Source organism: Mustelus asterias, chromosome 3 (genome assembly GCF_964213995.1).
Source record: "Mustelus asterias chromosome 3, sMusAst1.hap1.1, whole genome shotgun sequence".
NCBI classification, from domain to species: Eukaryota; Metazoa; Chordata; class Chondrichthyes; order Carcharhiniformes; family Triakidae; genus Mustelus; species Mustelus asterias.
In genome coordinates, this window is record NC_135803.1 from 137,940,378 (window position 1) to 138,012,466 (window position 72,089).

The following is a 72,089-nucleotide window of genomic DNA, read 5'->3' on the forward strand; positions in this document are numbered from 1 at the left end:
CTCCGAAAGCTTATGGTATTTGCTACCAAATAAACCTGTTGGACTTTAACCTGGTGTTGTGAGACTTCTTACTGTGCCCAACCCAGTCTAACGCCGGCATCTCCACATCATTTTTAAACTAACACAGACATTGGTGCATCATCTTTAAAGAGTGCCCCGAACTGCAAGGTGAATGAATTCCTCCTCCACCACCCCCAATGGCCATGGAGGATCCCCCCAACAAGCTGCGGGGTGATTCCCCCCTCCCCACAGCGGTATCGGGGGCACTCGACCACTCTAACCGTGTGTTTGCCAGTGTGCACTCCTCTCTCCTCCCCCCCTCCCCCCCCACACATAATGTGAAGACCCCTCCTCCAATTGTAATGGGAAGTCCCCCTCCCCCAATGAGGAAGGGCTTGGCCCCTCCCATTACCCCCTGGACCTGGAAAATCACATCCAGCATAGTTTAAAACTGGGATTAGATATAATCAGCCATGCAGATCAGTTGGATGGGAAAGACTGAAAAAGCTGTTTGTTTGAAAAAGGTTCATAGCTCCAGTAACCATTAACGCAGCATGTGATTGGAAAAGAGCTTTAAGGTTTTGAAATTACAAATACAGCGACATCTAAATGATGTGGGGATGCTGGCATTAGAATGGGGCAGGCACAGTAAGATGTCTGACAACACCAGGTTAAAGTCCAACAGGTTTATTTGGTAGCACAAGCTTTTGTGATATCAAATAAACCTGTTCGACTAAAAGAGAAAAAGACACGTTAATTCTTATGTGTGACTCTTCACTAGAACTCAGCTCTCAAGGAATAAAAGCAAAAAATGATCATCTGTATTATCTCCTGCAAGACTAATTCATCTCTGCGTATCTCATCATGGAAGTCAATTCCACTGGACAAGTGAGTAATTCAGCATCAGTTCAGCCTGTAAAGGAGTACACGACTAAACTTTGATTCTGGACTCTGGACAACTGAAACAGTAATTCATTTCTCTGTGATCTTTATCCTATAAATCTTTCTCTATTTCTCTCCTTGAAAATGAGACAGCATTGCTACCCTCCTCCTCCACTTGAGTGTGTGCAAATAAACTAACCCTCTGAGTTTACCCCAATTCAAGTTTCCAATTCCAATTCTCCTCCCAGACCTGGTGGTGCACTGAGGCAGACTTTGTCCATTCCCTAGTAATTCCTAGAACAGGTCACTAGTCTGTCATCAGAGGCTTATAGCTTGAGGAGCAGCGCTCCACATCGGGGGCTGGGGAGAAATAAAGAGTGGGAGAGCAATAGTGATGAGGGATTCTATCATAAGGGGGCACAGTGGTTAGCACTACTGCCTCACAGCGCCAGGGACCCGGGTTCAATTCTGGCCTCGGGTCACTGTCTGTGTGGAGTTTGTCTGTTCTCCCCGTGTCTGCGTGGGTTTCCTCCGGGTGCTCCGGTTTCCTCCCACAGTCCAAAGATGTGTAGGTCAGGTTGATTGGCCACACTAAATTAACCCTAGTGTCAGGGGGATTAGCAGGGTAAACATGAGGGGTTGCGGGAATGGGGCCTGGGTGGGATTGTATGGCCCCATTCAATGGGCTGAATGGCCTCCTTCTGCATTGTAGGAACTCAATGAAAGGTAGCCTGCACCTCATAATGAGGAGTTGCACTGCGGCTAGAGCAGCTATAGGCAATCATGGCAGAGCAGACACAATGGGCCGAATGGCCTAATTCTGCTGCTATATCTTATGGTCCATATCTTCTGCAGCAAGTGAATCTAACTTGGGAAAGAGTGAAGAATGGCACAACAGGAAGTGAACAGGCTCCAAGACTTTCCAGTGCTGCACCTGAAGGCTTTGGTGGAGAAAGTGGAAAGTAGGAGAGTAGAGGAACCAGTAGAGTGAGCTGTGAGGGCGTCATGATGGCGCAGTGGTTGGCACTGCTGCCTCACAGCCTCAGGGACCTGAGTTCAATTCCGGCTTGGGTGTCTGTCTGTGTGGAGTTTGCATGTTCTCCCCATGTCTCCGTGGGTTTCCCCCAGGTGCTCCGGTTTCCTCCCACACTCCAAAGATGTGCAGGTTAGGTTGATTGGCCATGCTAAATTGCCGCTTAGCATCAGGGGGACTAGTAGGGGAAATACGGGAGAGGGGGTTACAGGAATAGGGCTTGGGTGGCATTGTTGTCGGCGCTGGGTCGATGGGCCGAATGGTCTCCTTCTGCACTGAGGTCTGTTTATTTATTAGTGTCACAAGTAGGCTTACATTCACACTGAAATGAAGTTACTGTGAAAATCCCCTGGTCACCACACTCCGGCGACTGTTCGGGTACACTGAGGGAGAATTTAGCATGGCCAATTCACCTAACCCGCATATCTTTGGACAGTGGGAGGAAACCGGTGCACCCGGAGGAAACCCACGTAGACACGGGGAGAATGTGCAAACTCCACACAGACAGTGCGGAATCGAACCTGAGTCCCTGGCGCTGTGAGGCAGCAGTGCTAACCACTGTGCCACCGTGCTGCATTGTAAGGATTCTATGATTCTATAATAGAGACACCAGTGGAGAGAGATCCAAGATCAGAGGGGCTCGTGGGAGAAACTGAGAATGGAGGGGCAGGCAGAGAATGTTTTGAGAGCAGTTTTTAAAATTTATTAGTGTCACAAGCGGCATACATTAACACCGCAATGAAATTACTGTGAAAATCCCATAGTCGCCACACTCCGGCACCTGTTCGGGTACACTGAGGGAGAATATAGCATGGCCAATCCACCTAACCAGCACATCTTTCGGACTGTGGGGGGGAAACCGGGGCACCTGGAGGAAACTCACGCAGACACGGGGAGAACGTGCAAACTCCACACAGACGGATTCTGAGAGCACATGGAAAAAAGTGGTTTAATTAAGGAGAGCCAATATAAATTTCTTAAGGGAAAATTGTGTGCAACTGTGTTGCTGTTGTGGTAACAGAGAAGGCGGATAAGGGCAATGCTGTTGATGTGAGGTACATGGATTTCCAAAAGGCATTCGATACAGTGCCGCATAATAGACTTGTGAGAAATGTTACAGCTCATTGGGTGCAAGGGATACAAAATTGGCTGAGCAATAGGAAGCAGAGAGCAATGGATGTTTCATGGGTGGAGGAAGATTTGTTGTGGAGTTCCCCAGGGGTCGGTATTGGGACATATGCTTTTCCTGATGTACATGAATGATCTAGATCTTGGTGCACAGGAAAAGCTTTCCAAATTTGTGGACGGTACAAAAGTTGAAAGCGCTGTGAGGAGGAGAGTTTAGAACTTGAATAGACAAGCTGGAGGAGTGGGCAGATAGGTGGTAAATAAAGTTCAATGCAGAGAAATGTGAGGTGATACATTTTGGTGGGAAGAGACAGGAAAAAATAGAGCGTGGATACAGGAGCAGAGGGACCTGAGTGAATATGTGTATAAATCATTAAAAGTGGCAGGCCAGGTTGAGGGGGCAGTTAATAAAGTATCCTAGGCTTCATTAATAACAGCATAGATTACAGGAGCAAAGAAGTTATTTTGAACTTGTCTAAGACACGAGCGAGACCTCAGTATTCTGTACAGTTCTGGGCACTGCATTTTAGGAAGGATGTGAAGGCATTGGAAAGAGTGCAGAAGAGTTTATGAGAATGACTCCAGGGGTGAGAAACTTCTGTCCTGAAGTGAAATTAAAGAAGGTGGGACTGTTTTCCTTGGAGAAAAGAAGGCTGACAGGTAATTTGATGATTTGATAATTTGATCAATAATATATAAGATATAATAATATATAATATCAATAATTTGATCATTAAGCCATGAGCAATATGGACAGAATAGATTGGGACAAACTGCTCCTACTGGTGAAAGGATCAAAAACAAGAGGGCAAAGATTTAAAGTAATTGGCAAAAAAAGCAAGAGTGATACAAGATGCAACTTTTTCGCACAGCAAGTAGTCAGGGTCTGAAATGCACTGGCTGAGAGTGTGGTGGAGACAGGTTCAATCAAGTCATTCAGGAGGGAATTAGAAAATTATATGAAAAGAAACAATCCGAAGGGTTACGGGGCAAAGACATGAGATGCAATGGTCATTCGGAATGCTGGTGCACACAATGGGACAAATGGCCACCTTCTGCACTGTAGGGTTTCTATGATTTCTATGATTTCAATGTTGCAAGGAGTTCAAAGGGCTCTCAAGAGTGAACACAGTCAGGATATAGAAACATAGAAACCCTATAGTACAGAAAGAGGCCATTCGGCCCATCGAGTCTGCACTGACCACAAACCCACCCAGGCCCTACCCCCATATCCCTACATATTTACCCACTAATCCCTCTAACCTACGCATCTCAGGACACTAAGGGGCAATTTTTAGCATGGCCAATCAACCTAACCCGCACATCTTTGGACTGTGGGAGGAAACCGGAGCATCCGGAGGAAACCCACGCAGACACGAGGAGAATGTGCAAACTCCACACAGACAGTGACCCAAGCCGGGAATCGAACCCAGGTCCCTGGAGCTGTGAGGCAGCGGTGCTAACCACTGTGCTACCGTCAAATGTTGTATTTCCCCCACTGTACCAATCACTTCCCCATGACTCGCCTGTCAACAATACCCATCAATCATACCTGAAATTAATTTACTTCACCTCATCTTCACACGCTTACCACTGCTGGAGTCGCCACATGTGCCTCTTATCAGCTGGTCAAACGTGACAGCTACAACAACAAAACACAGATTTCAGGACAGTCTCTCTCTTGCAGGTTCATGTGGTCACAAACCGGCAGTAGGAGGCAACCAGCGAGGCACTGGCGTGTCTGCATCTTCCAACCTCCATGGAGGAAATGGTGTTGAACATGATTAGAATGTCCAAACCTTAAACCATGTCCAGCAATACAGCTGAACTCACCATAGGTGATGATATGATTTTTTGGTAGCACAACTAGAAAGGCAGATGATTATTTGAATGGGTGTAACTTGAGAGAGATAGATACTCAGAAAGACTTTGGTGTCATCATGCATCAGTCACTGAAAGCAACCTCGCAGGCACAGCAGGCAGTAAAGAAGGCAACTGATGTGTTGGCCTTCGTCGCGAGAGGATTTGAGTATAGGAACAGGGATGTTTCCCTGCAATTGTACAGGACATTGATGAGGCCACACCCAGAGTATTGTGTGCAGCTTTGGTATCCTTACCAAAGGAAGGATTCTCTTGCTTTAGAGGGAGTGCAGCGAAGGCTTACCAGGATGATTCCTGGGATGGCAGGACCGTTGCATGAGGAGAGACTTAGTTGGTTACAATTGTATTCATTGGAGTTCAGAAGAGTGGGAGGGGATCTCATAGTTACCTATAAAATTCTAACAGGATTGGACGGTAGAATGAGAAAGAACGTTCCCGATGGTGGGAGAGTCCAGAACTAGGAGTCATAGTTTGAGGATAAGGGGTAAACCTTTTGGAACTGAGGGGAGGAGAAATCTGTGGAATTCACTACCACAAAAAGTAGCTGAGGCCAAAACATTGTGTGATTTCAAGAATTAGATATCGTTCTTGGGGCTAAAGGGGTCAAAGGTGTGAGAAATGAAGCTCACTCTTTAATAATTTTACACGAGTCAAATTCTGAAGAAGCGTCTTTTAATCGATCTTGCAAGAAAGGGTGTCGCTGAGCAGGCACACTTTAACATAATTACAGCATGTATTTTACACAGTTTCTCCAAAGCCCCCGGTACCTCCCCCCCCCCTCTGCTCTTGATTATGTTATGTGATTATGTTTCCTTTGTCAACGTTATGTGATTATGTCTCCTATTTCTTACCTATGTGGTAGATTCTTAACTGCTGCTATGTTCAGATAAGCCACTTTCTTTGTTCTTTCTTGTTTCGGTCCCATGTTGTGTATCTTCGGTGGTTTCTGTGTTAAGACTGATGTTTGCACACTATAACCTGCTTTAAAGCCTGCTTATGGTTCTACAATTCAGCTTCATGTAGAAGCAACATTATGCCATATCTCACAATTCCCCCTTTTCTTCTTTTCACCATTGTTGTCTTCTACATTCTACCAGAAGGTTTATTGTGTGTCCTCGAATCCTTTAAGCATTATTTCAGCTTCCTTTTCAACATCCGTCTCTCCATCCATATTATCCATCTCTCCCTCATCTAGTAAATACACATCCTCACTGTTTCCTTTTTTCTTTTCCATTGATATCTGTCTTGTCAAGGCCGTTTCAATTAATCGTTGGGTCAATCCTCTTACACATGGAATGATACAACACCCAATTGCCACCAATATGCCAAACACTGTTATTAGGGAGGTGAAAATTGATATAATCATTCCCTTCCATTTTCCAAACCAGGAGTCCAGCCATCCTGTTAGGGATGTATCTACTTCAGCATTTTCCACCAGTTCTTCCGCTAAGGTCCTTAATCCTTGCAGGGCCCGAGTGATGGACCCGTCAGGTGCCGTATTGTTTGGGATGAAGGTACAACACCTTCCTCCCAACATCACACACACACCTCCTTTTTCTGCCAAAATCATGTCGAGTGCTAGTCTGTTTTCCCAAGACATTCTACTGGTGGCATCCAATTGCTCGGCTATTCCTCTCACTGCATCCCTGGTATAGGTAACAAATCTCTGTTGGTTGTCGTAGATATAATTTATCCAGTCCACATTCTTGTTAATGGTAGCCCACCAAAAGAGGGTCGATTCAAAACCGGCCCCAATCTGATTGTGGGCCTTAAATTCATCTGGCACCCCCCTCGATATTCCTATGGAGTCTAAGTATATACGGTCATCAAAGGAGGTCTCTATGACTGATCGTTTGCTTCTTCCTCTTTTCACCACCCTCTCTTTCTCCAATGCCAGGGTAAATGGGATAGCCAATTGAACAATTGTGCAAGTCCCCTTCCATTTTGGGGGCAGGATCGCCCTTAGGGTTTTCCCTCCACAATACCACCACAAATCCGCTCTGGGAACACTTAGTGAAGAGTAGTTTCCCTCCCCATTCGTCTCGATTACATTCTCAACCTCGGTACATGTTTCCAATTTTCCCAGGCTCTTGGCTAGGCCCTTACCCTGTCGGTGTACACACGAGGTGTGGTTCCCAACAGTGGCGGTGAATGCAGGAGGTATCTTCAAATCCTTTGCCTTGAGGGGAGGGAACACCAGGGACAATGACGTGCAGCTGTCATTGTTCCAAGCCGTCTTATCCTGATATAGGGCAATCATGCACTCCATGTCCCGTCGGTCTCGTTCCCACCCGAGCGGAAAGGGCACCACTTGGGTTATCGGTCTGCCGGAGGCACAAGCATAGCAATTGCTTTTGTTCAAACTTTTTACAGTGTACTTTACCCATTCTACCCAGGCATTTGTATCTCCATATCCTGTTTCTACTTCAAAAGTTTGTCTTAAATCTTCTATTTCTATTACCCTAACCACCTTCGGGTCATTAGGAGGTGTGAATGGTTGTATCTGTGGCGTTTGAGTATTCTGATCTGTCTCCTCTGGTACCCTCTTATTTTGTTCCACTCTAACCTGGAAGCAACAGCCTAAGGGATCCTTGCCATTCACACTTATTCCCATTCCGAAGATCCTACCGTCCATTTTTAATTCATATGTTTTCCCGTTTACTTCCTGCCACCATTTAGTTCGTTTTACTGTTATATATACTGGGTTACAATTTTTATCCTGACAATTTGGTCTGAAGGGGCCTTGAAAAATGGAAATTTGGTCTTTTATACGCTGACGTGTGCTAGCTGTCCATCCCCTTGCTTCAGTGGTCCACAATACATCATTCCAGTAGGGACAGTATATTTATTTAACCCACTATATTGTCGCTGTGTTTCCAGATCCCCACAGTCCACTAAGTTACAAACATCTAACTCAATCACTTGTGGGCGCACACTTTCGAGAATAGTCACTACAAACTTTGTGGGTCCCCCATAGTCGGGTTCCTTTCCTCGCCACACTGGAGTATGCATCCCTAGGGAAAAGGGAATGGAAATGGCCAACAATATTGTGCAAAACATGGGGTGACACACATCAGTTTTTACCCTCCCCCTGTGTGGGTAGGAGACGAATCCTTTCAGTGGTTGCCACTACCCGCGCTCCCGCGCCAGCGTCGCAACTGTACAGTCAAACACTTATAGTTCAGAGTCTTTTTAGTTTCAACTTCAAGGGTTCCTTTGTTGGCTCGGCTGTCCAGGTCCCCCTTCTGGCCGATGTTTCCACAGGTCCCTTGATACTTGTGTAATGAGTCCAGCCCTTTTCCGCCGTTCTTATAGCGGTCTCTGTAGTCAGAAGGGCCTGGTATGGTCCGTCCCAATCCGGCTTTCTTTTTCCCCCTTCCTCCTGTGTCAATACTCCTAGGGCGGTTCCCTTCTTAACTGTGACAAATAAGTGGAATGGTTTGGTCAAGCAGGGTAGTGCCAGTACTGGGGCTCGTATCAGGGTCTCTTTTAGTTTTTCTATTAGATCTTTTTCTTCGTCTGTCCATTGCAAAAGGTTGGGTTCCTCCTCTAATAATTTCAGATATAGTCCCTTTGTGAGGGGGGCATAGTCATCCATCCAGAGTCTACAATACCCAACCAAACCCAAGAACTTCCGAAGCTCTCTCTTGGTCTTGGGTAACCCTAATTCTACTATTCCCTGTATCCGTTCTGGGTTAATACGGCGTTTACCTTGACTTATTAGATGACCCAGATACCTCACTTCCTTCTCAACATATTGCAATTTGCTTTTTGATACTCTGAGTCCCCTTTCGGCTAGGAAGTTCAGGAGATTGTTGGTTTCCTCTTCAACCTCTCTTTTGGTGGGTCCTGAGACCAGCAAGTCATCTACATATTGTATAGTGGTGGTCCCCGGGGAATGGTATAAGTCAGATAATACTTGTTCTAACACTTGTCCAAGTAAATTGGGAGATTCTGTAAAACCCTGGGGAAGTACTGTCCATCTGTACTGTTGTTTTCTTCCGGTAAGGGGGTCCTCCCATTCAAAAGCGAACAAGTCCCTGCTTTCCTTCGCTAGTGGTCATGCCCAAAAGACATCTTTCAAATCTACTACGCTAAACCAAGTATCCTTGGGTGGAATTTTACTCAAGAGGGTGTAGGGATTGGGCACTACGGAGTGTCTCACTTTCACCATTTTGTTCAGAGCTCGTAAATCCTGGACAAGGCGAAAGCTTCCATCGGTCTTTCTAACTGGGAGGATAGGTGTATTAAATTGCGACATGCAGGGTTCGATGAGACCATCGTCCACCAATCCTGTAATCACTTTCCTCAGTCCCTTCCTGCCCTCCAATGATATCGGGTATTGTTTAATTCTCACTGTCTCATCCTTATTTTTCAACTCTATTTTTAGTGGCTGCACTTTTAGCCCCCCTCTATTTCCTTCAGAGACCCACACTCTGGGGTCTATTTGTTGTTCTTGTTCGTCCGTTAATACTGCCATCGATACGGTCAACTGATTCTCTTTTACCTGTATCCTAAGCCCACATTTAATGATTAGATCCCGACCCATCAAATTACTACCTATTTCGGGGATATATAGTAGTTCAGACCGAACTGTGTCGTCATCACACGTTATCTTCATTTCCTCGAAAATGGGGACTTTAAATCCTTCCCCTTTTACTCCTGAAACTATTAATGACTTTTCTTGGAATTTTGTGTTTTTGGGCCTAAAATTCAGAGAGGATCCAGTTGCTCCAGTATCGACCAAAAATACAGCCTCCTCCCCCAGCGGACCCACCTTTAAAGTTATCAAGGGCTCCCGGTGACTCCTAATTTCTTGGAGCCCCTGACCTCCCTATTCGTCATCAAAATTCATCTGTTCAATTCCCCTCCTTTCTCGGCGTAATTCTGGACATTCACGTTTGAAATGGCCAATTCGTCCGCAATGGTAACATCCTGCCTGTGGAGTATTTTCTCGATATGGACCCTGACCTCTTCCTCGTCCTCCCCTGATTCCCCGGAGACTCCCTCTCCCCCTTCCGAAGTATCCCCTTCCTCTGTTTCCTGAACTAGACGGTTGCCAGTCCTCAGTTCTCTTTTTGACTACGGTATCAACGGTCTGAATCATCATTTTGGCCTTTTGGTTTTCTCTAGTATTCTCCCGATTTACGTATACCTTCTGCGCCTCTTTTAGTAATTCATCCAATGGTTTTTCACTCCATCCCTCAATCTTCTGTAATTTCTTTAATATGTCTGGCCATGACTTTGTGACAAAGTGTATCTTTAATAATCCCTGGGCTATTTGTTCGTCTGGATTCAATCCTGAATATTTTCTCATGGCTTCCCTTAATCTCTCGAGAAACGCTGTCGGCGTTTTGTCTTTGTCCTGTCTTATCTCAAATGCTTTATTAAAGTTTTGGGACTTGGGAACACATTCTTTGATTCCTCTAATTATTAAATTCCGCATGTCTTCCATATTGCGTCTATGATTTAAGTCACCATTGTCCCAGTTAGGGTCTTGGAGGGGGTACTTAATGTCCCCCTGTTGACCCGCATGTTCTCTTTCCCACACGGCCATTCCTGCCCTTCTAATCATGCCGCGTTCTTTGTTACTAAATAAAATGTTTAAAATCGACTGTAGTTCCAGCCAGGTATATAAATTGGGACCCAAAAATTGATCGACCTGGTCAGCCAAGCCGTTAGGATCCTCAACAAGAGCTTTCATTTCTTTCTTAAAGGTCCTCACTTCAGTCGATGTAAGGGGAGCCGAGACAAATCCGATCTGACCAACCCCTATTGGGACCTCTCTAAGGGGCAACATTTCCTGTGGGTTCCCGTCTGAGTCAGTTTCAGAATCAGACTTGTTCTTTTGTTGCTGTTGTTTTAATGACTTCTTAAGTGCCAATCTCTGAGAATTTCGAGTTCCCGGGTTGGAGTCTGGTAACCCAGGATAAATAGATGTTCCACCTCCGAGTGCCTGTGTCAGACCGGCCTCAGTTGTGCCAGTCAGAGGGGGTTGTTGGGGTGGTGGAGCTATTGCGAGAGAGGCCTGTGGTCCCCCATAGGGTGGTGGAAGATGTTCTAGAGGGTCCCAGGATTTATCTAGTGTTCCCTTATACGGTGGCGTTGTTGGACTATCATTTAATTTGAGGGGATAAAGTTTACTTTCTCCCTGCCAACACATTGCATAAGTATGTTCTTCTGGATTAAACGGTTTCTTATCGTTCACATAGATATTTAATATTTGGCAGACCCAATCTTCATCCGATCCATCTTTTGGCCAGAAAACGGATGGACTTTTGATTGGTTCTTTCGTCCATGTAAAACAACAATATTTTATCATTTTCTTTTTATCTTTGTCTTTTGTCTTACTTTCAAATTCCCAATTTGCTAACATCCGACCCAAAGGACTTTCTGGAGGGATGTCCCTTGGGACTTTTTGCTTGGGGTTTCCCTTGTTTTTGGAACTTTTACCTCCCATTGTAATTTTTCTCAACTTTCGCTTAATTTTAAGTAAAGTGTCTAGTTCAACATCAATATTCAGTTAAACAATTACAACAAAGTGATTATATCATCAATCCGTCATCTTACAAGGTTTCTAGATATATATCGCACTGGTCATCAAGGTAATACTTAAAAGTCTGTTTTCTTACCTTGATCCGAGCACGGAGTTGCCTGACCGTTCTTTATGCCTACCCCAAGGTCCCGACTAACTCGTTCAGAATGACTCCCCTAGGATTCCTATCAGTCTACCGAAAGAGAGCTCGCCGATGAGAGCATGAGACCGTTTAAATAAACGGGACGTGTCTTCCCGGCTGTCGGCAGCGATCACTCTGTCGGTGATGACACGATCCCGGACGAGCCCCCAATTGTGAGAAACGAAGCTCACTCTTTAATAATTTTACACGAGTCAAATTCTGAAGAAGCGTCTTTTAATCGATCTTGCAAGAAAGGGTGTCGCTGAGCAGGCACACTTTAACATAATTACAGCATGTATTTTATACAGTTTCTCCAAAGCCCCCGGTACCCCCCCCCCCCCCTCTGCTCTTGATTATGTTATGTGATTATGTTTCCTTTGTCAACGTTATGTGATTATGTTTCTTTTGTCAACGTTATGTGATTATGTCTCCTATTTCTTGCCTATGTGGTAGTTTCTTAACTGCTGCTATGTTCAGATAAGCCACTTTCTTTGTTCTTTCTTGTTTCGGTCCCATGTTGTGTATCTTCGGTGGTTTCTGTGTTAAGTCTGATGTTTGCACACTATAACCTGCTTTAAAGCCTGCTTATGGTTCTACAATTCAGCTTCATGTAGAAGCAACATTATGCCATATCTCACAAAGGATATGGGGCAAAGGCGGGATCAAGGTATTGAATTTGAGGATCAGCCATAATCTCAATGAATGGCAGAGTAGGCTCGAAGGCCGAATTGCTGACTCCTGCTTCTATTTTCTCTGTATATTTCTATGCACACCTAATGCTGGAAAATTGGGCGGAGAAATGGCAGATGGAATTTAAGATGTGGAGATGCCGGCGTTGGACTGGGGTAAACACAGTAAGAAGTCTCACAACACCAGGTTAAAGTCCAACAGGTTTATTTGGTAGCACAAGCCACTAGCTTTCGGAGCGCTGCTCCTTCGTCAGGTAAGTGGGAGTTCTGTTCACAAACAGGGCATATAAAGACACAAACTCAATTTACAAAATAATGGTTGGAATGCGAGTCTTTACAGGTAATCAAGTCTTAAAGGTACAGACAATGTGAGTGGAGAGAGGGTTAAACACAGGTTAAAGAGATGTGTATTGTCTCCAGCCAGGACAGTTAGTGAGATTTTGCAAGCCCAGGCAAGTCGTGGGGGTTACAGATAATGTGACATGAACCCAAGATCCCGGTTGAGGCCGTCCTCATGTGTGCGGAACTTGGCTATCAGTCTCTGCTGTGCGTTGTCGTGTGTCGTGAAGGCCGCCTTGGAGAACGCTTACCCGAAGATCAGAGGCCGAATGCCCGTGACCGCTGAAGTGTTCCCCAACAGGAAGAGAACACTCTTGCCTGGTGATTGTTGAGCGATGTTCATTCATCTGTTGTCGTAGCATCTGGATGGTCTCTCCTATGTACCATGCGATGGAATTTAATCCAGACAAATTTGATACAATTTGGTAGATTCAATTCAGGATCTTGGGTTCATGTCACACTATCTCTAACTCCCATGACTTGCTTGGGCTTGCAAAATCTCACTTGAGACAATTCACACCTCTTTAACCTGTGCTTAACCCTCTCTCAACTCGCATTGTCTGTACTTATAAAGACTTGATTACCTGTTAAGACTCGCATTCCAACCATTATCTTGTAATTGAGTTTGTGTCTATATATGTCCTGTTTGTGAACCCAATTATTCACTCACCTGATGAAGTTGCAGCGCTCCGAAAGCTCATGCTAACAAATAAACCTGTTGTACTTTAACCTGATGTTATGAGACTTCTTACTGTACCTAACCCAGTCCAACGCCGGCATCTCCACATCATGGACTGCTGGAACTGGACTGCCCCCCTTTTTTTTCTTAAAAAACACAAAGTCCTTTCTTGTGTTCTTCCACCCATATTATAGTTGCTAGGATGGCTTACCTGCGTGCCCAATCTTGACTTGGTTTTGTCTTGCATTTTGTGCTGACTGCATTCAGGATGACCTGATTAAGTGTTGATTGTCTGGCCCATTGTCCTGATGTTGTGGGTAAGGTATGTAGATGGTTTGATGGAAGTGTCTGTTACTGGGCCTTTGTTGAAATGGAGGTGTTAACGGGGTTTGTGGACAAACCTCGCACCGCACTGGAGTTGGCTCCACTGTGGGGGATTCTGGAAAAACCATGCTTGAACTCAGTCTCAGGCTATTGTTTAAATGTTAATGTCTCTTGGGGTGTGATTCACAGACAGGCTGCTGTTCCATGACCATTTGAAAAAAAAACAGGCTATTTTCCCATTCTGTAGCTGTTTCAAATGCAAACGCATAAACCATAACTCTGGGGGATTTTTGAAGATTCTACAGTCCCCCAGTGTCATAGTAGGAGAGCAAAAATCCTGGTCCCCAAATCTTTTCCCCAAACGTATCTAACTAAAAACCCCCAGGGACACTTCTTCCCCCTTACATGAGAACAGCGTCTGGATGCCAGACATCTGATGAGAAACAGTTGAGTGAAGAGAAAGGTTCCAACACTCCCCTCTATCACTCACACAGAAAAACAACATTTTCAGTTACAATACATGCATGCAAAGTTATTACATGCTACGTGCGGGTTTCTAAACTTTACACATTCTTACTCTAACTTCATACATGGAAAAAGTGACTTGCTCATTCAGTTTGTTCCCAGCGTTTTTTTTTTACAGAAACTGATAAACACTAAACAATCCTTGCCCTCCCCCATTAGTTAGTGCAGAACAGCGGCTATTGATAGGCCCTGGAGTGCCTTCTTTGGCGACTTCTGAATTTAGTCTGCAGCCAGTGTACAAAGGATACGTGACAATCAGTAACTGACAGATTACGAGAGCATGGACCCCAATCCTTATCCATGGGGGTACCTCATCCCTCAGTGCCAAGTCACACCACGGAGTAGTTGTCACTTATGTGATTTCTGTCCCCAACTTTACGTCTTTGTTAGAAATGTTTTTGGGAAAGTTGTGTCGTGTTTAGCAACTCGGTTAGCTGTTCAGGGAGAGGGAGTATTTCATAGCCGCAATGTGCTACATAGTTTTGTAAGAAGGGGCGGCATGGTGGCACAGTGGTGAGCACTGAGGACCAAATTCGCACTTCAATATGCCAACATCTTCATGCACAGGTTCGAACAATTGTCTGTACCTTTAAGACTTGATTACCTGTAAAAACTCGCATTCCAACCATTATTTTGTAAATTGAGTTTGTGTCTTTATATGCCCTGTTTGTGAACAGAACTCCCACGTACCTGATGAAGGAGCAGCGCTCCGAAAGCTAGTGGCTTGTGCTACCAAATAAACCTGTTGGACTTTAACCTGGTGTTGTGAGACTTCTTACTGTGTTTACCCCAGTCCAATGCCGGCATCTCTACATTTGGGCTTGATCACAGTAAGAAGTCTCACAACACCAGGTTAAAGGATGCATTTGGGCTTGATCTACATGATCCAAGCTGATTGGAGCAGGCATTGCACATTCTCCAAGGTTTGCTCTCATTTGCATCTTAGCCAAAAGGCCAAGATGCCGTTTTTAAAAATTGCTTCAAATGAAGCCGCAGTGTAACCTCATGACTTCAACCAAGCGCAGGATGCCAAAACTACACTTGATCTTAACTAAAAGACCGAGAAGCGGCTCCACTGTGGGGGATTCTGGAGAGACCATGCTTGAACTCAGTCTCATGCTATTGTTTAAATGTCTCTTGGGGTGTGATTCACAGGCAGGCTGCTATTCCATGACCATTTTTAAAAACAGGCTATTTTCCCATTCTGTAGCTGTTCCAAAGTGCAAACTCATAGACCATAACTCTGAGGGATTTTTGAAGATTCTACAGTCCCCCGATTGGCACATTAGTAAAATATTAAAGTGTAGGTGAGCAAAAATCCTGGTACCCAAATCTTTTCCCAAATTTGATCTAACTAAAAACTCCAGGAACATTTATTTTCCCCTTACCTGAGAACAGTCTCTGGATGCTAGCTGTTCCAAAGTGAAAACTCATAAACCATAAGTCTGGACAGTTTTTGAACATTCTACAGAGGGAGTGCAGCGAAGGTTTACCAGGCTGATTCCTGGGATGGCAGGACCATTACATTCGGGCAGACTTACTTGGTTAGGATTGTATTCATTGGAGTTCAGAAGAGTGAGAGGGGATCTCATAGAAACCTATAAAATTCTAACAGGATTAGACAGGGTAGATTCAGAAAGAACGTTCCCGATGGTAGGGGAGTCCAAAACGAGGGGTCATAGTTTGAGGAAAAGGAGTAAACTTTTTAGGACTGAGGTGAGGAGAAATTTCTTCACCCAGACAGTGGTGAATCTGTGGAATTCACTACCGCAGAAATTAGCTGAGGCCAAAACATTGTGTGATTTCAAGAATTAGATATCGCTCTTGGGGCTAAAGGGATCAAGGGATATGGGGCAAATGCAGGATTAAGGTATTGAATTTGATGATCAGCCATAACCATAATGAACGGCAGAGTAAGCTTGAAGGGCCCAGTGGCCTACTCCTGCTTTTATTTTCTCTGTATGTTTCTGTGTACATCTAATCCTCCTCTTCATATCCTACATGTCCTATCCCAAAACCACTTGCATTCTCCCTCTTCCCACACAACAACCCTCACTGGTGACACGGGCCAAAAATCTCACGAGAGTCGGAAAATTAGATTCTTGCCGGCAAGATCTCGTTGTCTGATTTTCCACACCCCCTTGCTGGTGATGTAACAAGGTTCCCACTCAGGAAGGTGGGGAACTTCATTTCAATAAATTAGTGTCCCATTAGTGATCCACTCCGCCGTCACTACCACCCTCGTTGAATATTCGAACCGTAGCAGTCAAGCTGATGCAGCTTACAACTGTTGTGTGAAAATGTGAACCCGACAACCCCACATCTGAGGGGGATATCGGAGGTGAGTGCACAGGTCGCCACTATCCACCAAGGACTCCATTGGAGAGGGGGCACCAGAGAGGAAGTGGGGGAACCAGATAAGCCATTCTTGGGGACGCGTGGTTGAATCCTGTATTTGAAAGGTGTGGAGGGATGGGGTATTGTTGCTCGCAAGCCTTGTGCGGGTCTCCCTCATTATGGTGCTCTTGGTCTTCAATGGATGTGGCACATGGGAGGGTAGCATTAGCGTGTGTAGGGGTGGCACGGTGGCACAGTGGTTAGCACTGTTGCCTCACAGCGCCAGGGACCCGGGTTCAATTCTGGCCTTGGGTCACTGTCTGTGTGGAGTTTGCACATTCTCCCAGTGTCTGCATGGGTTTCCTCTGGATGCTCCAGTTTCCTCCCACAGTCCAAAGATGTGCAGGATAGGTGGATTGGCCGTGCTAAATTGACCTTAGTGTCAGGGGGATTAGCAGGGTAAATATGTGGGGTTATGGGAATAGGGCCTGGGTGGGATTGAGGTCGGTGCAGACTCAATGGACTGAATGGCCTCCTTCTGCACTGTAGGGATTCTATGATTCTATGATTTGTGCATCTCGGGTCGCCCATGCTGGGGTTTCTGCACTGGTTCCAAGGAGGGAATGCCTTTCGGAGGTGGCAGCTGGAAGGGAGTGGGGGGCAGAAACAGCCACACTGTTGGCATAGGGAGAGATGGTGAGACCCCAAGGTGGGGTTTGGTGACACTCCAGGTCAGATGAGCAATGTGGGGGAGTGTGACGGGGGGATGGTGACTTCCTCCTCTGTGAGGGCAGAAGGATCCTGACACCGGGGGGACAAAATCACATTCCTCCTCCACCCTCAGGCTGCAAGGGGCTGCAGTAGGGCCTGAGCAGTGTGGAGGTGCCAATGGTCAGAGGGAGTCAGGCCATCAGGGATGTTATCATGGGTGACTGGGTATTCAAGGTGCAAGGCACAGATGATATGCTCCCCATGAGAGACTGGGGGGGGGGTGTGGGGTGTGCCGCAGGAGGTTTATTTTGTGGGAAAACAAAGAACCAATTAAAAGAAATTAAACAAACTGAGGGACAAATTAAAGGGACAGACCCTTAAAGGGATACTGCCTGAACCAAAATGCAACCAGAAATGAAATTTGAATTATGATTACGAGGGATGATGAAGCACCCCAGTCCCCAGAGTGCCCACCGGGCCTGGAAGATCTCATTAATACCAGTGGACTCAACATCCTCCCTCTCCAGGGAGGCCCAATAATTTTTCACTTCACCCATGCGTGGGGTTATGCTGCAACTGTATGGGACCTTGGTGAGACCACATTTGGAATATTGTGTGCAGTTCTGGTCACCTCACTATAAGAAGGATGTGGAAGCGCTGGAAAGTGTGCAGAGGAGATTTACCAGGATGCTGCCTGGTTTGGAGGGTAGGTCTTATGAGGAAAGGTTGAGGGAGCTAGGGCTGTTCTCTCTGGAGCGGAGGAGGTTGAGGGGAGACTTAACAGATGTTTATAAAATGATGAAGGGGATAGATAGAGTGAACGTTCAAAGACTATTTCCTCGGGTGGATGGAGCTATTACAAGGGGGCATAACTATAGGGTTCATGGTGGGAGATATAGGAAGGATATCAGAGGTAGGTTCTTTACGCAGAGAGTGGTTGGGGTGCGGAATGGACTGCCTGCAGTGATAGTGGAGTCAGACACTTTAGGAAAATTTCAGCGGTTATTGGATAGGCACATGGAGCACACCAGGATGATAGGGAGTGGGATAGCTTGATCTTGGTTTCAGATAAAGCTCGGCACAACATCGTGAGCCGAAGGGCCTGTTCTGTGCTGTACTGTTCTATGTCTATGCGTGCCACAGGATGATTTCTTTTTAAACCATCTACTCTGGTGGGTTTGAGCCCGAGATCCCAGAGCTTTAGAACGTAGAAAAATAGGAGCAGGAAGAGGCCATTTGGCCCTTCGAGCCTGCTCCGCCATTCATTATGATCATGGCTGATCATCCAACTCAATAGCCTGATCCCGCCTTCCCCCCTTATCCTTTGATCCCCTTCACTCCAAGTCATAGAATCCCACAGTGCAGAAGGAGGCCATTCGACCCATCAAGTGTGCACCAACTACAATCCCACCCAGGCCCTATCCCTATGACTCCATGCATTTACCCTAGCTTGTCCCTCTGACACTAAGGGGCAATTTAGCCTGGCCAATCCACCTAACCCGCTTATCTTTGGACTGTGGGAGGAAACCCGAGCACCCGGAGAAAACCCACGCAGACACAGGGAGAATGTGCAAACTCCAAAAAGACACTGACCCAAGCCGGGAATCAAACCCGAGTCCCCTGGCACTGTGAGGCAGCAGTGCTAACCACTGTGCCACTCTGCCGCCCAAATGCTATATCTAACTTCTTGAAAACATAAAATGTTTTGGCCTCAACTGCTTTCTGTAGTAGTGAATTCCACAGGCCGACCACTCTCGGTGAAGAAATTTCTCCTCATCTCAGTCTTAAATGGTCTACCCTGTATCCTCAGAATGTGACCCCTGGCTCTGCACACCCCTACTATCGGGAACATCCTTCTTGCATCTACCCTGTCTAGTCCTGTTAGAATTTTATAGGCTTATATGAGATCTCCCCTCATTCTTCTAGACTCCAGCGAATATAACCCTAAGGGAGAGAGGGTGGGCTGGGCTGGTCAACTGATCGACCTGCAAGGGAAGCAAGATGACATAAGTGTGTGACAGGGGCATAAGAATAGCAGAAGCATAACTCACATGAGGATGGCGCCATGGCTTGATTTGATGAGGGTTTTCACTTTTGTTTCTTGCCCACACCTCACCCTCAGCACAGGTGCTGCTCTACTTCTCTTGGGCCATCTCTAGGGCTCCCTCCACAAATTGCATGAGGGTCTTCATCTGGGCCTTTACCCTGGCCAGCTGTGCCCACTCATGCCAATTGTGCTCGAACTTATTCTGCAATGAGACAGAGGAGGAGAATGTAGGCAGGATGCCTGCTGGGTCAGATGGTAAAGATGCCTGGCATGTGTGGGAGCGGGCATGTGAGAGGGGAGAGAGCAGCCACGCAGGTGGGGGGGGGGGGGGAGGTGATAAAGAGCAGGTGGGGAAAGACGAGTGTTGGGACTCCATGAGGTGGCTGTGATTGAGTTCCCAGTAGAATTGCGATGGGTACGCGATGGATGGGTGAGTGGGTGCGTGGTGACAAATGTGAAGGGTGACTTCCCTGGCTGCATGAAGAAGCTCATTTGCCTTTATCCTGCACTGGATCCCTGTCCCTCTTATGCATCGGGTTGGTACTCTCTCGCGCTGCTATCGCCTCTCATGCAGAGTTGGTGACCTTGCTGGCAGGTTATCTGCCCGTGGAGGATACATGATGTCACGCCTCTGCTCCACGCTACCCAGCATCTTGGTAAGGGCTCTTTTGGAGAACTTTGGGGCTTGTCTTCCTGGCTGCCAACCTCCGTCCCACCCCCATTGGACTTGGAACAAGTGTTGGTGAGGTGTTTAGAAGGCGCTGAGGTGAAAGTGGCTGAAGATACTGAAGTTTATCACTGACGGGATCCTCTCCGGTTTTCTCACTGAAGATTTTTTCACTTTGAGAAAATATTGGGAGATTGCGTCCCCACATCTCTACTCCTATAGAATCATAGAATCCCTGCAGTACATAAAGAGTCATGATGTGGAGATGCCGGCGTTGGACTGGGTGAACACAGTAAGAAGTCTCACAACACCAGGTTAAAGTCCAACAGGTTTATTTGGTAGCAAATACCATAAGCTTTCGGAGCGCTGCTCCTTCGTCAGATGGAGTGGAAATCACTCTATCTGACGAAGGAGCAGCGCTCCGAAAGCTTATGGTATTTGCTACCAAATAAACCTGTTGGACTTTAACCTGGTGTTGTGAGACTTCTTACTGTGTACATAAAGAGGCCATTCGGACCAACAGGTCTGCACCAACAACAATCCCACCTCGGCTCTATCCCCACATATTTACACCTCTAATCCCTCTAACCTACGCATCCCCAGACACTAAGGGGCAATTTAGTATGGCCAATGCACCTAAACCAAAGATGTGCGGGTTAGGTTGATTGGCCATGCTAAATTGCCCCTTAGTGTCAAGGAGATAAGTAGGGTAAAAACATGGGACTACAGGCTGGGTGGGATTGTGATTGGTGCAGACTCGATGGGCCAAATGACCTCCTCCTGCACTGTAGGGATTCTATGAATAACCACACATCTTTGGATTGTGGGAGGAAACCAGAGCACCCGGAGGAAACCCACGCAGACACGGGGAGAACGTGCAAACTCTGCACAGACAGTGACCCAAGCCGGGAAACGAACCCAGGTCCCTGGCGCTGTGAGGCAGCAGTGCTAACCACTATGCCACCCCATACCAGCAGAGGGGACAAAAGCTGTTTTAGAATTGTTATTATCACGATTAAACATTAGAGGGCACTGCGCTAGGTTTCCAGGGTAATTTTGTTCTAGGGGCTTCAAATTGTAACCCTATCAAGCTCTAACCCGGAGCAATCACAATCCCGCTCACAGTTACTTCCTCATTCTACTCTTTGGGACCCACTGCAGGGACAGGTTTTAATTGTGATCTGAAGCACATGGTTTACACAGAGAAAGGATCTGCAATTTGATCAGTGCTGAAGGAACTAAACACAACAAACCCGGGAAGAGAACATAGCTTGAATCGTGATGGAGAAGTTGGGCTTTGCAGGTTTGCTGGTGGTTTGCTTGGCTATTCTGCCTTCTGGTAAGTTTGCAAATTAAGTTCGTCTTTTTACATGTTAACCCGTAAGGGATTATTTGTAGCCTTTGTGGATAAGAAAATTATTACAAATGGTGGAATCTTAAACGAAACTAGAAAATATGCAGCAAATGTAATGAAAAAAAAAGACGTGTTAGTATCTTAAGAGCTCAATAAATCGTAAAAGTCACCTAATGTCTTCTGCAAAGTCTACCCGGTCCGTGTTGCGAGTTACAAATCAGTTAACATTTTGTTCGCAAGCATGTTCATTTAAGATTTACAACAGAACGGAACTAGCCGGAATTCTCCCGTCCCGCCCGCCACGGGAATTGTACGGGCGGGGGGGGAAGGGGTGCGGACTATGCAAAGGTTCATTGACCTCGGGCGGGATTCTCCGGTTTTGAGGCAAGCGCGGCGGGAGAATCCCGCCCGCCCCGACTGCCACATTTTCAGTAGCAGCCACTGAGAATAAAATCGGATGTCACCAGGTCGTAACTTGACGCTAATTCTGTAAATGATGCATCGACTTGGCTGTCAAGAAGTTATTACTATTTTGCAAATAAGTTTTTGGTTTTGTTTTTCCGAGCTTCGAGGAAGTTTGCATTATTAGATCGCCAAAATCTCTTGTGATATACTTGCAGTTTGTACAGAAATCAGTTAGCCTTAGCAACATAAAGTCTGCACTAAATAGGAAGAGTTGAAAACTTTAACCTCATCACAGGAACTCATGCACAAAATGGCCTTTTTAAGCTCCAATTTGCATATGTAACATTCAACTGATTGGCATTTATCCACATTTGGTTAGAAGTCAAACTACAGGCACGTTGACACTTTTCTTGGATAGTCCATAATATGGATACCAATTGGCAATTTTTAAACAGCGATTGGTTGGGTGGCTGGATCAGGGAAGAATAGAAATAGAATAAAATAGAATTTTAAGTAGAATTCAATTTTAAAATGTCATGAATTAGAATATTAATGAGATGAAGCATTCAGTAATATTCAATTCTCCATAGAAAGGTTACATATAGTGCAGAAGAAGGCCATTCAACCCATCTTATCCATGCCAGCCCCAAGACACCCTTTCTAACCCTACCTTCTTGAACCTGGTGCACAGCCCTGTAGCTTACAGGTACTTTTCTTGTTAAATCCAACTTTTAATTTGTTAGCCTGGTATTTCTGAACATTAATAAATATAGTAAAATTGACACATTGCATTAACTCACGCTCTTGGGGCTAAAAATTAGGCTGCATAGCCCCCATTTAGAGAGAGACCATTCAAGAGAGACCACTCCCCCTCAAGAGAGACCACTCCCCCTCAAGAGAGACCACTCCATCTGACGAAGGAGCATTGCTCCGAAAGCTCCGTGGATGTCGTCTATATGGATTTCAGTAAGGCATTTGACAAAGTCCCACATGGCAGGTTGGTTAAGAAGGTTAAGGCTCATGGGATACAAGGAGAAGTGGCTCGATGGGTGGAGAACTGGCTTGGCCATAGGAGACAGAGGGTAGTGGTCGAAGGGTCTTTTTCCGGTTGGAGGTCTGTGACCAGTGGTGTTCCGCAGGGCTCTGTACTGGGACCTCTGCTATTTGTGATATATATAAATGATTTGGAAGAAGGTGTAACTGGTGTAATCAGCAAGTTTGCGGATGACACAAAGATGGCTGGAATTGCGGATAGCGAAGAGCATTGTCGGGCAATACAGCAGGATATAGATAGGCTGGAAAATTGGGCGGAGAGGTGGCAGATGGAATTTAATCCGGATAAATGCGAAGTGATGCATTTTGGAAGAAATAATGTAGGGAGGAGTTATACAATAAATGGCAGAGTCATCAGGAGTATAGAAACACAGAGGGACCTAGGTGTGCAAGTCCACAAATCCTTGAAGGTGGCAACACAGGTGGAGAAGGTGGTGAAGAAGGCATATGGTATGCTTGCCTTTATAGGACGGGGTATAGAGTATAAAAGCTGGAGTCTGATGATGCAGCTGTATAGAACGCTGGTTAGGCCGCATTTGGAGTACTGCGTCCAGTTCTGGTCGCCGCACTACCAGAAGGACGTGGAGGCATTGGAGAGAGTGCAGAGAAGGTTTACCAGGATGTTGCCTGGTATGGAAGGTCTTAGCTATGAGGAGAGATTGGGTAGACTGGGGTTGTTCTCCTTGGAAAGACGGAGAATGAGGGGAGATCTAATAGAGGTATACAAGATTATGAAGGATATAGATAGGGTGAACAGTGGGAAGCTTTTTCCCAGGTCGGAGGTGACGATCACGAGGGGTCACGGGCTCAAGCTGAGAGGGGCGAAGTATAACTCAGACATCAGAGGGACGTTTTTTACACACAGGGTGGTGGGGGCCTGGAATGCGCTGCCAAGTAGGGTGGTGGAGGCAGGCACGCTGACATCGTTTAAGACTTACCTGGATAGTCACATGAGCAGCCTGGGAATGGAGGGATACAAACGATTGGTCTAGTTGGACCAAGGAGCGGCACAGGCTTGGAGGGCCGAAGGGCCTGTTTCCTGTGCTGTACTGTTCTTTGTTCTTTGTTCTTATGGTATTTGCTACCAAATAAACCTGTTGGACTTTAACCTGGTGTTGTGAGACTTCTTACTGTGCTAGCCCCCATTTAGCAGGTGCTATATGATCTCCTAAGTCCCCAAAATGGCAGACAGGAAGCACACCAGTCTTTATGACTGGAAGTCTGCAAGATTGGCTAAACACAAACAATCTTTTTTTCAAACTGTGAGGCAGGTGTTTTTTTTTCTTTATATATCCAATTCAGAGTCTCAACAAGTTGAGACATTCCCGATCCAAGCTGACAAGACGGCTCTCACCTCCTATCTTGGGCTTGATCTACATGATCCAAGCTGATTGAAGTAGGCATTGCTCCTCCTCCAAGGCTTGATCTCATTTGCATCTTAGCCAAAAGGCCGAGATGCCGCTTTTAAAAATTGCTTCAAATGAAGCTTAAATGTAACCTAATGACTTCAACCAAGCACAGCATGTCGATACTACACTTGATCTTAGCCAAAAGGCCAAGAAGTTATAGTAAACATGGGCTGTGATGGCTGCTTGAGGTCCCTAGCTGCTGAACGATTGGTTTTGTCTAAGGTATCCAGAGTCATATTACATTTACAGAATCCCACATGATAGCCCTCCCAGGGCTGGAGGGAACAGAGCGCTTCTTCCCCGATCCAGCCACCCTACCGATCGTCCTCACAACCCTGTCCTAAGATCCCTTGATCCTCCATTCCCAAGCTCACTGACCCAGTCCCTCAATCTCGCATCAGCCACAAGATGCCCGGATTCTTTACTTCCAAGCTCCCAGATCCTGATACCCGAGTGATATAACATGCTTTCAAAAGGGCAAATTGGAGCCTGAGCTCCTTCTGTTTTACTCTCCCTGCCAAGATTAATTTCTTATTTTGCAGCCACTGACTTGGTAAGTTCTGCATAAATGACTTTGGTTTCGCTTTTTAATCTGCAGCACAAATAAAAAATCTGCACTTTCAACCTTCTCGATGCTATCAGAAACACTTTGCATTCTAATGGCGGTTACCAATATGCAGGTGACGCGCACATATTTATTTCAAAAAAGGGTAAACTGCGTAAGTACATACCACAGGTTGGTTGACCAATGCTTTTGGTGTTTGAATCAGCCTTGTGGTTGGTAAACACTTACAAAATGAATAACACGCAACTCAGTGGGGAAATGATGAAATCTTGAAACAAAATGTATACCCAAAAGGACTTCAGGATTTTACATTCTTTTGTTGACTCATTTAATCCGATATCCTGGGCAGCACAGTGGTTAGCACTGCTTCCTCACGGTGCCAGGGACCCAGGTTCACTTCCCGGCTTGGGTAACTGTCTGTGTGGAGTTTGCATGTTCTCCCCGTCTCTGTGTGGGTTTCTTCCGGGTGCTCCGGTTTTCTCCCACAGCCCAAAGATGCGCTGGTTGGGTTGATTTGGTCATGGTAAATTGTCCCTTCGTATCAGGGAGACTAGCAGGGTAAATGTGTAGGGCTACGGGGATAGGGTCCGTGTGGGATTGTAGTCAGTGCATACGCGATGGGTTGAATGGCCTCCTTCTGCACTGTAGGGATTCTATGTAACTTGTAATTGTTTGACCCTTACCTTGGTGGGATAATCTTTAGGGCCTAAAATGCAGTGAAGTGCATAGCCAGTGTCCTCTGTGGGCTAGATAGAAGAGAATGATCCCTCTGCATCTGACCCAACAATGTGTCTTAATTCAACCCCTTCAGCAAATAATGCATTTTCTACTTTTTCTATCAATTATACTCATTGCTCCTCTATCAGTTTTAAATGGAGTCTTGGCTAATCCTGTGCTGTTAGGAATTGGGACCTCCACTGGTCCAGGTGGTCCACAAACACCTTTTGCAGCCCTGTAAATTCTTATGTTCCTACAGCCAACAGAAAGAAAAAAGTTTGTCATTTCTCAGGCTAGTTTTCAGTCCAATTCCCAGAAATGAATTAAAATAAAACAGGTTACAACCTGTCCACCAAAATCCCCATCATGAATCACAATGCAGGGTATTGTGTTTCCAACCTACCTGGTAAGTAATGCAAGTTGTCAGTGCTGTATGATTAATAAATCAAATATGCTGATGAATCTAAAATGAGAAGGCTCAAGAGAGAACCTGTAGGGTTATGATCAGAATTACTTGTTATATCCTCTTTGTTTTTGTTTTGTTAAACTTCATAGAATCACAGAATCCCCACAGTTCAGAAGGAGGCCATTTGGCCCATCAAGTCTGCACCAACCACAATCCCACCCAGGCCCTATCCCTGTAATCCCATGCATTTACCCGAGCTAGTCCCCCTGACACTAAGGGGCAATTTAGCACGGCCAATCCACCTAACCCTTTGGACTTTGGGAGGAAACCGGAGCACCCGGAGGGAACCCACGCAGATGCGTGGAGAACGTGCAAACTCCACACAGACACTGACCCAAGCAGGGAATCGAACCCGGGTCCCTGGCGCTGTGAGGCAGCAGTGCGAACCACTGTGCCGCCACCGAACTTCTTATTCTCCCCTCCTTTCATGTGAATCTTCCTCATAACAAAACACCATTACCCAGCCAGGCAATCCACGTACTTCCAATTAAGCCTCTGCCAATGCTGTTCGTGAGCTGACTGCTCGGCTGAGTGCTACTTCCCCTTTTTGGCAAATCCAGTTGATAGGAAACTTTTATATTCAGAGATTCAGATTCTTTCTCTCCATTTCAGACGATGGGGACATGAAAAGATTTGTGTTTCTGAACTCAACCTCGCAAAGAGTATTTGATTTTTTTTCTAATACTGCTTCACTGATAGTCTCAATCCTTCAGACTATCAGAGTAAAAGCAAGTATTTCCTATCCTTGCAATTTATGGTAAAAATCATAAAATCTTTGTCAAAGTTTCCATTAACTTCAGCCCACATTTGAAGCTCTATGCCCTCCTTAATTTACTGCATCTCAATCTGCCACTGTCTGAAGCTAAAGTCACACTAACCACATGTTTCCTCTTTATCACAACAACTGTTTCACTTTTCATAATTGCTATCTCAGCCCATGCAACACGAAACCCTCGAGAAGGGCCACCTCCAAACTCTTGTTCTCCTCCTGGCTTGCTTGCCAACTATGTCCTCTGTGGCCCAGAAGTTATACTGGTCTAACTGCATTCAGGAAAACCTGCCGCTTTAAAGAGGCCATTGCAGGCTGCAACCAACAAGTTACCTGAAATGTAAAGTCAGGAGGACAAGGATGATTCATGTAACTCCACAATTAAACCACGTGGGCTGTTGTTGGCCATTGCAAGCCCTACCCTTAATCAGAGAATTATAGAATCCCTACAGTGCAGAAGGAGACCATTTGGCCCATTGGGTCTGCACTGACTCTCCAACAGAATCACAGAAACCCTACAGTACAGAAGGAGGCCATTCAGCCCATCGAGTCTGCACTGACAACCCCACCCCAGGCCCTATCCCCACACATTTACCCCGCTAATCCCTCTAACGTACACATCCCAGGACAGTAAGAGGCAATTTAGAATAGCCAATGCACCTAACCCGCACATCTTTGGACTGTGGGAGGAAACCGGAGTACCCGGAGGAAACCCACGCAGACACGGGGAGAATGTGCAAACTCCCGACAGACATTGACCCAAGCCGGGAATCAGACCCAGGCCCCTGGAGCTGTGAGGCAGCAGTGTTAACCACTGTGCCACCGTGCTGCATCTTACTCAGGCCCTAGACCCGTAACCCCACATATTTATCCTGCTAATTTCCCTAACCTTTACATCTTGGGACACTAAGGAGCAATTTAGCATGACCAATCCACCCAACCTGCACAATTTTGGAGTGTGGGAGGAAACCGAAGCACCCGGAGGAAACCCACGCAGACATGGGGAGAATGTGCAAACTCCACTCCAAATCACCCGATGCCGGAATTGAACCCGGGTCCCTGGCGCTGTGAGGCAGTAGTGATAACCATTGTGCCACCTTGCTGCCCCAGCATGACCTTGATACCCCCAGATCTCCACCACCTTCCCTGATCTCAACCATCAGCTTGTCTGATCACCACCATGCCCAGTCTCTCTGATAGTTTTGACCCATCACATCCCACTTCCTGATCACTCTCTTTTCTGCTCCCCTTTTAAGAATGTACCTGAGATCCACCTCTGGCATCATGACTGCCTGGTCTTTGATTCCTCTTCTCAAGCAAGCTCCTGAAGTTGATGATTAAACGGCACGGTGGCACAGTGGTTGGCACTGCTGCCTCACTGCACCAGGGACCCGGGTTCGATTCCCAGTTTGGGTCACTGCCTGCGTAGAGTTTGCACATTCTCCCCGTGTTTGTGTGGGTTTCCTCCAGGTGCTCCAGTTTCCTCCCACAGTCCAAAGATGTGCGAGTTCGGTGGATTGGCCATGCTAAATTGTCCCTTAGTGTCAGGGGGATGTTAGGGAGGTGAGTAGGGTAACTATGTAGGGTTATGGGGATAGAGTCTGGGTGGAATTGTTGTCGGTGCAGGGTCGATGGGCTGAATGGCTCCTTCTGCACTGTAAGGATTCTATGATTCTAAGTGTCCAATGGCTTAATGATAATGAGGCCCACGGTCCAATATTACGTGTGCCTTGGGCCTATTCATTCAGGCACAGCGTTGATTCCAGTGTTTTCTGATGGTCCTGATTAGGCAGCCTTAATCTCAAATTTCCAGACCCGTGTGTTTTTGTTCAGCTGAATCCTTGCTACCTATATCCCATCGCAATCCAAGTACAACCTGTCCAGCTCCACTGTCCTCCCTGAGTTATGTTGGCTCCTGGTCCTCCACAGCCTCAAATTGAATATTCTCATCCTCATGTTTAATTGTATTCATGCTTTGTCCCTTCCTATTTGTTACCTATAATGCTATAACCAACACCCTGAATTGACTCTTTGTCTGGCCTTTTGCGCTCCCCTCACTTTGACCCATCATTAGTAACCATCTATTTGATCAAGATTTTGGTCACCGCTCCTGTGTATCTGTTTCTTCAGCTCAACATCTCTATCTTCTCACTCGCCCATAAAGGACCTTGGCCTTGGGTTTATTTTATATTAAAGATGTTCTCTATACAAATGTTTTTGTTGCCAGTATCCTATCTCACAAGATGCAGTTCACCCATCTTGTTTCCCTCCTCTTGCTGACCAACATTAACTCCTGCTTCCTCAAAATTAAAATTCAGACTCTTGTCTCCAGCCGCTCCATTGCCTTGCCCCGCCCAATCCCTGTAAACTCCTCCCTTCCTATCACCCCCGAAGATATCTGCTTTTCTCCAATTCTGACCATTTCTATGTCACTGACTTCCTTTTTGGTAAGAAGTTTAACAACACCAGGTTAAAGTCCAACAGGTTTATTTGGTAGCAAAAGCCACACAAGCTTTCGGAGCTGCAAGCCCCTTCTTCAGGTGAGTGGGAATTCTGTTCACAAACAGAGCATATAAAGACACAAACTCAATTTACATGAATAATGGTTGGAATGCGAATACTTACAACTAATCAAGTCTTTAAGAAACAAAACAACGTGAGTGGAGAGAGCATCAAGACAGGCTAAAAAGATGTGTATTTTTGGTGGCAGTGTCCTTTTTGTTTTTTTGTTGTCCTTTTTGGTGGCAGTGCCTTCAGCTACCTAAGTACGGTGGTGTGGAATTGCAGCTGCGATTTTCCGGCTTCGCCGCGCCCGCCGCAGATCACGCCAGTCGGGGAAAATTACGTGCGGGCCTAAAAACGGGTTTTGCACCAAATGCTTTCCAGTCGTACCAGTCCCTTGCTGCTGGCACAAACTGGATCTCACCCAGAAAGGACGTGAGGCTGATTAGCATATTTAAACAAGCATTTAAGAATGCTTCGCCTGTTCAACATTGGATTCTCCCAGCTCCCGGGATCTTCCAATCCTCGGGTGTGGTGAGAACCCACACCGGGGTCTCGGAGGCAATGAAGCCCTCAGGTGGTCAGGGACACGGCTGGGCAGTGCCCCTCTGTCAGTGCCCACCAGTTGGGCACTGCCAGGTGGGCATTGCCAGTGTGGCAGTGACAAGGGGAGGGATCTGAGTGGGGGCGGGGCCTGACGGGGGTGCTATACAGGGAGAGCTGTGAAGGTGGGGTCGGGGGTGGGGGGGGGGGTGGCTCAGCGGGAGGGGCTATGACGGGGGATTTTGTGAAGGGGTGGAGCAAGAAAGAGGAAAATGTCAGAGGTCATGATGGGGGACCCATGGGGAGAGCCCCATTGCTCCGATGCCAGGGAGGGTTTGGGAAAACATGCCGCTCGTGAGGGAGGGGTCCTAATGTCTGTGGGGGAGGGGGTCTTCCAGTGCACTGAGAGATCGGGGCGCACTTCCAAAATGGCGCCCGATCACTTTAAAGCTCGGCTCACCGGTGTGTTTAGGCTCCGCCCCTCCAGAACCAGCATAAAACTCACCATTCTCCCAAAAAATGACCAAGTGTGGGACTGTGGTGAACCATCGTTGGTTCACCACTGGGGTTTGTTACTATGTTACTGTTGGGCTAGGGTGTTGTTACTGTGGGGGTTGTACTATGTTGTTGGGTTAGGGTGTTTACCTGTTATAAGAGTTATCATGGCACATTCCAGTGGGGTCCCGCCTCCGGTGGCAGGGTATAAGACCCCCTGCTCTGGCAGGACCCCTTCAGTCTGAACTGGTGTATTTGTGTTAGTAGTTCCCTTGTTACTTTATTAAAGCCTTCAATACCGAAGCCTTGGTTCCATGTGCTTATTGACGCGCATCAGGGACGATTGCAGTCCGGTCTGCGCCAGACAGACTGACAGAAAACCTGTGAATCGCACCGGTTTTCTCACCCTCATGGCGCTTTGTCGTTTTTTGGGGGGGAAATTCCACCCTACCTCTCTAATCCTCTCTGCATCGCCACCTCTTCTTCCTCACTGATGGCACTCTTTTTATAGAACGGTAGAACAATACAAGACGGAGTGAGGCCTTTCAGCCAATCTGCCTTTAAACCTACCTGTATGATTAGGTTTGTGTTCATCTCTGTGTCTCCCTTGGCTTGGTATCATTTGTTTGTCTGATTCTACTCCAGTGAAGTGTTTAGGACACTGCTGCATTAGAGATGCATTAAATGTGAGTTGTTGTTTCATTGCTGCTGCGGTTGTTCTTGTGTTTTACGTAAGACCTTATCTTGTTTGCCAGGATATCCTGAAACAATTAATAGCCAGTGTGTCTCTGATTTTTTTTAAAAAAATGCTTTCACTATTGTGTTATAGATATCACAGCAAGATGCAGCATTAAGATGGTAAATCAGATTGTTCATGTTTGTTGAGTTATAAAAGTTGACCAGGAGAAATAGGAATGCTACATACAGGAAATGTGGCAGCCAAGTTTCACACAACAAGGGCAGCCCCTCCAAACATTCAGATTCCCTCAGTGCTGCATCAGCTGAAATTAAAGGCTTATTCTAGGAGCTGCTCTGAAACTGAGGCCTGTGGTATTTTAACTCTGGGGCTCTATTTTAAATCCCCCCATCCCCCAGCTGACTTCTCACCCATTCTGGGCAGGAAATGCTGGAAAATTGCACATCCAGAGACAGGACCCACTGACAGGAAAAATAAAGTGCCAGAAATGGGTTGCCAGATGTGTCCTGAGCCCACACGACTGGGGGAAGGCAATTGTGACAGGGGAAGTGTAGGCTTTCAAGGTGTGACCAGGAGGAACAGGAATGCTTTTTCCCAACCCACAAGGAAAAGAAAAACTCATGCTTTTTGGCGGCCTTTTCTGACCCTGAACTTCTTGGCTGAGTGGGCCTGAGGAGGAATCATGAAGGTAAGTGCGCCCGGACGATAGCGTCCAGGACTTATTAATGACATGTTAAGCATGGCATTAATATTTAAATTGGCTTTGTGCCCTTTCTGATTTCGGTGGCAACACAGGGCTGGTACGATCAGGGGAGGCGGGATACTGGGCATGTTTCTCATTTTTGTCTCCCGCCTGATCTTACTACCCCACCTCGCTGATAGTTGGGCAGGACATGATCGTAAGATTGCGCCCTTGGTGACTCTTTGGGAAAATCCTCTCTGCCTCGGCACCTCTTATTCCTCATTTATGCCACTCTTTTCATAGTAACAATAGAAGGTCTGGAGTGAGATGCAGTGGTATTTGTCGCGGTTTGTCCCGAGCAGCTCGGTGACGCAGGACTCTGTGCTCTACGGGCTGTTTCCGGGGACGCACACCGAGACAAATATCAACTGCTGCTGGAGGGTCATCAACTCGGTGAAGGACGCACTTTGGTCCGCCCGAAACTTGCTGATCTTCCAGCTGAAAGAATTGTCCTCGACCGAGTGTTGCAGACTGGCACATTCCAAGGTCCAGGACTACGTGCTCAGGGACGCGCTCAAGCTTGGGGCAGCTGCCGCAAAGGCACAATGGGGAAAGGCCACCGTGTAAAGCGTCTCAACCGAGGCAGACCGAGGGCCGGGTAACTGCAGAATACCCTTGGCCTGCGTAACTGTGTGCCAACCTGAAAAATAACGGCACACAGTAAACTCGGATGATGCATGTACACAGTTTTAAGTAATGAAATGTAATGAATGTAATGTTTTTGTAAATAAGCACTGTATTGTAGGGTAAAAATGAATCATTTATTGGACTGTTTGTTACTATTGGATCTGTCATTTGAAATGTCTTATTTGAAAGTTTCGTTTTGTGAATAAAGTATATTTTTGAAAAAAAAACAATAGAACAATACAGCACAGATTGAGGCCTTTAGGCTAATCTGCCTTTAAACCTACCTGTTTGATCAGGTTTCTGTTTACCTCTACGTCTCCCTTGGCTTGGTATCATTGGATTGTACTCCAATGAAATGTTTTGGCACATCCACTGAAGCTTCAAACACAAAATCTGCAGTCAGATCTCATTGAGGTCATTGGAACTTGACATGGATTTAATAAACGGGAACCCCACTGGTTTAGTGTGGGTGTCCTTGTCATGAACCTGGCTGATGTTATCTGTGAGGGTGTCCCAACCTGGAACGCTTTGTGGTGGTGTATAATTTTGTTTGCTGGAATGGTGTGAGGAGTCTCACCAGGAGGCCAGAACAGTCATCAACCTAATCATAGTTTAAAGACTAATTATTACAATAAAGAAAAGACACATATACACAAGCAGGATTATAATGATCTTAAACGGTTAAGTATAAGGACTTACAATGGGTTTTTACTAACACACCCACACAGTTTACGTAGAAATTACCCTTTTGATCTAAGATACAGTTTTCGAGATCGAAAACATAGGGCGGCACGGTAGCACAGTGGTTAGCACTGCTGCTTCACAGCTCCAGGGTCCCGGGTTCGATTCCTGGCTTGGGTCACTGTCTGTGTGGAGTTTGCACATTCTCCTCATGTCTGCGTGGGTTTCCTCCGGGTGCTCCGGTTTCCTCCCACAGTCCAAAGATGTGCGGGTTAGGTTGATTGTCCAGGTTAAAAATTGCCCCTTAGAGTCCTGGGATGTGTAGGTTAGAGGGATTAGCGGGTAAAAATATGTGGGGATAGGGCCTGGGTGGGATTGTGGTCGGTGCAGACTCGATGGGCCAAATGGCCTCCTTCTGTACTGTAGGGTTTCTATGATTCTATGATCTGAACTCTTTCAGAACTTCATTATTCCCAAACAACATCCAATTCAAGAGGTCTATGAGTCAGGACTAGCTTATAGTTACCACACGGTAAATGATTTGAGTAGTTATTTCTGGGGAACAACCCTTCTTGGTTCAGCGAAAATATAGATTTTAACTGCCTCCACAAAGGTTTCTGCACTCTTGCTTCTGATCCGCTTGCTGGAACTTGCTTACTGGCTGCTGGGTGGAATCTGCCTCCCTGCTGCCACGAAAGGTTAGCAGTTATACTATTTTTCCCTTTGGTTCTCTGTGTTTTGGCTGTCTTTGTCAGCTTCTGTGGTTTGAAAGATTAACATATGTATGCCTCCCCTGGATGGTGTATTGGTCCAACAAAGGTGTTTCCTATTTGCAGGACAATCTGTCTACAACTGCTAATCTCATGACTGGGAGACCCAAATCCTGTGAAATGCGTTTTGAAATGCAGGTGGCTTCTAAACTGTTAGGTTTGTCACATTCTTGGCTCTGCTTGTTAGGGGGCGCAGCCAGGACAGTCCTCCCCACCCCCTGAGCTGAACCGTGAAAGGACGGATGGGAAGATCCTGGCAGCTCAAGCCACCTTGGAGACCTGAATTCAACTGCTGATTTCCACTAGCGGCACAAGGTTAAAATCGCTCCCATTGTAGGGCGGCATGGTGGCACAGTGGTTAGCATTGTTGCCTCACAGTGTCAGGGACCTGGGATCAATTTCCGGCTTGGGTCACTATCTGTGCAGAGTCTGCACATTCTCCCCGTGGGTTTCCTCCGGGTGCTCCAGTTTCCTCCCACAGTCCGATAGACATGCTGGTTAGGTGCATTGGCCATGCTAAATTCTCCCTCAGTGTACCCAAACAGGCGCCGGAGTGTGGCGACTAGGGGATTGTCACAGCAACTTCATTTCAGAAACCCGACATTGCAGAAGAAGGCCATTCGGCCCATCGAGCCTGCACCGACAACAATCCCCCTATGTCCTATCCCCGTAACCCCACATATTTATCCCTCTAACCTACGCATCCCAGGACACTAAGGGGCAATTTAATGTGGCCAATGCACCTAACCTTCACATCTTTGGACTGTGGGAGGAAACCGGAGCACCCAGAGGAAACGCGCGCAGACATGGGGAGAACGTGCAAACTGCACAGAGCCAATGACCCAAGATGGGAATCGAACCCAGGTCCCTGGAGCCGTGAGCCACCAGTGCTAAACACTGTGCCGGCCATTGTAGTGTTAATGTAAGCCTACTTCTGACACAAATAGAATAAACCGATGACAAAACGTCAGTTGAGGGTTCAAATATATCATTAGTTTCAGCCGTTTGGTAAGGAGGCTAAAACCAGGCATTATTTTTGTGGTGATGAAAACCTATCTTCCTTTACATTGTTGTCCCATGATCACACCTAAATGAGAGATTTCCTCTATAAAGATTTGCTGAAGTATCTTTAATGAATAAATTGAAAGTAGTATTTAGTATATTGTGCCAGTAATAGGTGTTTGCATTATATCTGTTGTTGCGGTTTGATCACATTTGTATGGAATTAAATCTTTATTCATTTTTATTTTAGTAGCAGCTTTAGATATTGAATGCAATTTGGATTTTTCTGGCGTATCCTGCAGACAGAACAACACCACGTAAGTAGCTAATACCAATTTCTTGTCAGAAAAGATTTAATCGTAAAATCCCTACAGTGCAGAAGGAAGCCATTCGGCCCATTGAACCTACACTGAGCATCTTACCCAGGCACACCCTAACCCTGTAACCTCGCGCATTTACCGTGCTAATCTCCCTAACCTACATATCTTGGGCCACTAAGGGACAACTTAGTGTGGGCAATCCACCGAACCTGCACATCTTTGGACTGTGGGAGGAAACCGGAGCACCCGGAGGAAACCCACGCGCAGACACGGGATTTAAATCGCCTATTCCTGATCAGATATTCCTCATATTTTATGACATAGAAGTAATTATACCAGGGAATCAGATACAATAAGAACAAAAAAGAGGTAAGGAAAGAGGTACTTCCTATTTGAATAAGATAAACTCATTATCTGTGAATCATTTTATCAGCAAATCAGATTAAATGAAGATGGACATGAAAATGCATCAATGAATAAATAATACTAATTAATAGATATGGAAGCTTCAAGAATGAAGAGTAGTAATTTTTTTATTCATCCATGGGACATGAGTGTCGTTGGCTGGCCAACATTTATAGTCCATCCCTTATGGAGAGATTGGGGATAAACAGCCATCCACGCCCTGGGCTGGATGTTAGGCCTTCCTGCCCACCTCCCGCCTGGTCTACCGGCAGGTGCTAAAAGTGGCAGCTTGCCAATTGAGAGGCAATTGAGCTGCTTAAGAAGCCAACTGGCCCAAATAATACATTGCCAATGCCATAAAAGGGTTGTTGGGGGCAGGCAGGTGAGATTCAGACGGTTGTTTGTAAAATAACATTTTGGGAAAGGCTGGAAGGAAGAGGGGGGTAATCTTTTGGGGAAGGTGCCCTATGCCCACTGGGGACTCCTGACCCCCCCCCCCCCCCCCCCCCCCAAAATATTACTGTTTCGTTTTGTTCTTCATTGGCCTTTAGTCTAGGTTCTCCTGCAGCCTTTATTCTCCTCAAAGGACCTCCCTGCAGTCCCAACAGCAGCCACTACTGAGCTCCGGTGCTGTTGAGGCAGCTGGAGCTGGCGGCCAATCAGATTGGTTGGCAGCTCATAAAGCCGGATCAGCCTCCCACTGAAGGGCAGAAGTCCAACCATCACTTGCTTAAGACCACCTGCTGCATGTCATTGCTACGGGGTGGCCTCATTGAGTCTCAGTCCATCCAGCCCAAAGATGTGTAGGCTAGGTGGATTGGCAATGGTAAATGTGTGGGGTTATGGAGATAAGCCGGGGGGGCGGGGTGGGTGGGGGGAGCGGAATTGGGCCTGGATAAGATGCTCTTTCGGAGAGTCTGTACAGACATGATAAGCTAACTGGATTCTGTGGGCTGAGTGTTGATTGATGTGGTACTGACTTTCCTTCCTGGGGTTTGGGGGAGGAGTGGGTCTGAACAATACACTTCCTTCCCCCGTAAAACTCAACCCTCTAAAATAAATATTGAAATAACATAGGAAAACATCCTTCTTCCAAAGTTATAGAGGTTTACAGCATGGAAACAGGCCCTTCGGTCCAACTTGTCCATGCTGCTTTTTTTTAAACCTCCTAAGCTAGTCCCAATTGCCCGCATTTGGCCCATATCTCACTATACCATCTTACCCATGTAACTCCAGAACTGGGAGGGGAGAATTAAATAAAGTTGGTAATTACTAAGATGCTCTTTCGGAGAGTCTGTACAGACATGATAAGCTAACTGGATTCTGTGGGCTGAGTGTTGATTGATGTGGTACTGACTTTCCTTCCTGGGGTGTGGGGGAGGAGTGGGTCTGAACAATACACTTCCTTCCCCCGTAAAACTCAACCCTCTAAAATAAATATTGAAATAACATAGGAAAACATCCTTCTTCCAAAGTTATAGAGGTTTACAGCATGGAAACAGGCCCTTCGGTCCAACTTGTCCATGCTGCTTTTTTTTAAACCCCCTAAGCTAGTCCCAATTGCCCGCATTTGGCCCATATCTCACTATACCATCTTACCCATGTAACTCCAGAACTGGGAGGGGAGAATTAAATAAAGTTGGTAATTACTAAATATACCAAATAAAGATGGAGTGGAGCAATAATAATGCAATTAAGACATAGGCCTCATGAATGTAAAGTCATTTTACATACAATTAGTAGAAATAGTACCATGTAAGTTAATTAAAGAAAACATAGTGATGGGATGGTGGAACGGAATTATGAAAATTGAGGACAAATGACAAAATAAATTACATAAAGATGCGAGCTTCATGAAACAATAACATGACACTGTTTCATGAGAAATATTAGCAAAAGAATTTCAACAAAGAATTCTATAAAACTTGGCGACAATGCAGAGCTTATGCTGTGCATAGCATCTTTAACATAAAATATCCTAAGGTGCTTCAAGGAGTGCCGTGAAATAAAATATGACACTGAGCCACTTAAGGAGATGATCAGTCAGTTTACCAAAAGCTTGAGCAAATAGGTAGGTTTCAAAGAGTGTTTTAAAGAAAGAAAGTGAGACGGAGAAGTTTGTTCTGACCCAACCTCCAGTGTGTAATGGGCCGGCTGCTGTAAAATCCTCTCCTAACATGGCCAGTGACACTTTCCATGAACCTGAACACAGATGGGAAGATGAAGTATGATCAGTTCTATATCGCCATTCAAGTTTGCACACAATAGACCATCTGAAGCAACGCTTCCGCTGCCAAGATACATCTGGAAGTTATACTGTTGTATTACCTTAGAGGGTCTTCCAGACTGATGATATCTGCCTAACGCTGCAAAATTCTGTCCCGTGTTCAACATCCTTGGTGTTACCATTGACCAGAAACTCAACTGGACTCACCACATAAATATAGTGGCTACAAGAGCAGGTCAGAGGTTAGGAAGACTGTGGCGAGTAATTCACCTCCTGACTCCCCAAAGCCTGGCCACCATCTACAGGGCGCAAGTCAGGGGTGTGGTGGAATACTCCCCACTTGCCTGGATGGGTGCAGCTCCAATAACACTCGAAGCTTGACACCAATCAGGACAAAGCAGCCTGCTTGATTGGCACCCCATCCACAAACACCCACTCCCTCCACCACCGATGCTCAGTAACAGCAGTGTGTACTATCTACAAGATGCACGGCACCAATTCGCCAAAGATCCTTAGACAGCACCTTCCAAACCCACAACCACTTCCGTCTAGAAGAACAAGGACAGCAGATACATGGGAACACCACTACCTGCAAGTTGCCCTCCAAGCCACTCACCATCCTGACTTGGAAATATATTATGATGTGGAGATGCCGGCGTTGGACTGGGGTGCACCCAGTAAGAAGCTTACAACGCCAGGTTAAAGTCCAACAGGTTTATTTGGAATCACGAGCTTCCCCTGATGAAGGAGCAGTGCTCCAAAAGCCCTTAATTCTAAATAAACCTGTTGGACTTTAACCTGGTGTTGTGAGACTTCTTACTGTGGAAATATATTGGCGTTCCTTTGCAATCGCTGGGTCAAAATCCTGGAATTCCCTTCCTAATGGTATTGTGTGTCAACCCAGCACACATGGGCTGCAACAATTCAAGAAAGCAGCTCACCACCACCTTCTCAAGGGCAACTAAGGATGGGCAATAAATGCTGGCCAGCCAGCCACACCCACGTCCCAAGAATGAACAGGGAAAAAAGATCTTCAGCAGCAGTTGATTCACCAGAGCTTTGGATTGAAAACTTAATACTACTTTGCACAAAAGGTCCCTTCTGACATCAGTCCCAATCCTCCCTTAGGCTTGCTCTCAAACCAAACACAAGAATAGGACTTTCGTAACAAATACCATCCCGATCCATAGAGCAGCATGGCTAACGTGCTACCGCCAGAAGCCCACTGCCATTTATCGCTCACTTGACTGTTGGTTGGCAGTGGGCGGAATTTCAGTCTGCCCTTGGGAGCTCGTCCTGCCCGTGAGGGCTGTCGGCCAATCAGATTACTGTAGTGGCCAGAAGAGGTACTGTGACCCTTTGCCTAGAACTAATTCCCAGGACTGTTCTCAAAGTAGGTACCGGGGGTTTCAGGAGTGAGAGGGTAGGGGATGCCTTGGGGGGGGGGGGGGGGGGGGGGGGTGGCAATTGTGGCATGGAGGGGGGTTGTAAGGAGGGCCAGAGTTCCAAACTCCCAAAGGGGAGATAGCCCCAAATCTGAAAGGGCCTTCAGAATGGAGCCCCCAAATTTCCTGCCTGAGATGGTCACTTTAGGGCCTTAATGGGTGAAAGGTGTCCACCCAACTGTGAAATGTCTGTGTCAGGGCAGGAGAAATCCCATCCATGCAATTCTACGCTCCCCTCACCAGTTTTGGTGGGGATGGGCGAGTGTAAACTTCTGCCCATAATTATCTGATGATCTCCGCTGTCTGCCTGTATTTCTCGTCAGTATCACTTTTTCTTGTCTTCCTTTTCTTCAGTCAGAAGATATTAATTGGAGTTGGAGTGGTCCTTGTAATCATTGCCGTGGTCGGTGTCCTGTCGTGCTGCTGCTGCGGTTGCTGTGCCTGTTGCCGATCAGAACCACCGCGGCCCGGTAAGTAACTGCTGAACTTAGAGGAACATTGTTTTGGTAAACAAGGCACCAAAAGTGCAATGAGAGCTACTTTCATCTTCCCACCATCTGACTGAAGCAGTCGATAAGAATTTAGGACCAAAATCTTGACTTAATGCAGTACTCAAACAGATGGTGCCCTATTTCAACAGTGAAGTCCCAGATCTCATTCGGCCCATCGAGTCTGCTCTGCCATTCAATCATGGCTGATATGCTCCTCATCCCCATTTTGTGCCCCGCGCCCCCCCCATAACCCTTCAACCCATTACCAATTAAAAATTTATCTAACTCCTCAAATTTACTCACTGTCCCAGCATCCACCGCACTTTAGGGTAGTGAATTCCACAGATTCACAACCCTTTGGGGGAAGTAGTTTCTCCTCAACTCTGTTTTAAATTTGCTACCCCTTATCCTAAGACTATGATCTCTCGTCCTAGAATGCCCCACAGGAGGAAGCATCTGTTCCACGTCTACTTTATCCATACCTTTTATCGTCTTGTGTACCTCAATTTGATCTCTTCTTTAGCCCATTGTAGGCCACCTTTTCCATGTATCAATGGGCCACATGTGCATTGCCCGTTGTTACTAGACATTGAGTGGTCTAACCTTAAAGAGACTAATACATACTTCTGTCAAGACTAATGAATGTTCCTCCTGTTCCTTTCACGCCCTCCCTCCTGCAATTGCCTTTTCCCCTTTAACCCTTCAGTTCTGACTCAGCAACTTGGTTCCCCCGACTCGAAGCTGCCTTTGAGTTCTGCTCACCGCTCAAGGCTGTGAAAGTTGGATGCAGTGTGGCCCATTTTCAATGACCAAGAAATGAGAAGGCACCATTGGTACCAGAATGGAATTGATCAACAGAAACATGTGCCCAATGACCTCAATTCTGTCTGTTCTACTTCAGAAAGCCAAGCAGTTGGTTGAACTGCAGTAAGCCAATTAGAATGACTATGAGTACAAGGCCACTATCAAATTTGAATAGATAACCCCCATGTAAGACAATGAAAGGACTGATATTCAGTAAGAATCATAGAATCCCTACAGTGCAGAAGGAGGCCATTCGGCCCATCGAGCCTGCACTGACAACAATCCCACCCAGGTCCTATCCCTATAACTCCACAGATTTACCCCGCTAATCTCCGAGACTAAGGGGCAGTTTAGCATGGCCAATTAACCTAACCCGCACACACATCTTTGGACTGTGGGAGGAAACCAGAACACCCAGAGGAAACCCACGCAGATACGGGGAGAACATACAAACTCCAGCACAGTCACCCAAGGACGGAATTGAACCCGGGTACCTGGCGTTGTGATGCAGCAGTGCTAACCACTGTGCCACCCGTCAATACAAACTGCTCACTTAAAGGCCGTGCATCTTTAATGTGAGACCAAGTAAAAGTTCAATTCTTCTTTCAAGATGCAGTGGTCCCTGCACAATTGCAACGACTACACCTCAAGATGATTCTTACGAAAAGCTAATGGGCAGTTCTAAGAGTAGCACCCAGCTGGGCAGTCTTGATGTTCCAGTTAGATGAATTGTCAACCTTTTGTTTCGTCTTGATCCTTTCTCGCCACTTATGAAGGTGTTGGTCCTGAATTCTTGCTTCTAGCCAGTCCTGTCCAACGGTCTCAACTGTTGCCCGTGACCTCGGAGCAAGTGGCAACGTTATTCACCCTGCCAGTCGCTGGCCTTACTGCCACCACCCCACATGACACTAATGAGAACGACAAGCTTGCATGAACATAGATTATTTCCAGCTGCTCTGGGAAACAAGTCAATCAGGTATAAATGCAGAACTTAAAGTGCAGGAGGTAACGAACCGTCAGGAAAGCAAACAAAGCTCGCGGATCAATGGTTGTGTGGCTGATGGCTGAAGTATAACAGAAAGGAACAGTTTGAACATCACACCGCTTTCTTGTGATCAATATTATCTCTTAAGCTGCAATTCACGTGAGCTCCAGATCCTTCCTGCACAGAAAAGATGGAGATTTGGTGCATGTTAGAGGAACATTGCTGTTATCTTATGCTTGAGTGTCAAATCACCCAACATCTAGAATATACAGTTTTACATGAATAAGTGATTATCCCACCACACATCAGAATGGAGCCATAGAGCAATACAGCACTGAAATGGGCCCTTCGGCCCAACCAGTCCATGTCAACCATGGTGCCCTCCCATCTAGTCCCAGTTGCCCGCATTTTGATTTGATTTATTATTGTCACATGTATTGGTACACAGTGAAAAGTATTGTTTCTTGCGCGCTGTACAGACAAAGCATACTGTTCATAGAGAAGAAAATGAGAGAGTGCAGAATGTAGTGTTACAGTCGTAGTTAGGGTGTAGAGAAAGATCAACTTAATGCGAGGTAGGTCCATTCAGAAGTCTGATGGCAGCAGGGAAGAAGCTGTCCTTGAGTTGTTTGGTACGTGACTTCAGACTTTTGTATCTTTTTCCCGACGGAAGAAGATGGAAGAGAGAACGTCCAGGGTGCCTGGAGCCCTTGATAAGGCTGGCTGCTTTGCTGAGGCAGCGGGAAGTGTAGGCAGACTCAAAGGATGGGAGACTGGTTTGCGTGATGGATTGGGCTACATTCACGACTGTTTGAAGTTTATTGCGGTCTTCGGCAGAGCAGGAGCCATACCAAGCTGTGATACAACCAGAAAGAATGCTTTCTATGGTGCATCTGTTGGTGAGTGTCGTAGCTGACATGACATGTCTTCTGAGAAAGTAGAGACGTTGGTGGGCTTTCTTAACTATAGTGTCGGCATGGAGGGATCAGGACAGGTTGTTGTGATCTGGGCACCTAAAAAATTGAAGCTTTCAACCATTTCTACTTTGCCCCCGTTGATGTAGACGGGCATGTTCTCTATGCTTCCTGAAGTCAATGACAATCTCCTTTGTTTTGTTGACATTGAGGGAGAGATTATTGTCGTCACACCAGTTCACCAGATTCTCTATCTCATTCCTGTACTCTATCTTGTCATTGTTTGAGATCCAACCCACTAGAGTAGTGTCATCAGCAAACATGAAAATCGAGTTGGCCCAGATCTCCCGAATCCTTTCCCTCCATGTATTTATCCAAATGCTTTATAAATGTTGCTATTGAACCTGCCTCAACCACTTTTTCTGGCAGCTCATTCCATGTACGCATCATCCTCTGCATGAAGAAGTTGCCCCTCGGGTCCCTTTTAAATCTTTCCCCCCTCACCTTAAACCTATGTCCTCTCAGTTTCAATTCCCCTACCTTGGGGAAAAAGACTGTGCGTTTATCCCTATCTATGCCCCTCATGATTTTATACTCCTCAATAAGGCCACCCCTCATTCTCCTACATTCTGAGGAATAAAGTCATAACCCGGCCAACCGCTCCCCATAACTCAGGCCCACTAGTCCCGGCAACATCCTTGGTAAATCTGGGCGGCACGGTAGCACAGTGGTTAGCACTGCTGCTTCACAGCTCCAGGGTCCCGGGTTCGATTCCCGGCTCGGGTCACTGTCTGTGTGGAGTTTGCACATTCTCCTCGTGTCTGCGTGGGTTTCCTCCGGGTGCTCCGGTTTCCTCCCACAGTCCAAAGATGTGCGGGTTAGGTTGATTGGCCAGGTTAAAAAATTGCCCCTTAGAGTCCTGGGATGTGTAGGTTAGAGGGATTAGCGGGTAAAATATGTGGGGGTAGGGCCTGGGTGGGATTGTGGTCGGTGCAGACTCGATGGGCCGAATGGCCTCCTTCTGCACTGTAGGGTTTCTATGATTTCTATGATTTCTTTGCACTGTTTCCAGTTTATCAATGTCTAGATGAATACTTTGACATAAGAAGTGCTATCTGCTGTTTCCGTGACCTTTTTAAGCTTACAGTGAGAGTCTGGAGAGAAACAAGACAGAGAATCCTGTTGAGGAGCTTACCTATGCAAATTGCACCATGTCAGAAAAGCTGTCATTGGGGCAGAATATTACATTATGAATTGAACCTTAACATGAGGGACCTTGCTTGCACTCTTCCTTATCTGCCTCAATTGTACTGTATTCACATCTGTGGATAGTGTCAAGGATGGCACCCAGTTCAATCATTACAACAGAATATTTGAAAATGCAGAAAAGGGAATTGCTTTTATATGGTGCCAAATAACATCTCACAGAAACATCCTAAAGATCTTTGTGTTAATTACTATAATGTGTAGTCATTGCTGTTAAATTGGCCAGCTGTTCTATTTGGAAGCTCTACTGGGTTATATATTTGTCTTGATTGATTCGACGAAACTACAATATATGTATAGATGACAATCGGATCAACTGAAATTGAATTTTCCGACAGTGATAATTCAGCATTGACACATTAAATGTTCATGGTGGTACAGTAACAGTTTTTTAATCAACCACAATTCAAAGAAATGTTTCAGTGAAAGTCTAGTCTTGCTGTATATGTGTTCAGCCATTGACACATTTGACCACATAAGAACATTTAGACAAAAGTGCCCAGGCTCTGCGTGCTTAGCACTTAACTTATTCGAGTCAACCCATTAGAAAGAAGAGCTTTCTACATGTAGCAAAACTCTGAGAGGCCCTGTATGCAACGCATATTGAAGATGCAAGAAGAGATTGCATAACTGGCCAAATACATGTTGCTTATGCAGAAAGAAAGTTGGAAAAACTGGATGAGCTTTAGACATACATTCATACCTATTATTCTCAGGTTGGCTGCATTTAGAGGGCACAATTCCTGATATCGCTTTAGTTAAAGTTTCAGAGTTGAAGCAAAAGTAAAAATAGGGTGATTAAAAATGGCAAAAAGGCAAGCCTAAATGCTTTGTAACTTAATGCATGAAGCAGTCGAATAAGCGAACTGACAGCGCAAATCGAGGTAAATAGATATGACCTCATAACTTACGGAGACAAGGTCAACAGGAGATCAAACTTGGGATCATAATATCCAAGAATATTAGACCTTTTGGAAAGACGGGAAGGAAGGAAAGATGGTGGGGTAGCACTGTTAATAAAAGATGAAGTGAGGTCAGTTGTGAGAGATGATCTAGGATTGGATGATGTAGAGTCCATTTGGGTGGAGGTAAAGAAACAGCAAGGTAAAGAAGACATTTGGTAGGAGTAGTGCATAGACCCCCAAATAGTAACCACAAACTCATAGAGTGCATTAGGGATAGTTTCCTGGAGTAATATGTCATGGAGCCAACCAGGGAACAGGCTGTCTTGGATTTGGTAATGGGTAATGAGGCAGGTTAAATAAATGACCTCAGAGTAAAAGATCCTGTAGGAAATAGTGATCATAACATGATAGAATTTAATCTTCAGTTTGAAAGTAAGAAACTTGGTTCAGAAGCAAATGTGTTTAACCTAAATAAAGGGAATTACAATGAAATGAAGATGAAGTTAGCTAAAGTGGGCTGGGCAGATAGATTAGCAGGAAAAACAGGACGCAAGCAGTGGCAGCGTATAAGGAGGTAATTCATGACTCTCAGCAAAAATATATCTCAATAAGGAGGAAAGATTCTGAGAGAGAGATAAACCAACCGTGGCTAATGAAGGGGGTTAAGGAGAGTATTAAGCTGAAAGAAAAGACATATAAAGACATGATATCCCCAAAGACTGGGATAACTTTAGAATCCAGCAAAGGAGGACTAAAAAGATAATAAAGAGAGAAAAAGAACTATGAGGGCAAACTAGGAAGGAATATAAAAACTGACAAGAAGAGCGTCTTTAAATATATGAAAAAGAACAGAGGTCAAAGTGCATATTGGTCCCTTAGAAAATGAATCTGGGGAAGTAATTATGAGGAACAAGGAAATGGCAGAGGAGTTAAACAGATATTTTGCATCAGTCTTTACGGCAGAAGGTACTTCAAACATCCCATTAATAGTAAAGAATACGGGGGAGGAATTAACTACCATCACCATCACTGGAGGAGTAATATTAGACAAACTAATGGAATTGAAGACAGATAAGACTTGCATCCTTGGACCCTCCGAGAAGTTGCTACAAATATAGTTGACGCATTGGTTGTAATTTTCCAAAAATCCTTGGATTGTGGAGAAGTATAAGAGAATTGGAAAATTGCCAATGTGATACCCCTATTCAAAAAGAGAAAGAGACAAAAAACGGGTAATTATAGGCCGTTTCGCCTAAAAGCTATTGTTAGAAAAATGTTGGAGTCAATTTTTAAGGAAGTAAGAGCAGCACACCTGGAAAATCATGATCTAATCAAGCAGAGTCAGCATGGTTTCATGAAAAGGAAATCATGTCTGACTAATTTATTAAGAGTTTTTTGAGGAAGTCTCAACCAGATTGGATAGAGGGGAATGAGTAGATGTGTTGTATTTGGACTTACTGAAAGCATTTGACAAAGTACCTCACAAAAGGTTAAATCATATGATAGGAGCCCATGGTGTTGGAGGTAGTATATTGGCATGGATAGAGAATTGCATGATGGGCTGGAAACAGTGAGTGGGGATAAGGGGTTCTTTTTCTGGTTCTGTAACCAGTGAGGCTCCACAGGGATCGGTGGTGGGACTGCAACTGTTTACAATATATATTAATGATTTGGAGGAAAATGTACTGCAGCCAAATTTGCCTTACATTACCCCCCCCCCCCCCGATCATCGGGCCCTTCCCCACCCTCAACAATCAGAGCCGCAATCCCTGCTCCTCTGCCCGCTCCCAGCCCACAACCAATGAGGCTCCCACTTGTGTGTCCGCTCCTTGGCACAGGTTGGCACTATCAGGTTGTGGTAGTGAGATTCACGTCTTCCACCAGATATTGAGCCCCCGCTGCCAGTCACATGAAAGGCAAACGCTGGCTCACGATCTCGCGCATTATTTCATTGGAGGCAGTTAAGAGAAGGTTCACTGGGATGATCCCCAGTATGGAAGGATTGGCTTGTGAGGAAAGGTTGAACAAGTTGGGATTCACTGGAATTCAACAGAATGAGAGGTGATCTCAGTGAAACATATTGAATCCTTGCCACACACAGCTGTGGGTGCAGAGACCTTGTGTATATTTAGGGCTGAGATAGATAGATTTTTGATCAGTAAGGGAATCAAAGGTTACGGGGAAAGGGCAGGAAAGTGGATGTAAGGAATGTCAGATCAGCCACGATTCTATTTCAGCAGGTCTACAAGTGTCCATTTTCTGTCAACACAACTCTTTTGAACCTCTCACCTTGGCTTTTTCTGGTTGATTTGATGCCATAATGGCAGGATGGGGTTTATAATTAATAACAACGCACAACACAGTACCAAATGCATAGATTACAATGGAGGTTACCAACAATGAGGACCATTTGTGCCTCTATTAGAAGCTTGGCTGGCCATAATGTAGTGACCCCAACAGTGCTCGGAAGTCTTTGGGTTCCAGTCAACTTGTGAATGGCTTCTGGTTTCTAAAGTGATGATTTACATTAGGGAGTATCATAATTTCCGATTAATGGAGCATAATGTTGGGTACAGAGCCGGATAACACAAGAAAAAGTAATGATGGCAGAACAGGACTACTTCATTATTAGCCACTGACATTTTTTGAGAAAGACAGACACTGTTCAAATTTTGAGTTTGTTCATTCTCATTAACATAGAAAGGTACCTTCCTTTTGGCGGGAACAGGTGTAGGCAGTGAGAAGAGGTAGGGAATTCTATGGTATCTTGTCCATTCCAGATGTGTTGAGAAACCAGTCAGTCATGTAAATTCGGCATGTCTGCTACGATTCTCACCAACTTTTACAAATGCACCATATAAAGCATCCTTTCCAGATGTATCACAGCGTGGTATGGCTCTTGCTCTGACCAAGACCACAAGAAACTACAAAGGATTGTGAACGTAGGTCCAGTCCATCACATAAATCAGCCTCCCATCCATTGACTCTGTCTATACTTCCCGCTGCCTCGGAAAAGCAACCAGCATAATCAAGGACCGCACGCACCCCGGACATTCTCTCTTCCACCTTTTTCCGTCAAGAAAAAGATACAAAAGTCTGAGGTCATGTACCAACCGACTCAAAAACAGCTGCTTCCGTGCTGCCATCAGACTTTTGAATGGACCTACCTTGTATTAAGTTGAACTTTCTCTACATCCTAGTTATGACTGTCACACTATATTCTGCACCCTCTCCTTTCCTTCTCCCCTATGTACTCTATGAATGGTATGCCTTGTCTGTATAGCGCGCAAGAAACCGTACTTTTCACTGTATCCCGATACATGTGACAATAATATATCAAAACCTTCAAGTTGTTTTACATATTGGGAGTGTTTATTGCATTTGGTCTCTTCCAGGATGACTAATACTCTGTATTTTTTAAACAAAGTTATAAATCTTTACATTAGGAATATTTTGTTGCATTTTATTCAATTGTCGAGTTTTCTCTCCCCTTGTGTTTTTTTCCCAGCTGTTGTAACCGCAGTAACCTGTTCTCAACAAATGCCAGCTTACCCAACAGGCCAAGGATACCAACCTGTACCTTTTCAAGTACCTCCTGCACAGCTAGCAATGCCCACAGCTCCATATTCTAATCCGTATCCAATGGCATATCCCAATTACTGCCAACCGCCCCCCTACCATGAAGCTGCCACAAGTAAGTGAAGTTAATGTTGTGTAATGCATTTTACATTGATGACTTAAACTTTCCCTTGTAAAGCAATACGTTTACTTATTTTAAAAGAGTTGTGTTTTTCCGATGGGAGAATCTTGAGCCTTCCTAGCTGTTAGTTTATAGATTTTTTTCGCTATAAATGAAGAACTGTAATAGAATCATAGAATCCCTACAGTGCAGAAGAGGCCATTCGGCCCATCAAGTCTACGCCGACTCTCCAAAAGAACATCTTACCCAGGTCTAATCCCCATAACCCCATGCATTTACCATGACTAATCCACCTTACCTACACATCCTTGGACACTAAGGACTAATTTAGCATGGCTAATCCACTTAACCTACACACCTTTGGACACTAAGGGGCAATTTAACATAGCTAATCCACCTAACCTGCACATCTTTGGACTGTGAAAGGAAACCAGAGCACCCGGAGGAAACCTGTATCTAATGTGAAATAACTGCTTTTCCTCAGGAATTGAGGAAATTTGTAGGGATTGCTGGCAGGAAGTAAGTTCTTTCCGGCATAGCAGGCCTCACTACGTTGATTGAAAGAAAACTGCACTAAGACAGGGGAATTTGTCTTTCACTGATTTCCAATTTGAAAGCCAGATTTGCACAACAAAGTACAATAGTTAATTTGATCCCTGAGAATATCCCTGGTGGATAGATGGCAGTGTGAGGCTTCCCAGTCCTTGTGGCAACAGGAGGCCTGGTTCATTTTTGGGCGGGGGATGGGACATTCCTCATTTAACATCGGGACAGTGCAGGGGCTGGGACAAAGTGCCTTGAGAGGTGGTATTTGGCAGCATTCACCTTAAGAAAGAGGGTCGGTCACGAGGTGGATACAGGCCCAATGTTTGGGACACAGAAAGAGCAGCATTGTGCAGCCTGGAGGAAGGAGCACTACTGCTCCACCCAACCCCAGTAAAAAGCGGAAGCTAGCTGCAGGACCCTCAATGCGCAATTCAGCCTATGAATGTGGCAATACTCAGCCCATTTGTTTAATGAATAAAAATAGTTCAGTGTAAAAATAGTTCAATCAACAAAACTAAGCACAATGGGTGTAGATGGTAGTTTTGTGTCTTCAATTTATAATTATTTAGGGCACAGTGGTTAGCACTGCTGACTCTCACTTCCAGGGACCCGAGTTCAATTCTGGCCTCGGGTGACTGTGTGGAGTTTGCATGTTCTCCCCGTGTCTGCATGGGTTTCCTCCGGGTGCTCCGTTTTCCTCCCACAGTCCAGGCTCGATGGGCTAAATGGTCTCCTTCTGCGCTGTTGGGAATCTATGATCTATAAATTGCAATGCTGCAACTTTTAAAGTTTATTTGCCCAATGTTAACTCTCTCTATTTCTCCTCTGTTATAGTGGGCCAACCTTATGGTTATCCTGCGGCCCAGCCTATTTACACTCCTGCAGCAAACTCGGGGGATAATCCAGCCTTTGTGGATCCACATGTGTGAAAACGTGACCAGCAAATGCCCTCAAATGTTTGTACGCCTGCTATCGTTATCCTCTCTCCATTTCCTCAAAATCACACACAAAATCGCTTCTGCGCTTAGAACAAGCAAACCGACTGAATCTTGGCCTTTAAAGCTACAAAACCAGGAGAAAACTACGGTGGAACAATTTGTAAACAAAAATCAACGTGGGCTTGTCCCTATCTCCCCTTTGGAAATCGATGCTAAGCTCCACGATGGGCCGAATGGCCTCCTTCTGTGCAGCAACATTGTGGGATTCTAATTCGGACTTGCTAGTCACCTGATAGGGAAGTCTGCTGATTTGCATAGAACCCCGGTCCAAAATGTGTCCCAGTGTGTGTTCAGTCATAAATGATTCAAGTTGATTTCTTCCTGCAGTAAGTCACAGAGGTGCCATGTTTCCTCTCTGCTGAAGTGATCTCTTCTAATGCAGAATTCCCCAGCAAACTCTTCATAACATCTATGTTGCCTGTATGCTCTGTGGGAGGGGGTAATTCCTGCCGGGCTGCACCTCCTGATAACACCTGGTACTCCTTAGTTTCACTCTGTGTGCTGTTCACCTCTCTTCTCCTCGATGATAGCTGTACAAATGGGCAGGCCCATTGAGAATGTTGTCGCAGCTCCTGAGAAATGAGGGGGGAAAGGATGAAAATTCAAACGAATACGCACCCTGTCACAAAATTAGTCTTAAAAAAAAGTCAAGGATTTTGTAATCAGAAATAAAATAAAAGCTTTAAAATGTGTTTCTCAGTTGCACAAACCGATGTGTTCCTTGATTTGTCACATCGCTTGTCCAGCATCCAATACTGGATGAGCAGAAGTTTAATCTGACTAAATATTTCGGGTCCAGCCATTAAGTCTGTTCCCCAGCCACTGACACCATCCCTCTCTCTGGCAACTATTTGAGGCCTAACCAGTTTTTAAACTTTGGTCTTGTATTTCACCTACCTTTCTGACCACAAAGGAACTACATCTCCAAAACCACCTAATTCCACTTCTGTAACGTCATCCATCTTTGCCCCTATCTCAACTCACCTTCTGCTGAAACCCTCACCCAGGCCATTGTTACTTCTCGACCGGACTATTCCAATGCATTAGCTGTTGTTCATCTTCCATCCCTCAGAAACTTGAACTCATTCATTACTCTGTCCCACATCATAGTTCACACCAAGTCCCAGTCACCTGTCATCTCTGTGCTCGCTGACCTACATACGTTTTCAAATTCCTCTGTAGTTTCGACACTTCCTGGGTGGGATTTTACGGCCTTGCTCAAGCAAGACTGCTAATTCCTGTCTGAGGTCAATGGGTATTTCCATTGTCCACCCCTTGCCCACTCCGATTCCGTGGCGGGTGGGGTGGTAGAATTCTGGTGCCTATCTCTGTCATACTTCCTCCAGCACTACATCCCCTGGGGTGGCAGTGGTGTAATAGTATTGTCACTGATCAAGTAATCCAGAGACCCAGAGTAATATACTTTAGCGACCTGGGTTCAAATCCAACCACGGCAGAATTGAATTCAATTTTTCAAAATCTGGAATTAAGAGATAATGATGACCATGAAATCATTGACAATTGTTGTAAAAACCCACCTGGCTCAGTAATGTCCTTTCAGGAAGGAAATCTGCCACCCTTGGCTGATCTGGCCTACAGGTGACTCCAGATCCACAGTGATGTGGTTGATTCTTTAAATGCCCTCTTTTCAAGGGCAATTAGGGATGAACAATAAATGCTGGCCCATCCACTGACGCCTACATCCCATGAATGAGTTTTAAAAACTCCTCCAATTTTAACTTCTTACAACTCTCACATTCTAATTGCTTCGCCAATATGGTAGCCATGCCTTTGTCATCCTGAGCCTTCAATCCTGGAATTCCACCTTCCCTTTTCCTTTAAAAATGATCTTCTTGACTAATCTGTCTTAATATCTTCTTGTGTGGCTCAGTTTTGTTTGATAGCATTCTTGCAAATTGCATTGTGACATTTTACTACATAAACTGCGTTATGTAAATGCAAAAATTATTATAACCTAGCTCCTCAAAAGACTTCATGCTCAACATCATGCCTTGGATCAGATGAACCAGGCAGCTGTCATGACGCAAATATCTTGGTCTAATGCGCCCAGAGCGCATTAGTAGGGCAAACTCAGGAAACTTGCAATCATTATGTCACTGGCCCTTCCTTTGACATGTACAAATCTACCCAATTGGACTTAATAGCTAATCAGGGGAAGGCTTGAAAAGCACAAGGAAACCTGGGATAGAGGAGTGTTTAAGATGGATGGAAATAAGTTTCCTTCTATCCCTCTAAAAATTAGTGAGGACATTTCTCCACACACACAAAAAAGGGTGGGATTTCCGGCCGCACTCGCCCCAAGTCCGGAAAATCCCATCCGAGGTCAATGGACCTTTGCATGATCCGTGTATCGCCCACTACGATTCCCGTGGCAGGCGGGATGGGAAAATTCCGCCCAAAATGTCCAATAAAGGGCATACATTTCACAACATTTAAGAAGCATATGGATGAGCGCTTGAAACGCCATAGCACACAAGGCTGTGACTCTGTATGGGTTTACTATTTCTGAAGGTTTTCATTTCAGCTTGAATCTTATTGCAATCATTTCTTGGCTTAATAACTTGATACGTAGAAAAATGTTGGGAATTCTGGATTTATTTAATGGTGGTACGGTATGCATTTTGTTTTAGACTGCATGATTATATGTTCATTCAGTAGTGAAAATTTAGTGTTCTGGGAATAACATTGAAAGGGCATTTAGTATCTGTGCTTTTAGCAACTTGGTCATGTAATCTTTCCTTAGATTTTACATACTTCAGATTTTATAATGTTTAAGGAGATCCTCGATTTGTGAATGAAGATAAAATAAATTTCTGGTACTTTTCTAACTTGCAATTCATGATCTCTTAAGAGCTGTTTGAAACTCTGCAAACTTATAATAAACACCTTTTATTTCTCAACATTTCTGTGCAATGTGTAGAGTTTGTCTACAGAAGGGTTACACAATATTGTTGCCCAAATAGAAATAAAGAAAAACTTGCATTTATATACTTGCTTCAGGATGTTCCAAAGAATTTCACAGCCAGCAAAGTCCTTGATGTGGCAGCCATATTGTGCACAGCAAGGCCCCGCGAACAGCAGTGATAAATGACCATATAACCTATTTCAGTAAAGTTGGTTGAAGGATAAATATTGGTTATTAACATGGGAGAGGATTTCCCTCCACTTCTTCAAAATAGTGTCTTGGGGTCTTGAGCAGCACAGTGGTTAGCACTGCTGCCTCACAGCCCCAGGGACCCGGGTTTGATTCCAGCCTCGGGTGACTGCCTGTGTGGAGTTTGCACATTCTCCCTGGTGTCTGTGTGGGTCTCCTCCAGGTTCTCCGGTTTCCTCCCACAGTCGATAGATTTGCAGGTTAGGTGGATTGCCATGCTAAATTGCCTTTTAGTGTCCAAGATGTGCAGAGATCACTGTCTCTTCAGAGTTACAGTGAGTGTCTTTACCTTAATATCTTCACTTGAAAGAATTTCTGTCGCGTGCCTGGCACCTCTTCACTGCAAAACGTGGGGTGTTCAGCTGTTTATCCCTGAGAGTCTTTTCAGGTCTCTGAGGCTCCAAGGGCTATTCCAATCAGACTGCTCAACCACAGCTCAATCAGGAGCGTCACATTGGAGTGATGGATTAGGAGTTGGAACAAACCAGCTGGTATAAAGGGGAGTCACGGTGTTAAGTAGGTTGAAAGAATTGATTTTTGAAATCAAATTCACTCGTATTTATTTAAGGTTAAATACCTCCTGATCACCTGGAAATTTGCATAAATTTCTTTGTAAGCTTCCAGGTGAAGATATCTGTCTCCGGAAGGAAATTGACACTTGTCTTGGACAGTGAAGAAGTTTATGAATGTTGTAAGCCGGTGGAAGGGGACAGAGGTTGTTTGAAATGACTTTTCTTTAGTTGGTCAATTTTCAATGATCAAAACCACTTGTCCATCAAAGAACAAGGATTGCACAGTGGTTAGCACTGCTGTCTCACAGCGCCAGGGACCCGCGTTCAATTCTGGCCTCGGGTCACTGTCCGTGTGGAGTTTGCACATTCTCCCCATGTCTGCATGGGTTTCCTCCGGGTGCTCCGGTTTCCTCCCACGGTCCAAAGATGTGCAGGTTAGGTTGATTGGTCATGCTAAATTGACCCTAGTATCAGGCGGACTAGCTAGGGTAAATGTATGGGTTTACGGGAATAGGGCCTGGGTGGGATTGTGGTCGGTGTGGACTCGATGGGCCAAATGGTCTTCTGCACTGGGGATTCCATGAATAAAGAAAATTACAGCACAGGAACAGACCCTTTGGCCCTCCAAGCCCGCATTGACCATGCTGCCCGACTGAACTAAAACCCCTTATCCTTCCAGGGACCATATCCCTCTATTCCATTCTATTCATGTATTCGTCAAGACGCCCCTTAAAAATCACTATCTTATCTCCTCCCACTACCTCTCCCGGCAGCGAGTTCCATATTATTTTTGTCCTGGCATGTTCTACTGCACTTCCTTTCCTTCCTGTGCACACTTCTCATTCTGTAGCGTTTCCTTCCCCATACCATCATCATCTTTAGATTTCAGAAATAGCAATTCTTTCATCATAGCAACATCTCTACATCGCTAGGTCTGTAGATAACATTAAGGTATGAATCGGTTTTGCTCTAATAAATGATGGATTGGGGTCTATTTTTCTGAATTACCTACTCCTATTCCTTGTTCCAATGTTCCTTATTCCTCTGTTATGAAGCATCCAACGTGCTATAATGATCGTGAAAACAACGGCTAGGCTTTACCAGACATATTCCGAGTGTGTCTATGAGACACATTATGGTTACATGGGCCTTATTATAATTGTTCTTCCCACTTGTGCATGGCACGGTAGCACAGTGGTTAGCACTGCTGCTTCACAGCTCCAGGGACCTGGGTTCGAATCCGGGCTCGGGTCACTATCTGTGTGGAGTTTGCACATTCTCCCTGTGTCTGCGTGGGTTTCCTCCGGGTGCTCCGGTTTCCTCCCACAGTCCAAAGATGTGCAGGCTCAGTTGATTGGCCATTCTAAATTGCCCCTTAGTGTCCTAGGATGCATAGGTTCGAGGGATTAGTAGGTAAATATGTAGGGATATGGGCATAGGGCCTGGGTGGGATTGTGGTTGGTGCAGACTCGATGGGCCGAATGGCCTCTTTCTGCACTGTAGGATTCTATGATTGTGGAAGCCTTACATGAGTCATCAACTGTGAGCCGAAGAAATAGCCTTGGTCACTGATTAACCATCCTATTATATATAGCCTTGGGTCATAAGCTCTGGAATGGTGGATCGTTGCATCATGAAATGTTAACAGTGGATTCTTTGGGAAATTGGGATTGGGATGTAAAATCCTGTGGTTAGCAGAGTACACATTTTGTTCAGCAAATGCAGGATGGTAGTGTGCCGGGGTCTTTAAATCACACAAGTGTTAGGGACAAACTGTTTATCAACCTCCTACTTTCTCTGTTCCACGAGAGCACCCTTTGACTAATGATAAGATACTTGATGATGGAGTAGAGGGAACAGACTTTACTGATATCCAGTCTAGGTGATTGGCCTAACTGTACATGGAGAGTAGCTATTGGCTTCAAGTTCAATCAATCAAGCTCTCTGTAAAACCATGTTCTTTTATATACCATAGTTGGCTATTTCAACAGTACATGCTGCAGAGAAGATCTCATGATATATCTATCTATATCTGAATCCCTACAGTGCAGAAGGAGGCCATTTGGCCCATTGAGTCTGCACCGACAACAATCCCACCGAGGCCCTATCCCTGTATCTATTTACTAAGCAAGCACAGGGAGAAGACAAACACAATGGTGGTTCGGGTAATAAATAATAGGCAGGATGATCTATTAGCCAAAGTCTGGAAAGACAATGGTGAATTAAATCTGAAATAAAAACAGAAAATGCTGGAAATACTCAGCAGCTCAGGCAGCAGAAGAGAGAAATATAGTTCATGTTTCAGTGACCTTCTTTAAAGGGTGCGGAAACAACAAAGTCAGGAAGAAATGTTTGAGAAAATTATTTTTGAAGTAAGTAACTATAACTGTTTTGGCAAATAGACCACTTCCATATATATCTAATTCCAATTGTTAATGGGAGTTGGGCTCACTGACCCCAAACACATTGTGGAAGCGGACACCGGGCTTACTGGGTGCTGAGGCGGGCTGTTAAATGTCTGCCTTGCTGCCTCAGCACTCTTGTCACAGCTATAAGAGAAAGAAACCAAATCCAGCCTTCTAGCCCTCACTCTTCACACCACCACACTCCCCATGCCACAGCCATGCCAGCTCCTGCCGCCTCTTGACCCGCCCACTCACCCTTATGGCCCCTCATACTCTCCATGACAACCTATGCTCCTCTACCCACTCCAATGGCTCTCTTAGCTCTGATGCTAACTTAATGCAAACTCATGCCAACCCATGACCCTATCCACAACCTTATATCCTCAAAGCCAACTCATTGACACCTCGTGAGATTAAACAAAATAGAGCTCTAAATGTCAATTAGTGACTTCAGAATTTTTAAAAAACCCTCATTCATGAAAACGCAGCACATTTAAATTCCTACAAGTACTTGCTCCCTTATTTTATAGACAAATCCTTCAAATACTTATCCCGTTATGAAAACAAACATTTCATTGGAGTGTGTAATCCCTTATGAAAACAAGTATTTGCATTCATTGCCCCACATCAAAGACTGTATGAGCACTTGGGGTTGTCAATCAAACTGAAAACGCAGCACCACCTACCCCAACCCTCACCCCACCCCACATTGTGATAATTAACAACGGTAATCACTTAAGGTGGTATTTTGCTCACCTATGATTACCGTTGTGCCCATCTCACAAGCCCTCATTATTTCATGGTTTATACTGTGCCCCACTTTGGAAGTGTTACTCAGGGGCCTGTAACTCCCCAATGTTATTTACTATACTTGATATATTCACATACATGCACAGTAACCCTGATTTTGACGTCATTATTTCCTCCCTTACTCCGACTTCAACTACAAGCTTCTTTGTCACTGTACCAGTGTTTATTGTCCCTCCCAGTATATTGTGAATCATGGTATTCCTCTCTACTATTTCCTCCAGGGACCCGGGTTCGATCCCAGCTTGGGTCACTGTGTGGAGTTTGCACATTCTTCCCGTGTCTGTGTGGGTTTCCTCCGGGTGCTCCGGTTTCCTCCCACATTCTGAAAGGCGTGCTGGTTAGGTGCATTGGCCCGAACAGGCGCCGGACTGTGGCGACTAGTGGAATTTCAGAGTGACTTCATTGCAGCATTAATGTAAGCCTTACTTGTGACTAATAAATAAACTTTACTTTAACTTTACTCTTGGTCACTCTTAATTACTCTCCACAATTCTCTCTGGTAAGATGAAGGATGTTGAAATCCCCCCTCTGTACAAGGCTTCTGACACCCCCATGGTGCAGGAATAAAACCTGTAAAATGTTGGAAATGTCACCAGCTCCTGTCTGGAATGATCCACTGGTGCAGAAATTGAGGGCCACAATAATAGTCATGGCCAATGACAATGCTGTCCTTGCCTTACTATGCAGCTACAGGTCCAATCCTAGGAGGTGGGATAGTCCTCTCACCACCCCCCCCCCCCCCCCCACCTCCCCACCATTGGTGAGGCGTAGCCACTTCAAATATTACTTCTGACTGAGGTTCTAGAAAAGGTTTAGCTTTTGTTTAATAATTCATTTGCAGATTAGTTATGTGTAATAGTCTTCAATGTAGATTTTTTAAAAAGATTTTAAAATTTATTTATTCGTCATAAGTAAGGCTCACATTAACGCTGCAACGAAGTCACTGTGAAATTTCCCTAGTCACCACAGTCCGGTGCCTGTTCGGGTCAATGCACCAAACCACCACGTCTTTCAGACTGGGAGAAAACCGGAGCAAACCCACACTGGCACAGGGAGAACGTGCAAACTCCACACAGACAGTGACCCAAGCCGGGAATTGAACCCGGGTCCCTGGCGCTGTGAAGCAGCAGTGCTAACCACTGTGCTACTGTGCCGCCCACTTAATCAATTGACTTAAGGTGGAATTTTGCTCAACTGTGATCAGTGTAGGACACTAGGATCATGTGACTGCCTCTTTGTTTGTGGTTACATCCATGCTTGACAAGTAAGGTACACCACGCAATGGGTACATAGCTGAAATTTCACAGTTTACTTACAGAACACATTCTATAATCAGTCAAGGTTGATTACAAAACGGTTACATTTCCTAGCAATTATCAGTTGTATCTAGTTGAAGGCTCTATTGTACGTAGAAAACAGCTGTGAGTGTTCAAACATTCAATCTATGTCTTAAATTAACTCAGCCTTCTAACTTGTAAAAGAGAAATAGCCACATTCTCACAAAAAAACAACATGCCTGTGTATTATTTTCGTTCTGTAAAGCTCTGTGATCAATTTTTATAGCTATATGATTCTCTGGACTCAATACTTATGAATATGCATCAACTGAATGTATCACACTGTATTTTACAAATGTTCCTTACTTTTTAGAAATTCATTCATAGGATGTGGGCATCGCTGGCGAGACCAGCATTTATTGCCCATCCCTAGTTGCCCTTGAGAAGGTGGTGGTGAGCTGCCTTCTTGAAATGCTGCAGTCCGCATGCTGTGGGTTGATCCACAAGGCTGGCAGGGAGGGAATTCCCTGTGGTGTGGGAACACCTACTGTGCTGTAAGGGATGGATTTTGACCCAGTGACAATGAAGCGATATATTTCCAGGTCGGGATGGTGAGTGGTTTGGAGGGGAAATTGAAGATGGTGGTGTTTCCAGGTATTTACTGCTCTTGTCTTTCTAGATTGTGGGTTTGGAAGGTGCTGTCTGAGGAGCCTTGGTGCAATGAATCTTGTGGATGGTACACACTGCTGCCACTGTAGGTCGTTGGTGAAGAAGTGAATGTTTGTCGAAGGGGTGCCAATCAAGCAGAGTGTTTTGCCCTGGATGGTGTCAAGCTTCTTGAGTGTTGTTGGTGCTGCAATCACCCAGGAAGTGGAGAGCATTCTGTCACATTCCTGACTTCTGCCTTGTAGATAATGGCAAACTTTGGGGAGTCAAGAGTTACACATAACAGGATTTCTAGCCTTTGACCTACTCTTGTCCCTACAGTATTTACATGTCTAGTCCAGTTCCGTTCCTGCTCAATGGTACAGGCGGCACCGCTGCCTCCCAGTACCAGGGACCCGAGTTCGATTCCCACTTGGACTGTGGAGAGTCTGCATGTTCTCTCCATGTCTGCATGTGTTTCCTCTGGGTGCTTCCTACTACAGTCCGAAAGATTGGCGGATAGGTGGATTGGTGGTGCTAAATTCTCCCTCAGTGTACCCAAATAGGTGCCAGAGTGTGGCGACTAGGGGATTTTCACAGTAACTTTATTGCAATGTTAATCTAAGCCTACTTGTGACACTAATAAATAAATAAATATATGGTCCCCTCACCCCCCTCCCATCCCCCAGGATGTTAGGGGGATTTAGCAATGGTAATACCATTGATTATCAAGGAGCAATGATTAGATTCTCTCTTGTTGGAGATGATCATTACTTGGCATTTGTGTGGCGTGAATGTTATTTGCCACTTGTCAGCCCAAGCCTGGATATTGTCCAGGTCCTGTTGCATTTGCACATGGACTGCTTCAGTAGCTGAGGTGTCTCGAATGGAGCTGAACATTGTCCAGTCATCAGTGAACATCCCTACTTCTGACCTCAGGATGAAAGGAAGGTCATTGATGAAGCAGCTGAAGATGGTTGGGCCTAGGACACTAACTTGAGGAACTTCTATCTCAGCTTTCACACACTAATTGTCTTTATGCACTAATTTTTTATACACTTTGTATAGATTTTATGTATGAAGTAACTTTGTAATTTTTGCATTTCTTTAAGGCTGTGTGTAGCTTTGTACACTTTTATTAACTTTATTCCAAGCACTAGCAGCTGCTGTAAAAACATACACTAGCAAGCAGTTTTCTTAACCAAAACATACTGATAGGAACCTGAATTAATACGGACTCTACAGGACATATAACATTGATTCTTACACATCAATTAGGCCCTTTGGATGATGAGCCCAATCATTAATCACTAAGACTTGACATTGGACGCTCTCTAGTCTCAAACAAGTGGATGAAAAAATCATCTTAAGGCAGCTCTTATTTTAGTAGAAAGCCCAAAATGTTAATGGAATAGCAGAAAAGCTATAATGAGATGGATAACTCCAGAAGTAATCAACACCTTAAGGAATCATGGCACAGTGGCACAATGGTTAGCACTGCTGCCTTACAGTGCCAGGGACCCAGGTTCAATTCCTGGCTTGGGTCACAGTCTGTGTGGAGTTTGCACATTTTCCCTGTGTCTGCATGGGTTTTCTCCCACAGTCCAAAGATGTGTGGGTTACATGGATTGGTCGTGCTCAATTGCTCCTTAGTGTCAGGGGGATTAGCAGGGTAAAAGCATGGGGTTATGGGGATAGGCCCTGGGTGGGATTGTGGTTGGTGCAGACTCGATAACTTTCTTCACTGTCCACTATGGTCTCCTTCTGCACTGTCAGATTGTATGATTCTAATCAATCAAAGGATAACAGGAAGTGACATCAGTAGATGACCATCACCCCTTTAGAGACCAGTCAGAAAATGATCATGCACTGGCTAAACCAATCAGAGCGCAGAACCATTATTGATCATGCAAAGGGGCTAATCAGAGTGACTAAGCACCAGCTTTCAGTCACACTGTTCAAAGACGGAAGTGTGGTTGATGCTCTATATTTAGACTGTGTGGAAAACAATTTCTCCTTGAACTTTTCTCACTCCCTCCAAATAAACAGTGTGGCTAGGAGTACCAACATGGGTCCCAGCTATGCCTGTCTCTTTATAGGAATGTGGAACATTCCTTGTTCCAGTCTTACTCTGGTGACTCCCACAACACTTTCATTGGTACAACTATTTTGGAACTGCTTCATTTTCTTGCCTGGACCTGGAAAATCTTTGCTTCCAATTTCCATCCCTCTATCTGTCAACTGTCCACCAGTATTCATCTCCCACCGACTCCCACAGCTACCTTGACTGCAGCTCTTCACATCCCATATCCTGAAAGGACTCCATCCCATTCTCTCAGTTCCTTCACCTCCACCGCATCTGTTCTGATGATGCTACTTTCCATAATGGCACAGCTGATATGTCTTTCTTCTTCCTCAATCATGGTTTTCCACCCACTGTTATCTGACTCTCAACCATGTCATGGTTGAGTCATGATATTTGAATCATCGATAGCCACGGGTGAGGTGCCTGAAGATTGGAGAGTGGCAAATGTTGTGCCTTTGTTTAAAAAGGGCTGCAGAGAAAAACCTGGCACCTACAGGCCAGTGAGCCTCACACCTGTGGTGGGTAAGTTGTTGGAAGGTATTTTGAGAGACAAGATCTACAGGCATTTAGAGACGCAAGTATTGATTAGGGACAGTCAGCATGGCTTTGTGAGTGGAAAATCATGTCTCACAAATTTGATTGAGTTTTTTGAAGGGTAGCCAAGAAGGTAGATGAGGGCAGTGCAGTTGATGTTGTCTACATAGACTTTAGCAAGGCCTTTGACAAGGTACCGCATGGTAGGTTGTTGCATAAGGTTAAATCTCACGCGATCCAGGATGAGGTATCTAAATGGATACAAAATTGGTTAGATGACAGAAGCCAGAGGGTGGTTGCAGAGAGTTGTTTTTCAAACTGGAGGCCTGTGACCAGCGGTGTGCCTCAGGGATCAGTGCTGGGTCCACTGTTATTTGTTATTTATATTAATGATTTGGATGAGAATATAGGGGGCATGGTTAGTAAGTTTGCAGATGACACTAAGATTGGTGGCATAGTGGACAGTGAAGAAAGTTATCTCCAATTGCAACGGGATCTTGATCAATTGGGCCAGTGGGCTCACGAATGGCAGATGGAGTTTAATTTAGACAAATGCGAGGTGATGCATTTTGGTAGATTGAACAAGGGGAGGACTTACTCTGTTAATGGTAGGGCGTTGGGGAGAGTTACAGAACAAAGAGATCAAGGGGTACATGTTCATAGCTCCTTGAAAGTGGAGTCACAGGTGGACAGAGTGATGAAGAAGGCATTCGGCATGCTTGGTTTTCATTGGTCAGAACATTGAATACAGGAGTTGGAATGTCTTGTTGAAGTTGTACAAGACATTGGTAAGGCCACACTTGGAATACTGTGTGCAATTCTGGTCACCCTATTATAGAAAGGATATTATTAAACTAGGAAGAGTGCAAAAAAGATTTACTAGGATGCTACCAGGACTTAATGGATTGAGTTATAAGGAGAGGCTGGATTGACTGGGACTTTTTTCTCTGGAGCGTAGGAGGCGGAGGGGTGATCTTATAGAGGTCTATAAAATAATGAGGGGCACAGATCAGCTAGACAGTCAATATCTTTTCCCAAAGGTAGGGGAGGAGTCTAAAACTAGAGGGCATAGGTTTAAGGTGAGAGGGGTGAGATACAAAAGTGTCCAGAGGGACAATTTTATCACACAGAGGGTGGTGAGTGTCTGGAACAAGCTGCTAGAGGTAGTAGTAGAGGCGGGTACAATTTTGTCTTTTAAAAAGCATTTAGATAGTTACATGGGTAAGATGTATAAAGAGGGATATGGGCCAAATGCGGGCAGTTGGGATTAGCTTAGGGGGTTTAAAAAAAAAGGGCAGCATGGACAAGTTGGGCTGAAGGGCCTGGTTCCATTCTGTAAACCTCTATGACTCTATGTCCAACCCATCTCCTGGGCCACTGCTCTCACCCCTTCCCCTCCCTCCCAGAACCAGGATAGGGCCCCCCTTGTCATCATTTTTCACCCCACCAGTCTCCGCATTCAAAGGATCATCCCTGCCACTTCTGCCAATTCCAGCGTGATGCCACTACTCAACACATCTTCCCCTCACTCTCCGTCAGCATTCCTCAGGGACCATTCTCCCCAGGACACCCTGGTTCAGGACCATTCTCCCCAGGACACCCTGGTTCACTCTTCCATCACACCTAACACTTCACCCCCTGCCCACGGCACCTTCCCATGCAATCATAGAAGGTGAAACACCTGTCCCTCTATCTACTCCCTGCTCACCATCCCAGGTCTTAAACACTCCTTTCAGGTGAAGTAGCGCTTCACATGCACCTCCTTCAATCTGGTCTATTGCATGCACTGCTCCCTATGCGGTCTACTCTATATCAGAGAGACGAAACACAGACTGGGTGACCGCTTTGCTGAACACCTTCAGTCTGTCTGCAAGCAGGACCCAGACTTTCCTGTTGCTTGCCATTTCAACACACCATCCTGCTTTCTTATCCACAAGTCCATCCTTAGCCTGCTGCAATGTTCCAGTGAAGTCCTGGAACTGGAGTAACCGCACTTCATCTTCCGATTCGGCACTTTACAGCCTTCTGGACTGAACATTGAGTGCAACAACTTCAGACAATGAACTCTCCCCTCTACTATAGGCAGCAGGGTGGCACAGTGGTTAGCACTGCTGCCTCACAGCGCCAGGGACCCGGGTTCGATTCCTGGCTAGGGTCACTTCTGTGCGGAGTTTGCACGTTCTCCCAGTGTCTGCATGGGTTTCCTCCACGTGCTCTGGTTTCTCCCACAGTCCGAAAGATGTAGTGGTTAGGTGGATTGGCCATGGTAAATTCTCCCTCAGTGTACCCAAACAGGCGCCAGAGTGTGGCGACTAGGCGATTTTCACAGTAACTTCATGGCAGTGTTAATATAAATCTTCTTGTGACTGATAAACTTTAACTTTAAACTTCACCCCATTTCAATTATTTTATTTTATTTCACTTCGTTTTATCTTACTCCAAAGTGTTTTATGAAGTCTACCTGTATCGTAAGTTTTTCTATTTGAATTTGGCTAGGGTAAGCATGAGATGCTTCACTTCAGGTATGATACAAATGAGCCACTAGGGAGCTTTTATTAAACAAAGCTTATTTAATAATACAGTTAGCATATAGCAATAACTTTTACCAATTACAAACAAGAAAAATAACAACTATGATATTATATAAACCTTAACAACTATATGAAATGTTCTAACCAAACAAACCTCCTTATCAACATGCCCTTGCCACAGGTTTAACACAGAAAATACGAATGCTCACGTGATGCTGGAACTGAGTCCTTTAGTTGGAGAATTGAAACTCTGACTTCCCAGTCTTGTAACTTCCAGCAGCCCTCGAGGTAGAGATAATCTCACTGCTGGCCTCAGCCTTTTAACCAGCGAACCACTGCAAGAGACAGACAAAATGCTTGCCTCTAGCTACTAGTTAGCAAGCCAACAGCAGAATTTTCACTCCAGGAAGGCAAGAAGCCCTGCTTCCAGCCAGACAGCAGAATTTATAATACCAGGGAGAGAGAAACATCGAAACACTGCTTTTCAGTCTGATGTCCAAACATCTTCTAAACTAAAAGAGCAGACAGCAGCCCAAAACTGAAAATGAAAGAACGCCTGTCACCTGACAGCCTGTCCTGATCCCTCCATATGGACACTGCAGTTAAGAAAACCCACTAATGACTACTTTCTCAGGAAACTAAGGAAATTTGGCACATCCGCTACAACTCTCACCAACTTCTGCAGATGCAGAATAGAAAGCGTTCTTTCTGGTTGTATCACAACTTGGTATGGCTCCTGCGCTGAACAAGACTGTAAGAAACTACAAAAGGGTTGTGAATGAAGCCCAGTCCATCGCTCAAACCAGCCTCCCATCCATTGACTCTGTCTACACTTCCCACTGCCTCAGAAAAGCAGCCAGCATAATCAAGGACCCCACGCACCCCGGACATTCTCTCTCCCACATTCTTCCATCGGGGAAAAGACACAAAAGTCTGAGATCACTTACCTACTGACTCAAAAGCAGCTTCTTCCCTGTTGCCATCAGACTTTTGAATGGACCTACCTCGCATTAAGTTGATCTTTCTCTACACCCTAGCTATGACTGTAACACTACATTCTGCACTCTCTCGTTTCCTTCTCTATGAACGGTATGCTTTGACTGTAGGGTTCGCAAGAAACAATACTTTTCACTAATATATGTGACAATCATAAATCAAGTCCAATCAAATCTGTCAATCATTCTTCTCCCTAATAATGCAAAAGGTCGTAAAATCCTGGACACTGCATGAACTTTAACAACACCAGGTTAAAGTCCAACAGGTTTATTTGGTAGCAAAAGCTTTTGCTACCAAATAAACCTGTTGGACTTTAACCTGGTGTTGTTAAACTTCTTACTGCATGAAGCCCAAAGCAAAAATTTAAAAAAACATTTAAACCATTTAAGCAGCAATAAAAGGACTTCTAAACAGACAGCTTGGCAACGTTGCAAAAAACCTGCTTACAAACTGCAGAGAACATGATTTTTAAAAAATCATTTCTTAATGTATCAGCTCTGACGAAGGGTCATCCAGACTCGAAACGTTGACCCTATTCTCCCTTCACAGACGCTGTCAGACCTGCTGAGCTTTTCCAGCATTTTCTGTTTTTGTTGTCTGTGAGCAAGCTGTGAAGTCTACCCAGACGTCCTTTGGGTGGATTTGGGTGCAGGGCTCCTGATCAGGCATCCTGGTCCCCATAAAGGGACCTGCCCCAGTAACAAAGGCCTGCCTGACTGGTCTCAGCAAACCCGCCCCATTCAGCTTCTTCCCAGGCCTCCATTGTCTATAAATCCCTGGAACCCTGATGGCAGGTAAGAAAAGGCGCTTAATTCCATTAGGGCTCCAGGAAATGGCCGCTGTGGGCTTGTCACCAAATCTATGGCCATAACCATTCAGTTCAGCCCATTTAATACAAAATCAAAGAAGGGGCGGCACGGTAGCACAGTGGTTAGCACTGCTGCTTCACAGCTCCAGGGACCTGGGTTCGATCCCCGGCTTGGGTCACTGTCTGTGTGGAGTTTGCACCTTCTCCTCGTGTCTGCGTGGGTTTCCTCCGGGTGCTCCGGTTTCCTCCCACAGTCCAAAGATGTGCGGGTTAGGTTAATTGGCCATGCTAAATTGCCCCTTAGTGTCCTGGGATCCGTAGGCTAGAGGGATTAGCGGGTAAATATGTGGAAATAGGGCTTGGGTGGGATTGTGGTCAGTGCAGACTCGATGGGCTGAATGGCCTCTTTCTGGACTGTAGGGTTTCTATGATTTCTATGATTTATGTTAAACCTCAGCCTCATTTGGGTGGCACAGTGGTTAGCACTACCTCACAGAGCCGGCTTAGAGGCTGCATGTTCTCCCTATGTCTGCGCCGGTTTCCTCTGGGTGCTCCAGTTTCCTCCCACAGTCCCAAAGGCATGCTGGTTAGGTGCATTGGCCATGCTAAGTTCTCCCTCAGTGCACCCGAACAGGCACTGGAGTGTGGCGACTAGGGGGATTTTCACAGTAGCTTCATTGCTGTGTTAATGTAAGCCTACTTGTGACACTCATGAACAAAAACTTTATGGTGTTTAACCCAGGAAAGATTAAAGGCCACAGTGAGACAACAGAAGGGATTTACTGGGATGTTGCCAGAGATGATTATCAAATGCATTCTCATAGCAGAGAACAGTCAACCATCAGGTTCTAAGGTCCAACAATGTTAAACCAGTCAAAAAAATAAACATGAGTTGGGATCAAGTCAATATTTTTTTGATGCAGCTGTATTGCTTTAAAGTACAACATTGTTTGGTTTCCTCTGGTCTACTGATCTCCGCAATGGTTTTTGGCGTCTGTATTAAAACTGAGAAGGTAGGATTCATGCACCGCTTCTTTGATTCAAGTGCTGGTAAGTGCTAAAGCTGCACCATTTTCACAAGTGGTTGTATTGTAAGTAAGAATTGTGCGGTTTAATATATTGAAAGGTATTTTAAAGTGAATTCTGATTCTAGGAAAGGTAACAATGACTTACCCTCTTCACACTGACAGATTCCTAAACTTTTGTTCATTTTAAACTCGGCCTTGAAAATTCACACGCGGCTTCTCCAATCGTTCCAAGAGTAACTCGCAAAGGCAAATCCTGTTCTCAACTGACATTTATAATGCTTACTCTCAAACAGAAGTCACTGGATAGAAATTATGAGAGGAATTGTTGACTGTGGGCATCACTTGCAAGACTGGCATTTATTTTCCATTCCTCATTGCCCTCGGGATGTGGTGGTGGGCGGCTTTCTTCAACAGCTAACATCTATCTGGTGTAGATTAGTACTGTTAGGAAGGGTGTTCTAGGTTTGTGAACCATTGAAAATGAAGGAACGGCGATGCAGTTCCAAGTCAGCATGGCATCGGAAGGGAATTTGCCAGTGGTTGTGTTCCCATGCATCTGTTGCCCTTGCCCTTCCAGATAATAGATGTCACAGGTTTGGAAAGTGCTGTCTCGATTCACTAATGTTCTGCTGGAAACGAAATCTGCCATCCTTACACTGACATGTTGGTCCAGACCCACAGTGATGCGGCTGATTCTTATCTGTCCTCTGAAATTACCAGAAATACAAGAGCACAGTGTCAGGGTAAGGGCCATAATTTAGGACTGAGATGAGGGGAAATTACTTCACTCAAAGGGTTGTGAACCTTTGGAATTCTCTACCACAGAGGGATGTGGATGTTCCACTATTGAATCCATTTAAGGCCGGGATAGGCCGATTTTTGGATCCCTCAGGAAAATAAGGGATATGGGGAGCAGGTGGGAAAAGCTCAGTTTCACCCTTGGTAGTAGTGAATGGTGGAGCAGGCCCGATGGGCCTTGTGGTCTACTCTTGCTCCTATTTCTAGTGTCCTGAAAGACATATCTGCCAGTCTGGGCCTGCAGCAGGTGATGAGGAACAAACAAGAGGGAAAACCTACTCAACCTTATCCTCACCCAGCAACCTGTCCACAGATGCAGCTGTCCATGACAGTTTCTAGGTGTCCAAATCACCAACAACCTGTCCTGGTCCCTCCATGCTGATGCTATAGTTAAGAAAGCCCACCCACACCTCTACTTTCTCAGGAGGCTTCCAAAGAAGGCATGTCCACTATGACTCTCACCACTTTTTACGGATGCATCATAGAAAGCATTCGTTCTGCATGTATCACAGCTTGGTGTGGCTCCTGCTCTGCCCAAGACCGCAAGAAACTACAAAGGGTTGTGAACGTAGCCCAGTCCATCACGCCTCCCATCCATTGATTCTGTCTAGACTTACTGCTACCTCGAAAAAGCAGCCAGCATAATCAAGGACCCCATGCACTCTGGACATCCTCTCTTCCACCTTCTTCCATCAGTTAATTGATACACTAATCTAAGGTCACGTACCAACCAACTCAAGAACAGCTTCTTCCCTGCTGCTATCAGACTTTTGAATGGACCTACTTTATATTAGGTCGATCTTTCTCTACACCCTGGCTATGACTGTAACACTACATTCTGCACCCTCTCCTTTCCTTCTCTATGAATGGTATGCTTTGTCTGTATACCATGCAAGAAACAATACTTTTCACTGTATACTAATACATCAAATCAAATCAGATCAAAAATAGATTGATAGTTAAATTTTTTTTGATAAGATGCTTGTCTTGTTTTAATGCATGCTCCAAATGATTGAAAAGAAACATTGATGCACAAGGTAATGATTTGCAGGACCAGGCACCGGAAGCTCTATTTTGGACCTGAGTGTTTCCATGCTGCTGGCAGGGTGGATGGTTTGATTATATCAACGATACCACTTTTGACTTCCAACTGTTTACACTCTTACTGATACCGCTTCTTATTTTGTTCCAATCTTGATGTTCTGCGATAACTGATAAGGTCACAATGGGGGAGAGGTCTCATCATGAGTGTACAAGCAAACTGAAAGCAGTTTTTAAGTTTAAAGTTTATTTATTATTATCACAAGTAGGCTTACATTAACACTGCAAGTGAAAATCCCCTTGTCGCCACACTCCGGCGCCTGTTCGAGTACACCGAGGGAGAATTTTAGCATGGCCAATGAACCTAACCAGCACATCTTTCAGACTGTGGGAGGAAACCAGAGGAAACACACGCAGACACGGGGAGAACGTGCAGAGTCCGCGCAGACAGTCAGCCAAGCCGGGAATTGAACCCTGGTCCCTGGCGCTGTGATGCAGCAGTGCTAACCACTGTGCTACCATGCCTCCCAATGATACAGAATGATACAGAACGTAACTACAGTTTAACACACAAATGGGCCAATGATCCATATCTTGGGTCACAAAAGTTCCTCTGCAGTAAACCCTTTAAAACTCGCACACTTTCTCAAAAGTCAATTAAAACTCATCAGTACTCCAATTTTGCTTTCTAATGCTGAGAAATCTGCAAGAGAGATAACAGAAACCTCCAAATTAAACTCGCTGTGGACTGTAACCCTGTGAAAGCCTGATGGAATTGTGAGAATGTGAGTTCAGGCTGAGGAGAATGTGGACTTACCCTGGCAGAGACGATGAGATCGTTTATCCTCTTCCTGCACTGGATGGCAGTTCTCCTCTGCGACGGGTTAACACTGACCACGCTGGCAACCTCCTGCCAGGCCTTGGTGCTGATATTGGTAGATCTTTGACTTCCCACCGACCCTCGCCAGCCTGGCAGAGTGCCGCCATTGTGCTGTTGCTGAAATTCGGGGCTGCGTGCTTCTTTCTTTTCAAGGCCATTCTGGTGTTTGCCATGACCAGCCCTGGATTTCAGATGAATGGGGTGGGATTTATTTATGGCGACCACAAAGATGAACCAATGAGTTAATGGCGGGGTAGTCAAACTGCAACCCGCCCCTCCATGAGGTACGGTGCACATCACATTCATAAACATCTCATGAGCTGAAAAGAGGACAATCTGATACAGAAACACACCCAATGTCCAACGGGAAATGTGCCGCATTTCCTGGCTACCATCGCAAGTCTCCAGAGCGGTAAATTCTGCTAATTGTCCCTATCAGAAATCATTAAATGTCACTGACCCTCAGAAGCCATTTTGAGGGGGTGAAGTGCCCACTTTGATTTGATTTGATTTGATTTATTATTGTCACATGTATTAACATACAGTGAAAAGTATTGTTTCTTGCGCGCTATACAAAGCATACCGTTCATAGGGAAGGAAACAAGAGGGTGCAGAATGTAGTGTTACAGTCATAGCAAGGGTGTAGAGAAAGATAAGTCCATTCAAAAGATGACAGCAGCAGGGAAGAAACTGTTCTTGAGTTGGTTGGTACGTGATCTCGGATTTTTGAATCTTTTTAAAGTCTTTTTAAAGTCAATTCCAAATTATCCACATTGCATAAAGCCTTGAAAGGGAGGAATATGATAACTTGACTTGGCATGAGCCTATGTTTGTATACTCTTTATAGCCTTTAGCAATACATGCTGGCAGAACTCAAAAGCATGAAATTTAATGGAATTCCTGGTAAGATTGCAAAGCGGGATGTCAGTATCCTGTTCTGGGAAAGTGTGTAAGAACATTGTAACTTTACTCCTGGAAACCATTGCCGGAATTTTACCGCCTCGCCCATCTGAGGCTTGTAAAGATCCCACCCGGGGCCAACGGAGAATGCCATTCTGCGAGCCTTGCCTGCCTCAATTCTGGGGCGGGTGCGCCCATAAAATTCTGGCCCATGGGTGGAATTTTATGCACCTCCTCCGCTTCACAACACCCCCAGATTCCTGAGAGATGGGGTGGGGTGGGGGAGGGGGGTGCGGTTGGGGCAATAAAATTGGGTGCCATGACGGTGGTGCCATACTGGTCACCTACAAATCTCTGCTGGTATTTGACCAGCAATGGGGAAGGCTTGGGAAGTTTGCTCATCCTTGGGCAAACTGAGGCCCTTAAGTGGCCAACTAACTGGGAAGTGTCTACACCACATGTCGAGCCATTTTTCAGGCTTAAGGGGTTACCTCCTGTTGGGCGCCCTGCGCCCAGTATGGGTCCCACTCCTGCACAGTACTACATCTCTACCTCGTGATCCCCATACCTGCCCTCCTGGACCCAGACCTCCAGCCCTCTTGGTGGGGCCAACCGAGCTCTTATTCCAGATCCATCATTGTTGAGGATTGCTTACAGCAGCTACAGCTCCCAGTGGCACTGCTGAGGCTAGCGACCTGCTAGCCATCGGATTGGGCAGCTGTTCTCAAGAGGTGACACTTCCTCCCAAAGTGGCTGAAAAATTGGCTAGGGTTGAATTGGCCAAGCAGAGGTGAACCCTGACCTTTCGGCTGAGGGTGCAGTGCCATCACCTCCCATGTCAAATTCTGGCTCACAGGGGAACAATAGAAATAGAGGTTCAACCTATGACCACTGGCTATTTCATAGACACAATGAAACATAGAAGATAGCAGCAGGAAGAGGCCATTTGGCCCTTCCAGCCTGCTCTGCCATTCATTATGATCATGGCTGATCATTCAGCTCAGTAGCCTAATCCTGCTTTTATAGAAACAGGCCTTTTAGCCCTGTCAATCTGGCCTAAGGGTCGTTAGGTATCAGTTTAATTTGTGCTGGCAATGCATCATCTCTGGCTTGTCTTGTTTGATGTGGAGATGCCGGCGTTGGACTGGGGTAAACACAGTAAGAGTTTTAACAACACCAGGTTAAAGTCCAACAGGTTTATTTGGTAGCAAATACCATTAGCTTTCGGAGCGCTGCTCCTTCGTCAGATGGAGTGGAAATCTGCTCTCAAACAGGGCACAGAGACACAAAATCAAGTTACAGAATACTGATTAGAATGCAAATCTCTACAGCCAACCAGGTCTTAAAGATACAGACAATGTGAGTGGAGGGAGCATTAAGCACAGGTTAAAGAGATGTGTATTGTCTCCAGACAGGACAGCCAGTGAGATTCTGCAAGTCCAGGAGGCAAGCTGTGGGGGTTACTGATAGTGTGACATAAACCCAACATCCCGGTTTAGGCCGTCCTCATGTGTGCGGAACTTGGCTATCAGTTTCTGCTCAGTTCTTACCTCCTCAGAGAATCAGCAGAAACTGATAGCCAAGTTCCGCACACACTATGTCACACTATCAGACAATACACATCTCTTTAACCTGTGCTTAATGCTCCCTCCACTCACATTGTCTGTATCTTTAAGACCTGGTTGGCTGTAGAGATTCGCATTCTAATCAGTATTCTGTAACTTGGTTTTGTGTCTCTGTGCCCTGTTTGAGAGCAGATTTCCACTCCATCTGACGAAGGAGCCGCGCTCCGAAAGCTAATGGCATTTGCTACCAAATAAACCTGTTGGACTTTAACCTGGTGTTGTTAAAACTCTTATTGTCTTGTTTGAGCAGCAGCATCTATGGAGATGGAAATTAAGTTAACATTTCAGATCTGGGTCTTTTCAAACTTAGGTTAGG

General features: G+C 45.4%; 1 protein-coding gene and 1 non-coding gene across 3 annotated transcripts; one reads left to right on the forward strand and one right to left on the reverse strand.

The window, feature by feature from the left end:
- The first annotated feature begins 20,966 nt into the window (after positions 1-20,966).
- LOC144491633 (uncharacterized) lies at positions 20,967-52,645 on the forward strand. 2 transcript variants are annotated; one of them, XM_078209740.1, is made up of 5 exons: positions 20,967-21,258; positions 34,967-35,033; positions 39,468-39,583; positions 47,987-48,172; positions 49,559-52,645. In XM_078209740.1, the coding sequence occupies exons 1-5, from the start codon at positions 21,201-21,203 to the stop codon at positions 49,651-49,653; spliced, it is 522 nt and encodes a 173-aa protein (XP_078065866.1). In that variant the 5' UTR covers positions 20,967-21,200; the 3' UTR covers positions 49,654-52,645. The 2 variants fall into 2 exon arrangements, with proteins under 2 accessions (XP_078065866.1, XP_078065867.1); XM_078209741.1 differs by having other exon boundaries at positions 20,990-21,258; positions 34,970-35,033.
- LOC144492006 (U2 spliceosomal RNA) lies at positions 24,100-24,298 on the reverse strand. Its single transcript, XR_013497560.1, has one exon. It is a non-coding gene; the product is annotated as a U2 spliceosomal RNA (small nuclear RNA).
- Positions 52,646-72,089: the final 19,444 nt, after the last annotated feature.

Coding starts and splice junctions, on each gene's coding strand:
- LOC144491633 (XM_078209740.1), top strand. CDS start 21,201: ATGGAGAAGTTGGGCTTTGCAGGTTTGCTGGTGGTTTGCTTGGCTATT. Junction 21,259..34,966: donor CTTGGCTATTCTGCCTTCTG/GTAAGTTTGCAA, acceptor TTTTTATTTTAG/TAGCAGCTTTAGATATTGAA. Junction 35,034..39,467: donor TGCAGACAGAACAACACCAC/GTAAGTAGCTAA, acceptor CCTTTTCTTCAG/TCAGAAGATATTAATTGGAG.